This window comes from Phragmites australis, chromosome 11 (assembly GCF_958298935.1).
Source record: "Phragmites australis chromosome 11, lpPhrAust1.1, whole genome shotgun sequence".
Lineage (NCBI taxonomy): Eukaryota > Viridiplantae > Streptophyta > Magnoliopsida > Poales > Poaceae > Phragmites > Phragmites australis.
Genome location: NC_084931.1, coordinates 16,984,083 through 17,055,448, shown reverse-complemented (window position 1 = coordinate 17,055,448; position 71,366 = coordinate 16,984,083). Strand labels below are relative to the sequence as shown.

Here is a 71,366-nt window from a genome sequence, read left to right as displayed (position 1 = left end):
GAAGGAACAAAAGATATAATGAAGAGTGTGCAAGCAGTCTTTATAAAACGGTGATGTTTGTATTTAGCAACGTCATTCTAAACATGAGTCCAAGGGTATGAGAGCTGAGCAAGAGTACCATCGGATGTGAGAAACTGAGGAAAAGTAGAAGATATGTATTCTCCTTTTGAGTTAGCAAAAAAACCCTAATGATAATAGAAAACCAAGTATGAATTATATGGGCAAAAGATAGATATATAGAATATAATTAGGAGCGATATTTTATAAAATAAATCTAAGTATATTCAGAGTGATCATCAATAAAAATGATATAATAACTATAACCTTCACCTTTTGAAGCAAAAGATGAAGGATCTCATACACCGAAATAGATAAGATCAAAAGGTTTAGCAGAAATGAGAAACACTACTAGAATATAGAAATTGAGCTATTTACCAAACTTGCAACTCTTACAATAAAAAATGAATTTAATGGACGTATAACCTAAACAACCCTGACGAATCAAAGTAGACAAATGAGATTTACATAAGTGACCACGACGATGATGCTACTTGCCAAAAGATGAAGCGAATGACGATGAAGTAAATGACACATGAGTGGTGGAGTTGGTGAAGGAGAAAGACATAAAATATCCAAAATATAGACTAAATTGATAATTTATCACTCAAAAGATTGACCTTTCGATTATGATATCATTCATGTCCCGGATAAAATAAGATGAGACGTTAAATCCAACAAATAGTTTTGGTTAAAAACTTATGTGCTAAAAGAAGATTTATAGATAACTGAGATACAAAAGAAACATCAGGATCACCACAGACGGGCAGTTAAAGATCAACTTCGACACAGATGAAACGCGATGGGTAGAACACCATCACCACTAGCAGAGCACCACCACACCAACAGTAATAGTAAAACGCTAGTAGCAGCAACAGTCGGACACCACCAATGTGGATCTGTTGTTCTCCCGTGCAGCCAAGGATGGATCCGCAACGGGCGAGCGACATGTAGGTGGCCACGATGATGGATGAGCGACGACGATGATCATTCGGTGTGTAGAACTTTAAAAATTTACAATTTATATGTCGAGTATAACTTTTTACTGTAGAATATAATTTTGATGACCTTAAACTCTATGGATATCTTGTGAACAGCTACATGTCACCACTTAAGTCTTGAGCTCAACACTATTTAATTAAAATCAAATTTATGGGACAAGTCCAATTCATTCCTCTTTGTCTGAGTTTCACTTCCCTTTGTCTGGCTTTGCTTCATTTTAGTTCTTTGATTTCTTGGATCTTCTTTGAATCAATCAGTGCTAGCCAAACCTAGTATGCATCATCTACTAGGTAATTAATATAAAGATACTATATCAAGCTATTAAACTCAAATCTATTTTGGTAATACAGCTAAAAAAATAAAAGTATCTACAAGAATAATGCCCTTAACACTATGATCGTTTGTCTAAACAACATGTCTGTATATCTTCATGAAGCTCCAATTTAACATTGATGTTTATCACTTAGATATGTTCAGAACCCCAAATCCATCACGTACCGTCCATAAGGTTAAACCTTGCATACTAACAAATCATATTAACCATATTAATTATATTAACATTAATTACTAAAATCGTATTGACCTAATGATAAAGTCATTGATCTTACACCTAGTCTTGATCACCACCTCTCCAACCTCCTGCCACTGTCCGTTGCGCTTCGATCTCACATTGTTAAGCTCAGGTTAGATGTCATGCTCAGTTCTAACACCACTGTGCTCGAAGCTCAATGCTTGGACAAATATGCCATGCTCACAGTCGTCATCATATCAAGCTCGATTATTTGCGCCCATGCCTTCAGTAGTTGAGTCTATTAGACTGAGTCACCACCCGCTATCTGGGCACATCTTGCTGCCAATCTGCTTCCTCTCACTCCGGTGTCGGTGATCGCCTCTCCTTGGACTCTTTTGATGATGCCATTGTAGGGAGCCAACAAACAAGGTCAGTGGCGCCACGGCAACAAGTTGTCAGCAATGTTGACAACAAGGTAGCTGAACCATGACAGTGGGTCGAGGGAGGGAGACGCATGGATATTATTGTCCTTGGAGAAAAAAACTGACACCGGAACCTGTGAAAGCGCATTGATCGAAAAGACATTGACGGTGGTAGTAATCCCATAATGCGCTTTCACGGATGGATGACAAATACTAGGCGGATTAGCACGCTTGCGTTAAGCCCCTTTTTTTTTTCACAGAACATGGAAAAAATTAATTTAGAATATCTCAATATTTACTTATAAATTTATCAATATTTAACGCATTCACTTAATTATAGAGAAAACAATAGTACTTTCATACATGCACATAATTTTAGCATGTAGACAACAGTAATACGAAACTAACAAAATTTGTTTTATATTTTTTGAGTTTTATATATTTTTCTTTGTATTTTAGATTATTTTAGTTGATTTATTAATATAACAAATATTCCTGTTGATATTTTTTTAGAATTTTCCGAAAATAAAATTATATTATATGTGTATATATACGTATATGTATATGTATATATACGTATATGTATATATATACGTATATGTATATATATAGCTGTATATCTATACATACACATATGTGGGGCCCACTGCTACAGTAGCAACAATACCGAACCCTGAGAGTACTCTAAATTTTGGCTCAATAATATGTGTTATGTATAAGTAGTGAAAAAAAAAATAGTGGCATTGTTCAGCATAGATGTTTCGTCAATGACAAAGACGCAGTTATCGCAGGGAAGATCAATGTAGTGCTAATGTGTTTGTCTCTACGGTACTCCCAGATTCAAAGTGAGGCCTTAACGTTTCCAATAGCAGTGAAAGCAATCGTCTTGAGGCCCCTTCTCACCACCCTACATCTTTTGCGTAAAGTCTAAGACTGTTTTTCCGTGCTATTGCTGTTTTCCATCCAACTGTCAGATCATCGAATAATCGCATGTCACACGCCCATTCTCATTGCGTTCCGTCATGCGCAGAGGCGTACTTTTGGCACGCTTATTAGTTTTTAGGCCCGTGGAGATTCTTTTTCCTAACACAGACGACTAATAACGCCCTTTGTTTAAGAACTCCAAAAGCTGCCTAATCTCCGGATCTCATGTAGTGATGAAGATCTATTTCCGAGCGACACAGCAATATTAATATATCAGATCCACCAACTCCTGTCTCTCTTGCCTGTAACACTTTTGAAAAGTAGTAATACTGTCACAGTGTATTTCAAGAGCTGTGCATAGGCATGAGCACTCATGCGACGGGCAACAAAAGTAAGCCTGGAATTGGCACATATGCAGAACCAACTACTCGGTCCTGAAACTTTCTAAAGTTGATCACTAATATATTTAAAACTACAAAGGTTAGTTGTGTGAAAATCATATTTCTTGATTTGTCCTAAAATTTGTTTTCTAAAAATATAGTTTTATTAGCATATATTTCTGTGAAATTATAAAATAGCGGTCAAAGTTGTATGTCAGAAAATAAATTTTCAATAACGCCAGATGAAAATAGCTTCACTGGTGTACTAATTTGCATTGTGTTTACTAGCTTAATTGAACGGCATCAAACGGGGCTCGATATGATGGTGAAATGACCACTTGGATGTTAGTGTAAATGGCATCCGATGATTGGCCTCCTCTCCTATCATTTACTATATCAGTTCTCTTTTATATATCGTTTTAGTTTTTAGCTTCTTTTATCTATAATATATTTTTCTCTCTCGATTTCTCCTAATAAATTTCTTTTTTGGTAGGACTAGCTAATACTTAGGTAATCACTGTCTAATGTCCCCCCCCCCCTCATGTTTTTTCCTAGACAGAACACAGGCCTGAATAATAGATTAAACCCAATACAATTTCTCCTATTCATGTTACCCATCGAACCACTAGACAGCCAAATGATTCTGGCTTATTCCATTGCCCTTTGTCGTTGTATGGTGGATTCCTCCTGTCACGGTGGTCACGGCCATCCTTCGGCTAATTGAAACCACCGACCTGGCCCTGCTACGCAGCCGCCCGGCCATTGCCGATGCGCCAAATTAAAGGCGCAAAACTACCAAGGCACATGTTGATCTCTCAATCTTGATTCTAATAATACGTGCCTGTCTAGGGTCTTGCCTCTCCGATTTGTGTTATAGAAGAATCTACAAAAAGAACTAATTCGTTATTATTTGCTGCAGTATACATGGCAAATAGATGTGATGGTATTGCTATGCAAAAAGTGTTACAATCTAGTCTATTTTCTCTTTCATGCAATTTCAGTATATTTTCTGTACGTTGCCGTATTTTGTTATATGTGTCATGTGAGACCTAACATGCATGAAATTGCCTTTTGCATTGCCGAACATATATTGTTATGCTTTGTTTTTCACGCCTCATTGGAGACTATATATTCCTATGATATTTCTTCCGAGGTCATGGTTGATTTGGGTGATTCCCCCTCCCCTGTTAAAATCCTAACTCTGTCTCTAAATATGACACTAAAATATTACCTTAAAAACTTAAATCAACATCTGTTTGAGAATAAAATCAAGTTTTTAAAATAATATCTATTTAAGAACAAAGATAGTAACATGACTGACTAACACATTTCAGTTATCTTTGGTCCTTAATGGATCACTTTCAGATCCCTTGGATGAAGATCCAATAGTGAGGATAATCTAACATCAATATAAAACCTACCCAAATCATTGCCATGAAGTACATCTAACCATGGTTATCACCACCCCACTCCCAATTGACCCGCCGCCATCTACCGTCTTAGACGGACATGACCATTCTTCTCGTTTGACTCCTTCCATTACCATCAGCACCTCCTTACTTCCCCAACAACACTTACAGGCCCAATCATCGTCTCTCACCAACCGCACCCACCGTCCCCTCCCTCCTCAGTTAGATCCCAATAAACTTGTACCCTAACTAGCGAGTTCAAACCTATCTAAGATGCATTTATTTAACTCGAGTGCATACATTGTATCGGGATTACATATGCCCAAAATTGTGAAGTTAATAATTGACTGAAAAGTAATCACGGGCATCCATTTGCGCTGTTGGCAATTGACCTTACGAGTTACCTACAAACCGCTACGCGCGCACGCTAGTCCCACGACGCACAACTAAATCGATCAAGAGTCGAGACGAGAGCGCGCATGTGCAGGGGTTAATCAATCGATTAAAGCCATGGAAGATATGGTTTTATATCGTCCACGTGTGGATGTAGCGAAATGGAAGATACCATCATACATGTACTGGATTTTGTCGGTCAAGCGTATGGGCCAAATTGTATGCTGCCGAAAGCCGCTTTTTTATCGCCGGAAACGGCAGGGCAGCCAGTTGGGTGTTTCACACTGCCTGTGCGCGATGAGACAGCCCGGTGGATCATGCTATCGTTTTTTCTGCGCCAAGAAACCACTGGCGGGCAAATCATCTGGTCTAAGAGGGCAAAATTCTGATCACAGCGCTGTGACGCCAGGAATTAAGGCAGCGACGCATGATCTGATCGGGGGAGAAATGGTTGGATTCATCTGCTGTCTCGGATCGCACCGCCTGGGCCGGCTAGCTGGTGTCCCCCAACCGACGGCACCCACCACCGCGCGCGGCCTCATCAGCCATCACTCCTCTCCGCGCCGTGTCACGGCCACTGAATTATGACTTCCTCATGGCAGTGATGGGACGCCAGCTTTCCCTCCTTGCCCCCTGCAACCCAGCACTCATCGGTGCGTGGTCTCTCTCATTCGTGCCTGCCCTCTCCCCCTCTCTCTATCGCACACAGGCCTGGGCCGGAAAAGAGGAACAAAAAATTTCTTATTGGTAATTCTCTCTGTGTCATCCCACTAGGAACAAGCAAGGCTCGCTTGCAGTCGCAGCACGCTGAGGCTCAAGGACAGAGACAGCAGGACTCTGTAGTCTGTACTACCGCTACTACCTCTACCTGTACATTCAGAGTGGATGTCCACGCCCAGCCATGGCACAAGACGTATGCTTGTAACAATGCTAATTACTCTACTCGGTCGAGCCTAATTCGATACAGCTGGTAGCTGCACGCATGTCAGAGTGACGTGCAACTGGTGACATGACGTCGCACGGTATAATAGTTTTTCAAAGCTTATTGGATTTTATGAATACATTCCTATAGAAAAAGTGACCAAAGGAGACCGTGTCGTTGTCAAAGACGGAGAGAATTTGTGACCAGAGAAAGAGTAGCTGATTGTTGTCTGAAGAAATGCAGATGCAAGCAATTACTGCCTTCGCATATAGGTCCGACACATTCACTCCACAGCAACGCTTTGCCAATTAGTTACTCCTTCTGATTGCAAATGTTCGTTTTAACCTCCTTAATTATTCTCTAAATATAAGTTATTCTCAAATTTCTATGTATTTTTTTCTCTTTTATTCCCTTCTTACCCTTATTTAATAAATACTACCACTCTCACAAATAAATAAGTAAAGAATAACAAGGTCATTTGATTTATTTTATTAATCCATATACAGAAGTCTAAAACGACTTACATTTGCAATCGGAGGTACTTCACATCAACTCTCGTAGCTACAGTGACCAACTGGCAACTGCCGGCTATGTGTATGTATGTCAGTGGGTACTCCTGTATAAGCAGCTGTGTCTGTGTGTGTGAAAGAGAGAGACAGACAGACAGATGCTCCCTATAGTAGCACCCACGGGAGTAAATCCTTGCTCTATAAATACAAGCAAGGGAGTGGAGTGAATCTGAGCAGCTCAGAGCACATGTCCAATCCTCTTTCTTGGCTCCTCCTGGCAATGGAGATACATAAGAGATAGCTAGATGGTGGCTGTGCATGGTGGAGAAGCAGGGCACGTGCATTACCATCCAATGCCGCCATGCTCCTTCTCTGAGCTCACCAACCCTGGATGGGTGGACGGATGGTTCTTCATGTGCCCATCTTCTCCACCGAGCACAAACTGTCTCACCATACCTCACCAGGTGATGCCCAAGCCTCACCAGCGCGTCGCGGCCGGGCCGGTTTCTCTCATCCTCATCACTCATCAGCAGTTCTCACTTTGCAAGCTAAGATCCATGCTCTTACCTTTTGTTTTCTCGAACGTCTCTTGCATCTCTGAGTTCATCTCTGCTTAATTTTGGCGACGTCATGGTGTTTACATTTTGGCTCAAGAATTCAGTATTCTTTCAGGAGAGGTTGAACAACAGAACCAAGCAGTAGAATTCAGATAGCTCTTTGGAGCTTCATTTGCTCCAGCGTGAACTGTTCTTGATATTAACTTTTGGATTCGATCTCCAGCAACTCCTAACTCCTAAATGCCGTGACATCGTTTTCGCAGAGAAAAGGCAGGCGATTACCGGAACATACTGGTAAGCACACTGTTCTTGTTAGAAATAAACCACGACAAGTAGTGTCCATGGCGTGTGTGTCTGTGTGCCGCGTCGTGGTGGTGTCGTGTGTGTTGTGTTCATGTCCCGCGCCATGCAGGCGAGCTGCGGTGCGAGGCCGTGTTCGCGTAGCGTGCTGGCTCAGGGAGTTAGGTGCTAGTTTGGATAGAGTTCAGGCTGTTGGATGGAGTGGTGTGGGTGGCGCCGATTCAAACGGTGGAAGCCACGTCGTCCGGATGAGCAAGTGGCTCACGGTGATTGCTGCGCAAGTCCTGCGGATCATGGCGCGAAGGCCGGCATGGAGGCGAGCTCCGTGGCATGTCCTTGGCTATAAGTAGCCTAGTACTCCTCCATGTTTTGGTAGAAAAAGATACAGGCGAGTTCGTCGCCGGAAAATCTACTGTGCTTCTTCTACCTCGCGTTCGCGTGCGTGTGTGTGTTCCTGGGCATTGGTACCAGAGCCGGAGAAGATGTCGACTTCGTCGAAAAAGGGCTCAGGCTCCGGTGAGGACGACTCGCCGCGTCACGTCGTGGTGGAGCGCGTCGTTTCCAACATCGGCAGCACGGGAGAGATTCCGAAGCTGTCGAAGACGAACTACCACGAGTGGGCGCTCGAGATGCAAGTCAACCTGGAGGGCATGGAGCTTTGGGATGCCGTGGAGGCAGGCAACGCCGAGCGCGGCAAGGATCGAAGGGCGTTGGCCGTCATCCTGCGCGGGGTGCCGCCGGAGATGAAGTCCGGGCTCGCCGCGAAGAAGAGCGCGAAGGAGGCGTGGGCGGCGGTAAAGTCCTTGAGAATGGGCGATGCGCGCGTGCAGGAGGCCAAGGCGCAGTACCTCCTCAAGCAGTTCGAGCTCGCGGCGTTCAAGGACGGCGAGGCGATTGATGACTTCGCCGTGCGGATCGACTCCCTCGCCGCGGAGCTGCGCGGACTCGGGGAGAAGATGGAGGAGGAGCGCGTCGTCAAGAAGATGCTGCGTGTTGTACCGTCAAAGTACAACCAGATCGCGTGCACCATCGAGATGTTCGGCGACCTGAAGAAAATGTCGCTTGAGGAGCTCGTCGGGCGGCTGCGCGTGGCGGAGGAGCGATGCGGCAGCGTCGTCGAGTCGGCTGCGGACGGCGTCGGGCGCCTGCTGCTCACTGAGGAGCAGTGGGAGGATCGCCGGCGCCAGCGCGATGGCAAGCAGCGGGCGTGCGGTGGCGAAGGAGCACGTCGCGACAGCGACGAGAGGCGTGGTCGCCGGAACGATGACCACAGTGACAACGACGACGATGACGATCGCGGCAGCACGAGCTCGGGGAGTAGGCGTGGCGGGAGCCGCTACCGAGGGCGATGCTTCGAGTGCGGCGAGCGCGGCCACAGGGCCAAGGACTGCCGTGGGAAGAAGAAGGAAAGGGCCCTCCTCGCCGACGTCGACGACGAGCCGACGCTCCTGTAGGTTGGGCGTACGGGGGTGTCGTGGTTTAGGGGGTGATTGTTAGAAATAAACCACGACAAGTAGTGTCCATGGCGTGTGTGTCTGTGTGCCGCGTCGTGGTGGTGTCGTGTGTGTTGTGTTCATGTCCCGCGCCATGCAGGCGAGCTGCGGTGCGAGGCCGTGTTCGCGTAGCGTGCTGGCTCAGGGAGTTAGGTGCTAGTTTGGATAGAGTTCAGGCTGTTGGATGGAGTGGTGTGGGTGGCGCCGATTCAAACGGTGGAAGCCGCGTCGTCCGGATGAGCAAGTGGCTCACGGTGATTGCTGCGCAAGTCCTGCGGATCATGGCGCGAAGGCCGGCATGGAGGCGAGCTCCGTGGCATGTCCTTGGCTATAAGTAGCCTAGTACTCCTCCATGTTTTGGTAGAAAAAGATACAGGCGAGTTCGTCGCCGGAAAATCTACTATGCTTCTTCTACCTCGCGTTCGCGTGCGTGTGTGTTCCTGGGCAGAGCCATCAGTTCTACTGTGTGATTGATGTAATATTGTCGGTTGGCATGATAGGTCGCACGCGATTATCCTCTAGATCTGCGATCGGCATGCCGCCGTGTTCTTCTGATCGACTGTCTCAATTCAGGAGCCACATCGATGCCAGCATCAACCAGCTGACAGAAATGTACACACCATATATCATATGCATTTCTGCCGTACAAACAACAGTAGCTATGAAAGGAACAAGCACGGTGTTGTTGCTATCCTTCCTGACAAGCATTGCCAATTTCATCTTTGCTAAAAACAACTGGTCTCACAACACTGTACATTGATCTGCTACAGTCTTCGTCTTTAGTGCAGAGCGGAAGCAAAGCCGAGATGCAAATCTTTGAAGCCATATCTGCATTTGAACTGTACAAGATGAGAGGTCATGATGCGAGCATAGTTTGGTCGGGCCAGAAAAGCGCCGGAAATCACACTTCCAGAAGCGCCTTTACGCTCTCTGAAAAGAAAATTGTACAAATCTTTGAAGCCAATGTGGAGTTAAATATGTATAGTTATGTTTTCAGGAAGGGATCATATGCACCTTTGGTAGTCTTTTCTTAGAGCACGAAGGCACTTCTCTGTAGAACCAGTGTAACTAATTGACTTCAAGATTTTTCGGTGAGCAAATCGCATTTTGAAGCAAGGAGGAAACCTCCTTGTCATGCCTTTTGAATTTCATGTTCTGATAACCTGGCCAAAATGGTTGGCTATTAGGGAAAAATGGATGGCGCCAGTACCTTATCTGGTGGCCTTCTAATCACTCTGGATCTCACACCTAATGCCTCAGTGGTCCTGGCCATATCTGAGCTGCAGATTTCCAGCAAGCTGGGTTGCTTCCAGATCTGGGAAAGGGAGAAATGGCGCTTGAGCCAAAGTGGCCAGGCAAACCTCACCATATCTTCTGGTGATATCCCTTTAAGTGCAGTAAGATCTTCAGCCTCTGTTTTTTTTAGTTTATTAATCCCTGTGGGTGAGAGAAAGAATGGAGACATCACTGCTTTGGAGATTTTCTTTCCGTTGTGTGGATGGAGTGTAGATCAGCATCTAAAAATGACCGCATCTTCTTAAAGATTCTTGGTGTTGCGGAAGTCCAATTGGAAGAACTGAAACCTGACTTTCGGTTTCTGGTGGGTGACAAAATCATCCACCAAAACGCTCAGATTCCAGGGGCACCCGAACGCGATCCGCGCGTGCGCCGTTATGCGCTGCGCGAAAGGAACAATGTGGCCAAAACCTAGGAGCAGGAGTTTCGTGCCAGGGTTTGAGGGATCAGCTCCGTGGTTTCCTGAACACATGTCCTTCTCCTCTACTTGCATGGTTCAGCTCAGTTCCAATCAGGATAGGGATCAATGGCGATCGTCGTCAAAGTTTGGCGGCCAAAACTAAGTGCGAGCACGCTCAATCATTCTTCGGGCCGGGTTTTCGTGAAAGCTACGGAGTGATTGTATCTTTGTGAGAAACTAATTTAGAATATATTTTAGTTTATATTTGATGAGTGATCGACAATATTGATAATTTGGTTTGATAATTGTATGGGCATGTTTATGTATTATAATTATGATCATGAGTAATCAAAGTTGCACAGAAAACGGAGTTGGCATTCTTCTCTGAGTTCAGAAAAATTTGCAATATTGGATGATTCGGGTGTTAAAAAAGTGAACTTGCCTGATGGTCCAACACTCTAAAGGTTTCACGCTGGAGTATTTTAGTATAGAAGCAAGATTTAAAGTGTATATCGGATGATCCAGCTGAGAAAATAAGTTGAAATGTGTCTTGATTTTCTTGTGATGAGTGATTGATATTGTCATTTATTTGGTTTGATAGTCTTCGGTTTTGCATGAGCTTTGATGTGATTTGAATTGATTTGAGATTTTATTTGAGCATAATAATTATAGACTAATTGGAATTGGAATTGGAGATATGTGTTTGCTTGTCTCATGGTGTGCAGGTGATGGATGCAACTTGGCGATCGACGGCGGGATGATCGGGGCCAAGCGGAGTGCTTGGTGCCAGACGATCAAGGAGGCCGGGCGGAGTCAAGGGTGATCCTAGCTGAACACGTGGAGGTCAAGCAAAGCATCGAAGGCGGATGGAGACGGCGTGTTGACAAAGTCAAGCGAAGGGGATGCCGGTGCAAGTGACAAGGCGGCCCGAGGGATCGGGAGCGAGAGAGACTTGCCGGCGGTCAGGATCATATGACGGAGTACACGTGTCGATATCGAAGCGCTTGCTTAAGGTGTAAGCAAGGCGGTGAGTTACACTTTGAGAAGCGTGCATGCGGTTTCGCGGTTTTGCCTCAAAATCGTGGGAGGACTGGAGGAGTATGTGGCACCATCGCGAAGCTTGCATTGAGGCGAAGCTAAGTCGTGAAGGCGCCGCGACCGTCCGATGAATGGAGAAAAAAATCGACCAAAATACCCTCGGTGGTAGGTAGGAGTGTACTACAAGAGAGGGGTATTTTGAGGAAAAGCTAGGAAACTTAAGGGCCAAGTTTACTAGGCCTATAAATAGAAGGTAGGGCTAGAGAGAGCTTTGAACCAGCCACTTGAGCCCACTTGTGCCACTCATTTGAGAGCCTTAGAGCTAGATTTTTAGAGGAGAGAAGGATGAGTACTTAGCCTATGTAATAGGTGAGAGTTTTGAGAGATAAATCTTTGTAATCCGCTTAAAATAGGACAGACCTCTTTGAGTAATTAAGTTTATATTTTTGCATATGCTTGAATTCCCCTCCTTCTAGTTTCCCTCTATTGGTTCCCTTGCAAGTTTGCAAGTTTTTCGATTTTCGGTTTTGATTTTCATTTTGGTTTTTGGGCTGAAATTTCAACACCTTGTGAGATCATTCTTCTTGTTGCTAGAGGCATAAAAACTCACATACAAGTATATGCTCATGACTCTTGAGTACCCTTGCATCTAGATCATCAACTTGGAGAGGTTTCTTGCCCGATGATTTTTTTCTTTGAGCTACAATTTTTCACCTTTGCAAGGTTGTTTTTCTTGATGCTAGTGGCTTAAACACTCACATACTCATGTATTTGAGTGGGTCTTGAGTTCCCTTGCCACTTGACTATCATCTTGGAGGATAACCTCGTCCGGTGTCCATCTTATCTAGTTTCTTTGGAAGTTACGAGTTTTTGTGCACAAAGATACATGGAATGGTCCTGAATAGAACCTATGGTTCATATTCCATATGTGGAGTCATGTTGCTATGGAAGTAGTCTTCTTGCTTTGTCTCTTTAATTCTTTTGCTTCCGCTTGAGCGTTTTGAGGTGCGTTGGGTGAGAAATAGGAAAATGTCATCTATTTCGAAAGAAATTTATTGAGGTGCCTATTCACCCCCCCTCTAGTCACCATTCTCGTTCCTACAATTGGTATCAGAGTCGGTTTTATCACTTGTTGACCTGATCCGTAGGCGACATGGAGAGAAGTGGGAAGATTCCCCTGTTTGATGGATGTGATTTTTTGTACTGGAAGGTGCGCATGGAGGCTTATCTTGTAAGTTAAGGAAGTGCGATATGGGAAATAGTTGATTCCAACTATGAGATCCCTGTTGCTCACACGACTCAGGTTCAGATCGAACAGTATGAGGCCAACAATAAGGCCAGAAATATTTTGTTCACAAGCCTGAGTCGGAATGAGTTTGATAGGGTTCAGCACCTCCATACAGCCCGGGAGATCTGGTTTACTCTGAGCGTCTTTCATGAAGGGATTAATCAGATTAAGGCCAGACACCAAAGCACATACAACCAAGAATACCAAATATTTGTGCAAGGCCCCGGAGAGTCTTTGGATGCGATGTTTGCTCGGTTTGATGGGATTGTTAGCAATCTTCGATCAACTGGTGTTTTGCCCTATTCTGACCACGAGAGAGCGATCAAGCTTCTCTATGCTCTTGACCGTAGCATATGGAAAGTGAAGATCTCGAGCATTGAAGAGTCTCCAAGTTACGACACATTGACTTGTGATGAGCTTTTCAGCAAGCTCAAGTCCACCGAGATAGTCAAGAAGGCTCGAATTGGTCTCGGAAACCCCCTGTCTCAGAACATGACGTTGGTTTCCGGATCTGGTGGTGGCAATCAATATGCAGCTAGCTTTTCTTGTGCTAACACTTCATCGAGTGGATTTGCTTTGTCTTCATTGGTTTCTGTTACAGAGGAGCAGGTGGATGTGCTGGATGATGAGAACTTTGCGCTGATTGTGAAGAAGTTCACCCGCTTCTACAACAACCGCCGAGATCGGAGGATAGGTGGTTCTCGTGCCTGCTTTGAGTGTGGTGATACTACCCACTTCAAGATGGACTGCCCCAAGCTCAAGAAGAGGGAGGACGGCGACCACGACTACAACAAGTACAAGAAGAAAAACAAGAAGCCCTTCTTCAAGAAAAACCGCGACAAGATGGTCAAGAAGGCGGCCAAGGAAGCTTCTAGGGCATTTGTGGCGGCTCTCAGCGACATTGACACTTCTTCTATCGAGGAGGATAGCTTGGAGGAGGATAAACCGCAAGCAAAGAACAAGAAGAAGGCCAAGGACTTAACCGGCCTCTGCTTCATGGCGGACGACCACAATAACGACAGCGACCCCGAGCTCGATCCCTTTGAGGTATTGCCTTCCTATGATCAGCTTTCCATCTAAGTAGATACCTTGAATGATGCTCTCGTTAGCCAGGATAGGTTACTTAAGAAAACTGTGCGTGAGTTGAAGGATCTTAGGCCTAAGTATGAGTCTGCCTCTGCTGAACTTGCATTACTTAGGTTTAGGCCCGATATTGAGGAGTGTGAGACTTGCCTATTGTCATGGTTGAACTTGCTGAGCTTCGTAATGTGCATGCTTAAGTCGCCAGTCCACTTGAGAGTGCCGAGAAGAAGCTCCTTGAGGAGGAGTCTAGGTCTACTCTCTTAGGTGCTTGTATAAATTGCCCTTTGCTTACAAAGGATGTTGACATGAAAGACAAGCACCCGAAGGAGCTAGAGTCTAGATTGGAGAGTGCTGGGAGTTCTAAGGATGTGCAGCCCAATTGTTCCACCTGCACTATCTTTCAGGACAAACTCAGCTGGGTTAAAGGGCAAGTTCAAAAGCTTCTGACTGAGAATGAGTATCTACTTTCTCTGGTGGAGAAGTGTTCAGAGGGCAAAGGGAAAATGAATTTGATCTTAGCCAAGACCAAGATGTATACTGACAAGGCGGGTTTAGCTCTTGGGTTGGATTTTGAGAGAGTGGCTTACAATGGGGAGAGTAAGACTGTGTTCACCACACCTAGTACCCTAGATGCTGAGAAGTCTAAAATCAATACCACATCACAACCCATCAAGAAACCAATTCCACAACCCACAAAGAAGAAGCCCACACCACAACCCAAAAGAGCTCTACAACCTAAGATGAGAGAGCCTGTAAGAGAGCCCCGAGTGACCAACAATCGAGTTCTCAAGAGACGCTACCACTGCACCTACTGCCAGAGAGATGGTCACTTGGTCGGGTTTTGTTTTCGTCGTAGGAGAGATGAGCGACGTGAGTGGGAATGGAGCACCCAGGACATGTACCGCCCATCTGTTGGTGTACATGAGTCTTTTCCTCCCTTCCACTCACGAGTCCCTAGTGCTTTTCAGTCTTTTCCTAAAGGTGTTGCCCGGCGTGGATTTTACCATGACTCATATGGTTTTGGTCCACGTATAAGAGGCTTTGAGTCCCAGCGCTTTGGCGGACCACGATTTCCTCATCATGGTACTCGCCCCCAGCGTGTTGGTGTTGAGTTACCTACTGTTTCTGCTTTAGGACGGATGACCCAGTACTGGATTCCTAGGAGGTTTTTTAACTAACCCTAGTACTGAGCCATCCACCTTCTATTCTTCTCATGTGTAGGTGGCAGGCGGAGGCCTGGAGAACAAGTGGCTTATCAACTTCAGTTGTTCGCGCCACATGACCGTAGATTCATCATGGTTCTCCAGCCTCACCCTCGTGAAGCGACACAAGTACATCACATTCGGGGATGATCGGAAAGGAAGGGTGAAAGCCAAAGGTATGATAAGGGTGAATGAGAGTTTGACTCTTAAAGATGTAGCTTTGGTGGAGCATCTGGGATACAATCTTCTCTCTGTATCTCAGTTGCTAGATGAGGATTTGGAAGTGTGTTTCAAACGCAATACTTCTCGAGTTCTTGATTCTTCTGGCGCTTTGATTTGCAAGATTTCTCGAGTTGGGAGAGTTTTTGGAGCTGATTTTTCTGAGCCTTCTAGTTCTTCTCGGTGTTTACTTGCTCAACCTTCTTCTGAGCTTTGGATCTAGCATAGAAGACTAGGGCATATGAGTTTGATTTGCTTACTCGTTTGAGTGCCCTAGGCTTGATCTGAGAATTTCCCAAGCTCGTTTGAGAAGAACCTTGTGTGTGCTCCTTGTCGGCATGGCAAGATGGTTGCCGCTCCTCACCCACCAGTTAATCTGGTGATGACTGAACGACCGGTAGAACTTCTCCATATGGACACTGTTGGTCCTTCTCGGGTTCGTTCGGCGGGTGGGAAGTGGTATGTTCTTGTCATTGTTGATGATTTCTCTCGCTACTCTTGGGTCTTCTTTTTTATGAGCAAGGATGAAATGTTTTCACACTTTCGGAGCTTAGCTTTGAGATTGTTCACAGAACTTCCTGGTGCATTGAAAGCAATTCGTAGTGATAATGGCACCGAGTTCAAGAACTATCTCTTTAATGCTTTCTGCCTTGAACATGGCATTGAACATCAAGTTTGCAAGTTTTTCAATTTTTGGTTTTGATTTTTGGGCTGAAATTTCAGCACCTTGTGAGATCATTCTTCTTGTTGCTAGAGGCATAAAAACTCACATACGAGTATATGCTCATGGGTCTTGAGTACCCTTGCCTCTAGATCATCAACTTGGAGAGGTTTCTTGCCCGATGATCTTTTTCTTTGAGCTGCAGTTTTTCACCTTTGCAAGGTTGTTTTTCTTGATGCTAGTGGCTTAAACACTCACATACTCACGTATTTGAGCGGGTTTTGAGTCACCTTGCCACTAGACTATCATCTTGGAGGATAACCTTGTCCGGTGTCCATCTTATCTAGTTTCTTTGGAAGTTGTGAGTTTTTGTGCACAAAGACACATGGAATGGTCCTGAATAGAACCTATGGTTCATATTCCATCTGTGGAGTCATGTTGCCATGGAAGTAGTCTTCTTGCTTTGTCTCTTTAATTCTTTTGCTTCCGCCTGAGCGTTTTGAGGTGCGTTGGGTGAGAAATAGAAAAAGACCATCTATTTAAAAAGAAATTTGTTGAGGCTCCTATTCACCCCCCCCCCTCTAGTCATCATTCTCGTTCCTACACCAACGATGAGAAACGTGAGAAAACATATGAAAATGGCGTGTTGACAAAGTCAATCAAAAGTGATGTTGGTACAAGTGATAAGGTGGTTCAAAGGATCAGGAATGGGATAGACTTACCGTTGAGATCGCAAGACCGAGTACACATATCAACATTGGGATGCTTGCTTAAGGTGTAAATAAGTGGCGGTGAGTCACGCTTTGAGAAGCGTGTGGGGTGGTTTCACGGTTTGCCCTTAAAACCGTAGAATGATGGAGTGCACATGATATCATCGCGAAACTTGTGTTGAGACGAAGCTAATGTCATGAAGTTCGATGGACAGTGAAGAGATTGGACCAAAATGCCCCGGCGATAGGTAGGAGTGTATTGGAAGTGAGGAATTTTTTGGAACAATAAAATTTAAAGGCTAAGAAACCTCCTTAGGTCTATAAATAAAGGAGTAGGGCTGTGAGAGAGCCTTAAACTAGCCACTTGTGAGTTGTGTGGTAGCATTTTAGGATTGGGAGAGAAGTGCTTAGCATATGTATTAGGTGAAAGCTTTTGTAAAAAAAGCTTTATAATCCGTTGAAAATAGAGCTGATCTTTAAAAGTAATGAAGTTTATTTTTATTTCTATGCTTGTATTTATCATCTTCTAGTTTTTCTCTATTGGCTCCCTTACTTGGTTGCAAGTTGTCGTTGCGATTTTTGTTTTTACTTGATGGCTAAAATTTTCTACCATTTGAAGTGATTCTTCTTGTTATCAGAGACATAAAATTTACATTCAAAATTGATCTTGAACTCCCTTGACTCTAAATCATTAATTTAAAGAGTTTTTTCACCCGTTATCTATCTCCTTGGATTTAAGTGTTTCTTTATCAAATTGCAAGCTTTTATGTATAATGATATATAAATTAGTTTTTAATAGAATCTAGTGTTCAATTCCATTCATAAGAGCCATACTTTCTTAGATATTATTTTGATGTAACATGGTTTTCTTGAGTTTTTGCTTTCGTATATTATTTTGAGATGCGATTAAAAAAAACATCTATTTCGGTAGAAATTGATAATACGTCTATTCACCCCTCTAGTCGCTATTTTCGGTACTTCACCTTGGAAGCTTGGATTGCTCGGTGCTGTTTCTGCACCTTCTCTGTCGTGATATTGCTTGTAGCAGCTGCTCATATTCCCTTGTCAATCTGTGAGCTACATTTGTGTGTGCGGCTTCTGTAGTCTTTGTCCAACTTCCTTGGCCAGTTTTGCCTGCTGCTTCAAAACAACTGGAGTGAAACGTCCAGAAGCTAGCTCTTCCCCGTTTTTGTTCTTGTTTGGTGAGTTTTGTTTTTGTTTTCTAGCGAAAATAGCCGCATTAGGTCATAATTGTAATTTTGGTGATTAATGATAACATAGTCAATGAGATTAATACATTTATCAAGAATATATGTTAGTAGATCTTATAGATATAATACATAAAGAAGCCACTGCATCGGGACAAAATTGGACTGAATTGAAGAAGTCCCTTAAAGATTTGTATGTTAGTAGATCTTATAGATATAATACGTAAAGAAGCCACTGCATCGGGACAAAATTAGACTGAATTGAAGAAATTCCTTAAAGATTTGCCTCACCAAATGGTCCGATGCTCTGGGTGTTTGAACTTACCGAAATGCATTTGTCAAATGGGAGAGAGACCTGAAGACCTCACCGAAAGGTTCAGTGTTTGAGCAGAGTGCTCACCGATGCAATTCTATCAGAGAATGTGCTATGCTAAATAATGAAGGTTAAGCCTCACCGGATGGTCTGGTGATCGGTGGGAGTTGCACTGGAGTATTTCTAAAGAAAAGAAGAGAAATCCACCGGATAGTTTGGTGTTGAGAAGGATGAATGCATTGGAGTATTATTACCAGAGAAGGATGCAGCCGCTGAAGATCGAAGGTTCAACCCATCGGATGGTCCGTGTGAATGAAATAAACACCAAACAATATATCGAACAATGGATATTACAAAGAAACAGAACAAAGTTCAAGGCATCGGATGGTCCGATCATGAAGGCTATGTAACACTGGAGTATTATTTCCAGATAGGGTTGCATTGACTCGGTTGACTGAAGTCAACTCACTGAATAGTCCAGTGATGAAGTGATGTGCACTGAATGCATACACTGAAGTAATTTACACAGAAAAGAAGGAAATATTCGGATGGCTCAGGATAACTCACCGGATAGTCCGGTGATGAAGATGCAGTATACATCGGAGTGTTCGGTGTTCACAGAGACTTGAGTGAGTTTCAACGGCTAGTTTGTGAGAGTGTACTCACCGGATGATCCGGTGTTAGTACTATTATTCTCACCGGATCATCCGGTGTTAACCACTTTTCTTAGCCGTTGGGTTAATGGCTAATGCGCGAGTTTGAGGCTATAAATACCCACCACTCTGCCATTTGAAGGTGTTGAGGTCCAGAGAAGTTCATGTACACTTGAGAAGACATCTAAACCAGCAAAGTGTTTAAAGTGATTATCCAAGACGATTAAACATAAGATTAGAGAGTAATTAGTACTTATAAGTCTAGAAAGAGTGTTGCTACGTGATTGCTACCTAGAGAGTGGATCAAAGAGTGATCCAACCTTGTACCAAGTGGTGCGCCGGCACCTTAGAGTCTTGGTGACTCGCCGGTAAACTTGTTGACCCTCTGACTTGGTGTGAAACGGTGGCAAGATGATTGTGCGCAGAGACCCTTGTCTTGGTAGTTTAAGCTCCGAAGTGATCACGGCGACAAGGAACAGGAAGAGAGACTAGTGGTGAGACCTTGCCTTGATAGCTTATATGGGTGAAGACCTTATCTTTGTGACTTGGTAGCTCAAGAGCCGTGACCAGATGCCGACCGAGAGTATATCCTTTGTGGAGCTTCAACGTGAGCTAGGGGTGGTATTCATACCATCGATACCATGGAAAAAATCCTTATACCGAGTTTGCTCTCTGCCTTATTTATGTTTCCACATTTACATTTTGCAATTTACTTTCTTAGATAGATTGCAATTGTTTTAATCGTTGCAATTGCTTTAATCGGTAGAGTAAATTTAGATAAACATAGAGTATATAGCACATTTAGATAGACACACTAAATAAACATAGAACACATTTAGATAGAAATTAATATAAGTTTATCTTATATTGTTTTTAAAATCAAAATAGTTTAAATGTCCTAATTCACTTCTCCTCTTAAGAGTCACCGATCCCTTCAGTCAGAATCCACATGGAAAAGACTTTTAACTATGATTCCTCATCATTTGATCGAATTCCAACTTCTAAGTACACTTCCATTTCAGTTCTTCAAGATTCAAGATGTAATAAAGTTGAAAGGTTCAATCAACACTGTACATTATTATATCCATACTTTTCCAAACAAAAAAAGATTACACGGAAATTCAGCAACACTGTCAGGCACTGAAGGCAGTTGGGTCTGCTGTGAACATACGATTTCAAATGTATAACGAAAAATCAAGAGTGTTTTTTTCAGAAGAGAGATGAAATCCGAGTCAAATCGACAGTTTTTCAGAAGAGAGATGAAATCCGAGTCAAATCGACAAGTGACGGCGCTTAATCAATCAAAGTTCTGGTATATTGTGCTTTCAAATTATTGCATCCTGTGGCAATGTACATCACTATCCAGGCAAATATAGTGAAACACTATAACAAGCATAGCCCATAAATGAACTGACCAGTCTGTCCAATTCATTCTATACCACACATATATCAAGAGGCTAAGAACTTCTATTTGTTCTCCCGTGGAAATCTGAAACCACATTTCGGTGCAAGAATGAAAAACTACATCGAAGAAAATTTGGATACAACACTTATCCAACTTGCTTTTATGACTCTAAAACAATCCCATGCTGTAATTCTACGAGTGCAAATAACATTTCCTGCTCAATACCGCACATCTTGACCATAAAATTAGTGATCGGTAACTGCACACAATAGAACTGAGGTGTTGCTGGGTGGCATGTATTGAACCAGCTTTATCCAGTGACAGAACTTTATTGTATATCACACAGGTTTTCAGAATATTCCGGAGATGCAAAATCTTTTTTTTTGGGTCCAATGTTGTTTCTATGTGAGGTGTAAATATACTGCTTATGAAGATATCAGCCTTGCTTCGCAGTAGGCACTTCTAGAATGCTGCATTGCATAGAAAGTTCAGTACAAGGGCAAAGCTTTGGACATGCTTGCTCTCTGACTATATGAAGAAACATAACAACTAAACAATAAAACTTTTGTTCCAAGCATCATTCTTCAAACTTAAGAAGGCGTATAAAATTGACCAGTGCATTGAAAATGGCTGTAGTAATGGACTACGGAACGGATGCTGTATAACAGAGACTATTATTCTTGTCACCAGGTAAAGCTGGGGTTTCATACTAAATTAGTCATTTGATGTTGGTAGATGTGTGAAAGAAAATGGTCAAAGTGCTGCATCGTTATAACATGGACATATGTCTACACAAACAGAAACAGAAAACCACACACACTTAGAATGTTTACAAACGCAGTGGGTTTAATAAGAGCAACTGGTGAGTGACAGAAAAAATGAAGGAAGCATCCAGAATTAGAAAATATACATGATATAGGGTTGACAGAATTAGTCATCAGTTTTCTGAAACCACAGTGGCATCCATCTCTTCTGTCAATTTTGTATAAAGAAGGTAATAATCATTGACATGATGAGGATGTTATCATTTCCTGGGTAAATGGTCACTCTAAACTTACGCCGTGAATAGATAGCCTTCTTGAGCTTATACAGGAGATTTGTCTGCACAAAGAGACAATTTACAGTTTTAGTGATAGCCTGATAGAACAAAATGGTTCAAAACTAAACTTGTACAAAAAAAAATACTTTAACATGAAACAATGAGTTACTGCCAAAAAAAAAAACCCTCAACAAAGATCACTATCGAATCTTGCTAATGCATTCCCTAAAGAAAAAAATCTTGCTAAACCACAAATTACCTGAACAACAATGGAGTTCCCCTTTATTATTGTGCACGCCCTTCGGAATGTACTTCCTATGAGCCTGTAGCTTGGTTTTGGATCTTCAAAAGTGCTTCTTGGTGGGATGAATACATGTACCTCCTTTTGACTTGAAGAAGCAGATATTACTTTTGCAGTGAAAATGATGTCTCTCTGTTCCAAACTATTTCCACTGAATGCTTGCCACTCGCCCTGAAAAGATAAAAGAAAATGATACTTAGTACTGCCTCTGTCACTATATAGGTGGCCATGGATCCATGCACTCAAGTTCTTTAAAATATTTGACCATTCATATGAAAGAAGTATATAAACTCATCACATGAAAATAGTGCCATTAAATTTATCTTTGGAATGCTTTTATTAATGTGTCATTGTATTATCTTTACATGTACATTATAATGAAGGACCATGATCAAAACCTTGCATTATAAACTGCGAAAAGTAAAAAAGTGATCTAGATCAAACAAGTGACGTAATCTAATATATGAACTATGAAAGGTGAGAGATATCATTTTCAGAAATCTGCCATGCATCACACATTAACACTCTGCCTGGATCACCATATGTTGGGGATGCTATGATGTGCTAAGATTCTTTTCTTTTATCTATCTCTCCAATCCTGCACTAGATATCTGATGTGGTGGTTCGTACTCTGATGAAAACTTCAGGTTTTTTAAACAATAAAGTGAACAATTTAGGGTCCGATTTGTGCTTGCTAGACTATTACTGACTATTTCGAGGTGAACTCCAATATGTTCAGCCTTCATCCACATTGCAACCTTGGTTGAGACTTCTTCCCCTTATATTCTGCAGGAGATCGGTTAGACTATGTCCAAGGCTCCAAGGTACATACATGTATTAGTTCCGCAAAACCCGATGTTAGATTTTTCACGATACCACTCATTCTTGCAAACATCACACTACTGTGAAGCACTCTATTGATCTGATCCTAAAGTCTTCAGCAAGAGTGACATTTTGCAGTAATCCAATTGAGAAGAATAAAGCAGTGACAAGTAAATAGGCACTAATATTTCAGCACTGAGACTACAGCTCTCACAATTTCGTCCTATCGCATCCTTGAAATTCCTAGTCTAAGCTTTCTGATCAACCTAAACCAAAAATAGGACCAAGAAACCCAGTCAGCTAGCCCGCTATGCAACCTGGGCGCAAATTATGTACTCAATCAGGACCCCAAGAAGCTCAGCATCACCTCGCTGCGGCTCCTGACGGTAACCAGGGTTCCCCCTACGGCGTCGAGGAGGGCCCTCCCCCCTCCGTGGCCGCCGCCCGCCGCCGCCGCGACGCGGAACGCGAGGCGCCCGGTCGCGTCGTGCATCGCCATCTCGGGGCCCTTCTTGACTACCGTGAAGTCCACCGGGACAACGGCCCTAGCCACCGGCACCAGCGGTGGCTGTGGTGGCGGCGGGGCGCAAGGGGCTAGCCGCTCCATAGAAAGAACCAAGAATCGGGCGACGGGGAAAGAGAGAGGCGTTTCTTGGGGTGGGGCGAAAGACACGAGTAGAGTAGGTGGAGGTAGGAAGGGAGAAGACGAAGCCAAGAGGAAGGAGAGATCAAAAAGCGGCACAGCTAAAGTTAGTTGAATGGGTGCTGCGGTGACGGCCGGCGATTGCGAGGTGGCGTGTGGGGTTTCTTCTTCTCGGCGGAGCCGACTAGCTGACGCGGACAGCTACCGCTGATGCTTCCGCAAGTCCAGCGGAACAGGATGGGTACGAACCTGCTTCCCCATCGTCTTTTCCTGGACCGTTGAGAAAAGCATCAAAATATGTTTGGCCTACCGAAATTCTGAACCTCTTTGCAAAAAATTTAGGGGATGTTTTTTTAGATGCCTAAATTTTTTAATTTTTCGGACGACGGCTCTCGGTCATCTACAATCTCACGCCACCCGCCTCGACGCTGGCCACCCTTCTTTGGCCATCCCCACCCTTCGCTGGCTCTGCTCGCTTTCATTCTCCTCTAGCTATCTCCAGCAGTAATCCCATCGCCGAATCTATAGCCGTCGCCTCTCTCTCACTAACCTCTTGTATCCACTTGCCTGTGTCCCAACTTAGCCCACCAATTGTCCTCCGTCGTCCTATTTCTACGCTCGCCTCCTTCGCTAGATTGGTCTGCCTCCCCCAGATCACCCTCTAAACCTGTCGTGGGAACTCAAATTCTAACCCACCGTCACTAATCCATAATTTAGGTAGTATGAAAAACAAGAAAATTTCGGACATATGAAACATCGGAATTGGCTCTGAAACTAAAGTACGATAGCATTAGCTCGCCTAACCACTTTATAATGGTGCAAATTGCACTTTGTGGCACTTGGATGTTGGACATCGCAGTTTCACCGACAGGCTACGTAACACTGGGCCCGGGTGTCTGTCGGCACACGGAATACTGATATGTTATGGGTCCGGTGAAACTGGGTGCCACGTAGGCTTTGTGTGGAGCGTAGTGTCATGTTGGTATTCCAAATACCGACAGGTGACACTTCATGACTTGTCGGCTCAACTCGTGGAATGCCGACATGTACCACGTTAGGTCTATCGGTATTTCACATACTGATAGGCCTTTATATAATCCACAGAGCGGGCGACGACGACGATCGGGCGATAGCAGGAGACGTGGGCAACGTGCGGCATGCGGTCGGGCGGCGTCGTGTGACTGGCAGGGGCGGCTGGCGAGAGCAGCGACGACCGGCGCACGGCTTCGGGCGGCGAGGAGCGAGGAGCGACAACGATGTTAAGGTTTTTTTTAAATAGTTAGAACTAGTTAGAAATTTATGAGTAATTAGAAAGTAGATGTAGTTAGAAAAATTAGGAATAGTTAGAAAATTAGAAAAAATTTAGGAGTAGTTAGAAAACAGTAGGTGATTTAGAAAAAATATTAGAAAAGATTCAAAATAGCTAGAAACTAGGAATAGTTAGCAAGAATAGAAAAAATAGTTAGAAAATTAGGAATACTTAAAAAATGTAGGAAAATAGTGAGAGAATATTAAAGAAATATTGAGTAGAGTAGATAATTTAGAGAAATAAAGATATGAAATTCAGAATAGAGTAGGTATGATTAAAAATTAGTTATAGGTAGAAAATATAGTATAGTTAGTTAGGAAACACAGAATAGTTGAAAAGTCCAAATATTTTTGGTAATGTAGAGTTAAAATAGGTTATCTAATATAATTTGAAAATAAGATATTATTAGATGTACATATTTTTTGTCGCTGTAGGAATTGTACATTTGAATTGTTGTGGAGTTTCGCATGATTGTATTTAGAATGGAAAGGGGGAAATTTGATTCATGTAGAATTTAGAGCAAAAAAAATTAGATATGGGTAGAGTAGACAATGTAGCATAGAGCATACTTAGTTAGGAATTTTGCAATAGTTAAACAATCTAGACTAGTATGAAGTCGAATTGTTATGAATATATAGTACAAATAATTTATAGTTGTAGGAAATTTAGAATAGAAATTGAGTATTTTTTTTACAACAATACATTTTGAATAGTATAGTGTGAAAAATAGAATATGTTAGTGGTAATATTTGATTGTTATGTAGAATACAAGTGATGAGGTTGAATAGATTTTGTGGTTGTAATTGTTGTATGTCGATTACAATTATTTAACCTAAAGGAGTATAATATTGTTGTTGAATCAGTTATGTCGACCGTAGTGGGGGTTCAGGTTTTCTTTTGCCCTAGATATGTCATGCAGTGTAATAGTGGGGCGGATCTAAGTAACTTCCAGTATATGGATATAGATATGCATAGTTCGGGAGAGATTCATCGGTCCCAAGTGTTAGGTTGGCTGTATAATTTGTTGCAATTTAGTTTGGCATATCAGCGGCTGACGATAGAGGTTCTGATTCTAAGACATCGAGACACTAGCTGGCAGTGGGAGCTCTCGGAGGTTATATGTTCTAAGCAATGATAACAATTTGTGTCATTGGGTTGAGAGGGGGTTTTTCCCATTGTATCCTTGTAGAAGCGAGCGATGTTAGGTCGATAGAAGCCGGACCTAGCACCGTAGAAGCTATTGGTGAAAATGATGTCCATGACGACTATATGCACAAGTTAGTTACTATCTAGAACACAAGTTGATAAATCATGCGAAATATTACATAAATTAAAGGGGCAATTTGCTAGGTACCATCGCAAAAATCAAAAAAGTTGAAAAATACTATCGATGTGAGGATGACATATGGGCCTAGGCCCATATGTCATCCTCACAGCCGATGGTATTTTCCAATATGAGCACTTTTGTGATGGTATCAACCTAATTTTGCCTAAATTAAATACCCCATGACATACAGATGAAGGATTAATATTTGAACACCAGAAGAATCTCCATCCATAGGTTTTGAGCTCATGGGATACCTTCATTTCATATGCGGCATCGCACTTGCACAATGGCAGTGGTATGGAAAACGTAGGTATACCAGAGCTCGCTATCTCTTTACTTCGTCTTGTATTTGGGGCAGGGATAACATACACAGTTCAACACTATCTTTTATAGTCGTTCGTAGCATCAATTGCAAACACACACACTGCTGCAACCACACCTTGTTGCATGCACATTGACTATGTCGCAAGTCCGGCTTTAGATATAAAGTGACCACATGACAACACCTTGTTGCAACACAACATCTCTGCTGTGACTCACATTTTAGACACAAAGTGACCACAAGATAAAGTTTTATGCATAAAATGGTAACACATCTGTCGTGAATCAGGCTTTAGACACAAAGTGACTACACGACTCAACTTTAACGATGAAATGACAACACTTATGTCCTAACTCAGGCTTTAGACATGAAGTGACCATACAACAGAGCTTTAATCAGAAATTAAATGACCGCACCTCTTTCTGACTCAGCTGAGTCAGGCTTTAGACACAAAGTGACCACACGACAGAGTTTTAGCCATGAAATGACAACTCAGGGGTTCATTTGCTAAAAAGCGGTAGTAATAAGTACCAGTTGTCCCTTTATTTTGAGAGGTACCTCAACACATGCCTGTGCTTCCATGTGCTTTTAAGGGTAATCCAACCATGTTGCCCTTGTATCATTGATGATTAGTTGAGATTGTTCCTACACGATGAAAAAGGAACTACTCCATGTTGGTAGAGAAGAAGGAGCTAGAATTGGAGATAGAAGTGCACGAGTTATGTATGCCATGGTGCGACCGCGTTATATTAGCAAGCCATGCCCATGCAGAGTCAAATGACCACACCAAGTAATAGATTTCACAGGGAATCTTTGTCAAGCATCAATGCTATAACTTTTTCAACTTTTATAGGGAATCACATACTCCAAATCCCAGCCATACCTATGTACTCAATTCATGCACCAGCCCCCAACCACCATAAATAACCTCACCCTAAACCATGGATAGACCACTCCTTCCTTAGTTCTCTCAACCATAATATCTTCCTTAGCTCCACTAAGCCCACCCAAAAAATATTGGATGATTTTTATCCGCCAGAGGGTCGAATCACTGATGTGCTTCTGTGACAGCCCTTGTAGGCTTCACGAGTCCTAGGACATCTCCTACACCTATGGCAGACGTTTCTTCATGTGTGCCAACTACCAGCATGAGCCGTCTCGACATGAACCGTATGAGTACCCACTGGTATAGCGACATAGATCGCTCATGTGGTACTTTCCATATGATTTCATGCACTGTCTTACTAATCTCTCCTCTTGTTTTATTTGTCCAGTTTCCTCCACCTATCCATGACTTCATGGAATAGCTGGACATAGAGCAAAATGCACACCAGAAGTGGTGGGTCAACATGGAGATGTGATGGAGGAGGGAAGCTTACAAACACCAGGAGTACGAGCAAAGGCATGAGGAACTGCGATTGAAGCGTCAGGAGGAGGAGCACATGAGGAAGGCAGTGAAGGAGCACGCCGTGGTTAAAGCACACGAAGTAGAGAGGGAAAGGAAGCAGGAAAGGGCCGTGGTAAGGCGTGACATACTAGTTAGAGTCTATCCAGTGTGTGTTGTGTCAGCACAAAAGGGGGCTTCTGGGTAGGAGTTAGACTCGCGTAAACACTGGCGGTGAAACCTAGTGGGCAGTTGCATACTGGATTATGCTTTGGTTAATAGAAAATGTCATTCAGTGATTTCTTGGCGGCATACCATTGACGTGTGTTAAGTGTTTCATGAACACAGCAACATAGAATTCGCTGACTCGTGGGAAAAGCTGGACAACCTCTGCAGAGTGTAAAAACTGTTATAACAGTCGTACTCACGGTTATGAGAGACTTGGATCCTCACATGATTAGTAGGTTGTGGTTTGGTTATGATTTTAGTTATAATACATGGAATACTAGACGGTTATGATGTGCAAGGTGAGGAGCCTTGTATGCTGAGTATTGCACTGTATGGGTTACATTCACTTAATAATTGTTTAATGCTTTTGAGTCCAAATATCTTTTTATTACTCGCATTTATGCAAATATACCGTGTGTTAGTTTATTCTTGTTATAAGCCTACATATTATTATCTTTCCCATACTTGCTGAGCGCGACATGTGCTCACACTTGCTATTTTTCCTATGCCATGTGACATGTGTGGTACTACTCATTGAGTGAAGATGTTGAAGACAATCAAGACGAGGTTGTGATGTTCTAGGCGCGTGTCTCCCGGTCGGTTACCTACGGTGTTGTTGGGCACTAGTGCTTCTGTTCCACTACAGATATCTACATAAAAGAATATATAAGTCAATTGCTGTAAGAGTTAAACGTTTGTTCTATAAAAAGTATTGATTTTGCTACTTCACTTGTGACGTCCTTATGTGTGTTGAATATCCTGGGCACACATAAGCCGTATTTGGTTTTGGCCATTAAAACTGGGTGTGACATGAGTTCATCATCATCTCTTCTTATGAGGAGACTATGGAAGAGGAGGTAGTTGATGGCCCTGCTGTTGTCGAGATCGAGTAATCGGGTGGAGTTTCATCTGTCAATCCCCCGACCTCATGCTAAGAAGAGGTGGACTGAGATTTTCTGGAGGAAGAGATATGCTAGGAAGAGGCCTTGGAGGAGGAGAAGAAGGAAGAGGCCAAGGACTCCTCGTCGCCTTCTCCCTCCGATGATGACGATGACTACGACGAAGCAGCCAATTTCTACATCAGTTGCTCTGGTAGGAGGAACTTAAAGCATAGACTCTTTTACTAGGGTCTTCTCTTTCTTCATCTCCTGAGTTGTCATAGGACTAGAACTTGGGGATGTAGTGATGCTTAGAGAGCATCTTTTGCATGTAAAACTTCTTAACGTATCTTTGAATGATAAAGATTTTCACTAAAAAAATCCTTACAGAACATTAGTTCTCTTCCTTAACCCGACTGCCAAGTCAACTTCCTCATGATCGAGAAGAGAGCATTCAATCGAATAGGATCCAGAGGCGATCCCGAAGAAGATCACCCGGGAGGAGGACAAGTGGCTAAAACCATCGAGTCCCAGCTCTTGCACGAGGGAGTGGGAGGTATAATTCATGGCACCTCGGGAGGTTGAACCCATTGTCCTTAGGTTGCCTTCACAAGTTTCTTGGGTGAAGTCGTCCAAGGGGATTGATCCGAGGGTGGTCACGACCCAGAGGAGATTTTGGGTCTGTTGCTCTGTGGATGAGCCACCGATGTGAACTAGACATTGGTACTTAGCTCCTCGCAGTACTCGAGCCGCGTTAGAGAATTGAGTGACATTGTCGGTGATGATACTACTCAGGACACCGAACCTTGTCATGACACTCTTCATGATAAACTTCTTGGTTGCTTCCTAGGTGATTCTTCCGACTAGCTTAGCTTCAATCCATTTGGTGAAGGTACCAATTGCGACGAAAAGGAACTTGAAGCCCTTAGGTGCTACCGAGAAGAGCCTCAGAATATCCAGGCTCCATGTCATAGATTACCACAACAAGGGATAATCTGTAAGGCTTAGGCGGGTTGGTGATTGTGCCTGCTATAGAATTAGCACCTGGCACATTTCTTAACCATCTCATTCACATCATGGAGAGTCGTAGGACAATAGAAACCTGTCTGAAAGCCTTTCTGAGTAGGGTTTAGAAGGAAGCGTGAGATTCGCATACCCCTATATGGATTTATTCGAGTAGTTCATTACCCTGCTTTTAAGAGATGTACCTCATGAGCACTCTGTGGGCACCTCTGCGATAAAGGACACTATCCACCAAGGTATAACTCGATCCAGAAGAAACTTGCAGATTGGATCCATCCTTGTATCCTCGTATTCGAGTGGAGCTACGAGTTCCCCTGTGACTCCTTTTGGAGTGTCGATTCTTGGTGAAAACTCGAGATGGTTATAAGTCTCGTGGACCACCACTCCTTTGGCTATGTTATTAGTGGATTTCATGGACGACTTCGAGAGTCTTTATGTGAAGATCCTAATTTATCCTGGAGATTGCGATAAGACTAGTCATGCAAGACTATCGGTAAGACATTTATCCTTTCCCAGGATGTACCTAACCTCAAGTCTGATGAGTTTCTTTTCCATCTTTCTCACCTCCACAAGGTAAGCTACCATGGTCTTGTCTGATGTTTGACACTCCTTCCTAATTTGCTTCACCACCAACTATGAATCCCCTTTCACAAGAAGGCGGTGGATACCAAGTACAGAAGCTACTTGAAGACCACCGAGCAAACCTTCTTATTTGGCTATGTTGTTCATGGCCAGGAAGTCTAATTGCAAGACATATTGCAGTCTTTCTCCTATAGGAGAGATAAGTATTATCTCAACCCCAAGCCTTGGAGCATCAACGGCCCATCGAAGTAGAGAGTCCATACGTCGGCCATGTGTCTACGGCTGTCCTGGGGTTGATCGAGTTCTATCAATTCGTGACAAAATCAATGAGTACCTGTGACTTGATTATGGTACGAGGGACAAAGCAAATGTCGAATTTCCTGAGTTCAATAGCCCACTTGGTGATTTGTCCAATGGGGTCTTTGTTGTGAAGGATCTCTTCGAGTGGGTAGATTGATGGTACAATGATCGTATGAGTCTAAAAATAATGCATTAGCTTATGGAAGACCATCAGTACCGTATATAGCAGCTTCTACACCTGTGAGTAGCGCTCCTTAGGACCATAGAGTACTTCGCTAACTTAGTATATCAGTCTCTGGCTCTTCTCCTTCTTGTCAAACACTTCCCTTTCCACTACCAATACTCCACTCACAGCCTGTGGTCCGACTGCTATGTGGAGCAAGAGTTATTCTTCTCGGTTGGGAGCGACTAGCAAAAGGGGGATATCTTTTTATTTTTTGGAATGTCTCTTCTTACCATTCAAACTTATTGTGTTGACATAGTAACTTGAAGAAAGGAAGCCCCCGGTCTCCGAGTTGGAAGATAAAATAGCTGAGTGCCACTATGCACCTGGTTAGTTTATGAACTTCTCGTACTAACTTGGGGGGCGCATTTCTTCGATGGTCTGATCTTTTCGGGTTTGACCTCGACCCCCTGGTGTGATACTAGGTACCCGAGTAGCTTTCCTGAGTTGACACACTCACCTCTCTGGATTTAACATGACTTGATGCTTGCATAGTTTGTTGAAGGTTTCTTGCAGGTCAGAGATAAGGTCTTCCTTCCTCTTGGACTTGATGACAAGGTCATCAACATAGGCTTCAATGTTTCGACCAATTTGGTCATAAAGATTTATTTGCATACCATGTTGATATGTAGTGTCAGCACTCTTTAATCTGAAAGGCATCTTTACATAACAAAATACCCCAAAAGGGGTTATGAAGGAGGTTTTCTCCTTGTCCTTAGGACACATAATAATCTGGTGATAACCAGAGGCATCAAGAAGGCTTAGATAGCTGCACTCGGTGGTAGAGTCAACTATCTATTCTAGGCAGAGGAAATGCATCCTTTGAGCTGGCTTTGTTGAGGTTGCTGAAGTCCACACACATGTGCTACTTGACATTTGACTTTTTAACCATGATGGGGTTAGCAAGCCACTTGGGGTGCTCCATTTCTCTGATGAACCCTACCTTCAAGATCCTCTCGATCCCCAACTTGATCGCTTCTTTCCAGTCAGGTGCGAACTGGTAGAGTTTCTACCTCACATGCTTGGCATTGTAGTGGACAACTAGCCTATGCTCAATCACCTTCCTAAGGATACCAAGCATGTCGGACAGTTTCTGTTGGAACCTAAGTCCCCAAACAAGGAAGGCCTTCGCCTGGAGGGGAAGTCGAAGGCTTCAGGGTGTGACGCGTGTTTAGAGGGTGAAATAATCTTAATTCCTCTGTCACCTCAGTTACAGTATGACCCTATTTATAGCCTGTACTCAACCACTCCACGCTAGGATTTACAGTTTTACCCCCTCAACTGCCACATTCTCAGCATATTCGGGGGCATTATGGTACTATCAAGTATATTTGCATAATTACAACTATACCTTGAGCGACTATGTGGGCTTCGACGTCCACCAGGCGCCTTCGGCTAGCCCTGTCACTGCACTGTAGGTCACCCTTCAGTCTTCACCCGAAGGTTTGCCATGATCTTCGCCTATCTTGATCCCCGGCGCTGCGGGTCGACCTTTGGCCTCCAGCCGAAGGCACGCCAGAGCCTTTGCCTACACTGGCGAGTGAAGTCACGGATCGACCTTCGGCCTCTGACCGAAGGCCCGCCAGAGCCTTCGCCTGCATTTCCTAAAACATAACTGCAGCATTCATCAGTGCTCAGCTACCAGCGAACTTCAACTTGCCATCCGAAGGGGTACGGGAGATCATCCCCTAACAGTTTCCATGCGATCATGTCAGTGTTTGCCCAGAGGAAGGTGATGAACTCGAGTTCCTATTTTTGGTCTAGGGAGGAGCCAACCCGGAAGGACTTGGATGGTTCTGTTGAGGTCCAGAGAAATTGTCTTGATGTCACCGTGAGACTTCACAGCTACTTTGTGCCTTAAGTTCTTGGTCTCCTTATCGGGTGGTGTTGTACCGCCACATCGAGGCTCCTCTTGTCTTAGTGTAGACCTATCACGGTGGAGCCTCAGACGATGATGACTCCCAAGGACCCTGGAATCTTCATGCGCTGGTAAGTGTAGTGCACAACAACCATGAATTTGGCTAGGGTTGGTCGTCCTAAGATGGTATTGAATGCCATCTCAAAATTGACCACGTTGAATATAATTTTTTTCATTAGGAAGTTGTAGGGCTTCCAGAATGTAATGGTAAACGTTATCTAGATGATAGGCATGGCCAAAGATCCGGGTACTATACCATGGAATGCTTGAGTAACTGGCTTGATGGCAAATTGAGAGATCTACATCTCATCAAGTACACTTGTGAAGAGGATATTGAGGGAATTCCCTCTGTCCATTAGCACTTGGGTAACCTTGTAGTTTTTTATGATGGGCTCGACCACTATTGGGAAGAGGTTGGGCTGTACAAAGTTCTCTGGGTAGTTGTCTTGGTCAAAGGATATCTAAACATTTGGCCACTTGACCGCCTGGTGACTCTTGAGGACAGTTGCCAGCAATTCCCGGGCCACCGTCTTGCACTGCCATTTGGATTCATAGGATGTTGAGCCACTAAACATGTGGTCGACAATCCTATTCTCCTTCTGGAAAGGCAGTTGGTTCGAGTCATCACTGGATTTAGAATTCCTACTCTAGGTCGTGACGTGACTCTTCTTCCCCTTAACCTTCTCGCCTTAGCTTTGGCCACCTTCTGGAAGACGCGACACTGTTGGAGACAGTGGCTGTCGGTTTAGTGAAAGTCGCACCAGGGCTTGCTAGAGTGCTTGCCGGTGCCTAGTTGCTTGCCCTTGCCCTAGGATGAGCTGGGATGCCTATCAGGATGCATGTCACAAAGATCTGCCAAAACTTCACCAGTCTTAGTTTTCTTACCCTTGTCTCTCTTTGAGTTCTTATTCTTGTGCTTGTTCTTCGACGAGTCGTCATCTAGTCCGGGTTGAGGGCGCTGGATGCACTGATCCCTTTCTTTGATGAACACGAGAGCCTCCTCAGCATTGGTTGTCTTATCGACAATCTCCATTAGCTCTTAGACTGTAGTAATCTCTTCTAAGGTGACATCTTTAGCACACCAGCAGCTCCTAACCCCTTGGGTAAACACCTAGATGACATCATCATCAATTTATCTTTGGGATGGTGTTTCAAGTGTTGCTGAAGTGTCGAATGAACTCATGCAGGGTCTCCTTCTTCATCTGGATGATACAAAATATGTCATTTTTTGTGTCAAGACGAACGTAAGTGGCTTGGAAGTTTGCCCAAAACAAGTCACAAAGATACTCCCACGAGTAGATCGTCCTTAGCGGTAGGTTGGTTTTCTAGGTCCTAGCTAACTATAGCGAAAATGGTCCTATTAGGCTATGATTATGATTTTGGTGATTAATGACAACATAGTTATTGTGACTAATATATTTATCAAGTATATACTTTAGTATGTCTCATGGATATGATACATAAATAAGCTACCGCAGCTGGGACAAAGATTGAGTGAATTGGAGAAGTCCTAGGAGAATTACTCTCACCGGATGGTTCGGTGCTTTGTGTGTTGAACTCACCGAAGCATCTCTGACAAAGGGGGAGAGAAGGCTGAAGACTTCAGCGGATAGTCCAATGCTCAACAAGGTATATCACATGAGCTTTATCTGCAGAGAAAAGCAAAACTGAAGAAGCCACTGGATAGTCCAGTGTTGATGAAGAAGGTGCACACTGAAAGGTTCGGTGATCAACAGAAGATATAAACTGGAGCAATTCTTCTAGAGAGGGTTGTAGGTGTTGAAGATCAGAGAACAACAGACCGAAAGGTCAAGTGATGGGAAGTGAGTGCACTGGAGGGTTTACCAGAGCAATTTTTGCAGAAGGGATTCCAAGTGATGAAGAACTAAAATGAACTAACTGGATTGTCCGGTGTCAAGAGGAAGTGCATCGAAGGCTTACACCAAAGTGTTTTCTCAGAGAAGAATTAGCATGATCTGGCTCAGGATAACTCATCGGATAGTCCGGTGATGGAGATAAAATATACACGGGAGTATCTGGTGTTCATGATGATTTTGAGTGGGAGTCCAACGGCTAGTTTCTGAAGATGTACTCACCGGATGATCCGATATTAGTACTACTGTTCCCACCGGATCATCCCGTGTTAACAACTTTTCTGAGTCATTGGGAAAACGGCTAATTGGTGGGTTTGAGACTATAAATATCCCCCCACTCAGTCTTTTGAAGGTGTGGCATGCTGCTGGAGTCCAAAGAAACATGGAGACACTTGAGAAGACATCCAAGCCACCGAAGTGCTTAATGTAATCATCTAAGGCAATTAAGCACATGTTTAGTGAGTTATTAGTACTTATAGGCCTAGAGAAAGTGTTGCTAGGTGATTGTTACCTAGAGAGTGGATCAAGGAGTGATTCTAATTTGTAATAGGTGGTACATCAGCACTTTGGAGTCTTGGTGACTCACCGACACCTTGAGCCGGAGTTGCTCAAGCTTGTTGACCCTCTGACTTAGTGTGGAGCGACGGCAAGACGCTTGTATGGGGACACGAAGACCCTTGTTTTGGTGTCTCAAGCGCCGAAGTGAAGACGGCGACAAGTGACCTAGAGAGAGGCTAGTGGTGAGGCCTTGCCTTTATGACTTGGTGGCTCATCCAGGTTGAGGCATTTGTGACTTGGTGACTCAAGAGTCGTGACCGGAAGGGTCTTGGCGACCGGGAGCATATCTTTGGTTGAGCTCCAACATGGACTAAGGGTGGTATTCATACCATCGATACCATATGATAAAAATCCCTTGTGCTGAGTTTGTTTTCTCTACCATTTTTACACTTCCGCATTTACATTCTTGTAATCTACCTCTGTGAATTTACTTTCCTAGAGTAGTTTTCTAGGATTGGCTTAGGTTGTAAACCTTTTGAATGGTAGAATAGACACACTAGATAAACCTAGAACATATTTAGATAGAATTTGATATAGATTTATCTTGTGATGTTTTTGGAGTCATTTTGGTTTAGACTTTTAAGTGTCCTAATTCACTCCCCTCTTAGTACATCACCAATCTTTACACTAACCTTTCAAGAGCTACGGGGAGGTAATTGGCCATGATCTTACCATCCCCCAGCCACTTGGATGGTCGTAGTGTAGATTTGGAGGAACTCAACGGGATTGATAGTCTCGTTGTATGTCTCAATTGACCCAGGTCAGAACTAGGTTGGCCAATTAACCCTCCGAAGGTCTGGAGAGAATGCCTATCACCCATTGATGGCACCCTGAGAGAGTCAGGTGGCCATGGGTGCTCCGCTTGTAGGGGTCAGAGACCGGCCATGACCTCAACTCGAACAACTGTGGCGTTAGGGTGACCTCTGGTTACGTCATCGAGGAGAGGTCGAATATTCCTCAGGAATCCTTGAGCATCTTCGCTTGTCAAGGACTTTGTGTAGGTCCAAGATGGGATTGTTCTGGATTAGTGAAGTCCTACGATGACGCTGAGGTCGGTCGTCTTCCCTACCAGTTTGGTTCCAAGGATTCCATCTTTTTGGATCTAACTCCTAAAGACAAGGAGCATCGTGGGACTTTCCTCGAGTAGATATGTTAGCAACTGCTTCTTGATGAGATGACTTAGCATGCACCTGAGCTTGCTTGGTGAGGTCATCCATCAAGTTGAGCCAGTTCTTGCCCTTAGGGGTAGACAAATCTGTGGTGGGAGGCTGTCAAAGCACATCCTGTAGACTTTGGAGCCTTTGAGCAGCCCCAAATCTGAAACACTAGGCACCTTGCTGATGGTACAAAGTGGTTGGATCCACGTTCCTAGTAGGTTTTTGGATTTGGTCACGAGACGTTGTCGTCGGCAGGGGTTGATTATTATTTCCCTCGACCGGATCAACGAGATCTCATGGATTCGCTAGGTTATCATCTAGATTAGATGGAGTGGCGCTTTCATTCCTGATGGTGAAAACTTCTAGGTGGTACGTTCCGCTAGATAAGGAGTCTACATCCATCATGGACTTGTCTTTGGAGTATGCCTCTAGGTAGGTTCTTCGACAATCCATGTTGTCAAAAAGCGCAGGAAAAGATCCTGACTTGTGGTGAACATCGCTTGCGTGATCGTCTTGGTTATTGAGTGATTCAAGCTCAATGTCGTAATCTCTGGCACATTGATCCATGAAACAACTTACCTCATCACTGGACTCATCACTAGGGAAGTTTTCTCCCAGGTCCATCCGACCGATCTTCAGATCCTTGTTGGGAAGGAGGGCAAAGTTGTCGTAGAACCCCTCATCCAAGTAGCCGATTCTTGGTGTAAACTTTGGTAAAGTTGGAGACATGTTTTGTGGAAAAGATACAACATCCTTGGCCATGATCCCCACGGATGACACCAACAGTCGATGATTAGTAAACCGCTGATCTTACGAATACGTGATTAGAGTACGAGATACTTTCTCTTGCTGAATCATGCACCAGAAGATATCGATTTATATTGGTTTGGGCCTCCTGAAGAATAATAGCCATGTGTCCTATGTTCTTGTATTGATTTTCGAGATAGACTACAAGGGGATCTTAGCTAGCCTAGATGGGATCTAAACCTAGTCGAAGGTTTCTCGTGCGTAGTCTCAGCGAGATGTTGATGTAGATCATGATTGCATAAGGCTTTAGGTTCGTTGAGCGCTTGTTGCTTCTGTTAGGTTTGTGATCTGTCCTCCGCAGGGTCCTTGGCTCCATATATATACAGGGGTTGGCGTATAGTATGCAGACTCCTTTCCGAGTAGAATTATGCTATCTTTAAACTTAGGGATAGACTTCCTCATTTAAGGATACCCTGGAACCCGCAGGTAGTTTCCATATATCTAGGGACTCATTTCCCCGATATAATTGTAGGCTTCGAGAATCCAAAGAACCCTAGGAGATTCGTACACAATAGAATAATCGTATAATACTACTCATCATCATATGGAGCATGTTTGAATTAAGCCGAAATTTCAACAAACGTTCATGGTTAACCATGGTTATTTTGTGACAGCGAATTAGGTTTGCACAAGCTAATGCTAGCTAGTTTGGATCTGATGCACTTTCACCTGCTAGCACACTATCACCACAAGCCTGCTGTCAACCTGTGTGATTTTGGAGCTCCACGACCTATAATCTCGTCAGTGTGGGTGCTTGATCATTTGTTCACTAAGTTTTTATATTACATTCTTAATTATCATGCATTATGATGTGTCACACAAATAACTTAGTTGTTTTACTCATCTTTTTTTTTTTGTCCTCCCATGTCTAATTTTGATCAGATTAGAGCTCATGGGTTACAGTTTTGCTGAATATCTAGGAGCATTTGGGTGATTCTCATAGTTCAGTCGTTCCTGTATTTTGAATATTGAGTTGTCTGTATAAACTAATCACTTTGAGTTGTGTCCTCCACCTTAGTATCAGAAAAGTATTGAAGCTTTGAATTAGTAGGTGACTAGTATAATGATTAACTTGATCGGATGCATGTATCAGTACTAGCAAAAGATTAACCATGTCACATATTTTCTATATTCTAGCAACATTTTTAAATTCTTTGTTCTTTCTGAATGTTTTATTGGCCGGGATTTTTATTCCCATGTCTCCCAAACAATGGCCAGGAATTTTTCCCATGTAGAGTTTTTATCTTCTGCAAGGAGTGGGGTGTCATTGGCACATGAAAAATCTTCTTTGGGATTAAATTCCATTCGGTTTTTGCTCCCTAGCATGCAAACAAGCCCTTAACTGAAAAACATGTTCCCTTGAGAAGAATAGTGACTAGCACTGGCTTGAGGCAGGGAAGGAGCCTCCAGCTAGTTCCCCCGGGACCAAACTAAATTTCAACGTGTGATTTGTTACTGCAACAAAACACACATTGGATTTTTTTGGATATTACATTGCCTAAAAATTCCCAATGTGTGATTTTGTTGCTCTACCAACGGGGAATCGAATTCTTTATAGGTTCAACACTATATTATTAGCATGATTTATGTTGTTAACCAAAAGGCTCGAATACTTTTTTTTTTTTAAAAGACAAATGCACGTGTATTCATTTTGAGGGCTCGTTTGGATAGGATGTGGTTTCCGAGCTTCTGGCTAGCTAAGGAAGTAACTGTGGTTGTTGAATTTTGGTTGTTGATTTTTATAATAAATTTTTAGTTTCTCAGCACACCAAAAAAATGAGAAAAGCCAGTCAGAATATGCTTCTCAACTTTTAGTTCATTTTAGTTACATCCGCTTTCTCAACTAGCTAAAAATCACTAGAAACCGAGGTCAGAAGCCAACCATTTAGATAGCTTCTAACTCTTTTTAGAGAAAAGCTAAAAATAACCCATCCAAACGGGGATAAATAGGGCTAGATGTCAAACCAACTCGACTGATCTTACTCGTTAACCTAATGAGCAGGCTCAGCTTGGCTCGCTAAGGAAACTAGTTAAAAAACCGACTCGGCTCAACTAGATAAGAGCTCAAGCCAGCTCATTAAGCTCACGAGGCAGCCACAGATTAAAAAACATCACAAATATAACAAGGTCTAAATAGCTAAAACATCCAGTTCAAAATGGCTCAAACATGAACTAAAAGCTCAACAATACAACCAACAATATAGCTCAGTGATTCATGGTCGCGGCCGAGCTTGGTCGACGCCATCGGTGTTGAGTCGGACATGCTTCGGGAGTTGAAGCCTAAACCCCTTCCCACTGTGCTTGTTCATCGATTCCATACTTGGCTGACGATCCATGAAGGCGTGGGCGTGACCGTGCGAGCTGACGTAGCAGCTGGTGAGGGAGCGGGCATGGACACGAGTGCAGCGGCATGGCTTTGGCAATGTTGACCTGTAGCGGCGAGGGGGGAGCGGGCATGGGCGCGAGTGCAGCAACCGGCGAGGGAACGGGCGTAGGTGCGCTGCTGTGTGTGGCAATGGCGATGCGCCGATGCCAAAACCCCATCCTGCATGCTGCAGCGGCGACTATGATTTGGATGAGTCGAGACACGTGAGAGGGCATTGCGAGTTCAGAGACGAGAGAACGCGAGTAAGCAGGCCAGCGATTCAACTATTTGATGGGCTCCTGCTCTCCAAAATCTCAATTGTCCTGCATCAAGAAGGCCATGTTGTGCTTCTCTCGGCTTGCTAGGTAGCTCCTTAACGAAACGAGTTAAATAATAAGCTTGCCTCGTTAAAAATTCCATCGAGTTGAGTCGAGTCAGCTCACGAGCTAAGTTTTTTTATTGTCCAGTACTAATTCCAAGGAGAATAGAATTACACCTGCACAGGTCAAGAGAGGAGAGGCTAGCCTCAACCTATAATTCCTATCAGGCACGCACACACTATAACAACGACACATTTCTCTTCTTAATTCGGGAGCGCCGCCCATTTCTCCGTGACAAGCAAATCAAAACCCTACCCCGAAAAAGAAAAGCAAATCAAAACCCATTCCGGCCACATCATGCCACACTGTCACCTAGGAGATTTAAAAAAAAAAATCATAATCAACAAGACAAGAAAGTAATTAACCAAGCAATTAAGCGGCTTCTAGTCAAACAGTTGAATCATGAAAGCTTTTCCCACTCGCCTAGCTTAGCCTTTTGCCCTTTCCTCTTGCGCGCTGACGTGTACAATGGCGACTTGGCAAGGTACGCAACAGCGCTGGGCGGCGGCAGATAGTGGCCATTTGGAGGGAGAAGTCGACATGCCATGTCCAGATTCTAGAGTAGCAAATGGAGCCCACCATTTTGCTTACTAGTGCTAAGCTGAAACAGTAGCAAATAGGGCTCCATCGGTTTAGAATTTTTAGGTAAATTGGTGTAGACTTTTTAAGTAAATTGGTCGGCGCATAGTAGCTAATAAATATAATTATATAGTTTAAAGCCAGTGACGAAACTAGATTCATAGCAACCTGAGGATTGAATCCAAAATTTTATTAGATTTTACTGTATAAATGATAGATTTTTAAGAACTAGCATAAACTTGAATGGCCAGGTTGGAGCTTGGGGTATGGCTGGTTTCATCCCTTGCTTAAAGCCACATTACCATGTGAGTTGTTTATTTTATGTTCTTCTATTGATTATCTGAGTAATAACAAAATTTTAGAAACTCCAATAAAATAAAGTGTTCGGCGTCATCATTTGAGTGAGTCGCGCGACATGTTCTCTTAGGTATGAAATAACATCTTCTCTAATTCTCAATCGCTTGGAATATTTTCTATCTGTTAATCACCTAAAACTACAACTACGCTTACAAACTACAATTGCAATACTCTTTATATATGCAATGTATTGTTTGCTGATATAATAATTGACAAAGTGACCGAGAAATAACAAAAGTCCAACCCATGGAAAATGGAAACTCCGATCCAATACAATGAAGTGCTCGCCGTCATCTTCTACTTTTGCTTTCAGCCAGCGGACGGCGCAGGGGCGGCGAGCGAGCGGAGCCTCCCGTGGACCGAAAAGGCATATATGCGCTGCCCCCCTAACAATGGCCGCCCGTTTTTGTTGTTTACCGCGCGCCACCCAGTGATCCATCCGACTCTCCACTCCCACGAATACCGCAGCCCCCTTTCCGCGTCTCCTCCTCCTTCCTCGTCTCTCCCACCGTCCCCATCTCCCTTCCCGTTGGGGTTTCCCCACTCTCTTCATCGGACCTCCTCGCTTGTCTTGGCACGAGAGAGAAGCGCAGAGATTGATGGCGTCCTCGCCGGCGGTGAGGGTGGAGAAGGCGACCAACGAGCTGCTGCTGGGCCCCGACTGGACCCTCAACATCGACATCTGCGACGCTGTCAACTCTGATCACGGGTATGTCTCTTTCTCCTCTCCATCGTCTTCTTTTTCTGTTTTGAATTCTTGGTTCCTGTGCCACCGCAATAATGGCAAAAAGATGGTGTTCATGACACCCAAAGAACGAAGGGAAAAGTGGGTTCCTTTAATTAGTAACAGGAGAATATTTTTTGCTCGGCTCTGTTCTATCATCAAACTATCAATGTGCTATTGATGCAAACAATCGATTCTTTCTCCAATTTTGGCCCTTTTAACTTTCCCCTACTCTCTGTACCTATAAGTTATCATCGCCACAGAAAGTAACGGCACAATCTGCAATTTCCTCTGAAACCAGCACGACAGGAGTAAATACCGGACCTTTTTTCATGCAAATAAAGTATGCGTATGCAATCGAGTGCGTGCGGGAAGGTTGCCTTTTTCGAGTGGTCATCATGTCGACAGAAAATTTAGGAATTTGATCTCATTATTAGTTCGTTCTGTTTGTACTCTGCAACATATGGAGTATCCGTTTAGTATTTTTCCTCAAATACAACCTAAGGAAATATTGTTCAGAGCAGCTGCCTTAATAGAATGTATTATCACGCATCCGATACAATGGATTTTCATATACTTACTAGCAAAATACAGCTGTAAAAGGTGGAGATGAACCATGATCCTTTTGATTTCCTCCTTCGTACTCATTCTAAATTGCCTTGCTACTTTCTCATAAAAAAGGTTTATTTGGGATGTGATACTATGTTGAACTTCATACATTGCCTTCTGCTAAAAGGTTTATGCTAATTGAGAAAATTGGGCAATCGACTCAATAGTTCCATGTGAAATATAGGTCAAATAGCTAATGCATTTTAGCACAGACAAAACATGTAATGGATCAAACAAGAAGTGTATCATATCAGCATTTTTTCCCTAAGGGCCATCTTTCAAGCAGTTTTATAAGGGGACAGTAATTATCAATCTTCCCGGCAATGAGCACAGAATGTTGAAACTGTTGCGACCTATCTTTTCACGGCAATCCTCATTAGCTGCAAGTTCTGAGTGACCATATCCCCATCTTCGTTAGTAACTGCACTGATGATGATATCAACAGAAATCAACTTTTTCCTCAAACCGGCAGAAGAGTTGTCCATCATTATATTAAGAAGGAATTAAAAAAAGATACGAACTGCACTCGGCAGCCAAAGCAAAAAAGAAGAAAACCAATGCTATAAACAAGACGGAAAAAAGAGGAAAATACGAGAAAGGAAGGCTGGGGGTGCGAACACAAAAATAAGAGGACCAACACCACTCTAGAGGTTACAACAACAAAGAAGACAACCCTTTTGCTCCCGCAACACAACACACTGAGGCCTCATCCCAAAGAGCATGCTCCAGCCTAGGAAGGCTTGGGGCAAGGCCATCAAAGACACAAGAGTTTCTATGCTTCCAGAGCAACCAGGAAACCAGCATAACCAGGGAATTGAAACCCGGACGACTGGCAGCTGGCACTCGAGCAAAGGCACCTCTCCACCAGTCCTCAAAGGAAACTTCATGCAACTGAGGAGTTACATACGACTACCCCACTCGGTTTAACATGGAAACCAAGCCTGACGAGAGAAGTCACACTCCAAAAGAAGATGGTGCATTGTCTCCTCCACCTGATTACAAAGAAGACACCACTGCGGGTGTGGAAGGTTACGTCGAGCGAATCTATCGGCCATCCAACATCGGTTGAGCACCGCAAGCCATAGAAAGAATTTGCATCGAGGAGGGGCCCATGATTTCCAAATACTCCCAAGGCTCAAAGCCTATGCATCCCGTAAAGAACCTTCTGTAAGCCGAAGAAACCCAGTAAGAACGCGAAGATGAGAGAGTCCAAAGATGCAAGTCGTGTACACTCGGCTGAAGGGAAACTCCTTGCAGTAGGTCCCAAAGCTTGAGGTACTCGGTAACCGCCAGAATGTTAAGAGATCCCTTGACATCTCTTAGCCACTGCTGATCATTGAGAGCCTCAGCTACAGTTCGCCGAGAAAAGAGGCGTTTAGCAACCAGCTTTACAAGATTGGGCACCAATTCTAACAATGATTGACCATGGAGCCAACGATCACACCGGAAAAGGGTTTGCTGCCCATCTCTCACCACAGAAACAATAGGAATGAAGACTCCTCGTGGGATCATCATTTTTCAAAGAGGAAGGGCTGTAAGAATTTTTTTCTCAAATCTACTTTAAATTAAAGCCTTAAACTATGTTTATAATCCTAGGTAAAGAAATCCAATCAGATTTTTTTTATGATCAACGCTATTCATTTTGGGTGACATTTTGCATTGGATATGGAACGGCATTGCATCAGAAAATTGTGTCCATTGAAAATAAAAAAAACAAGGCTACCTAGGAGGAAGCAGGTAATTTCATATCACAAAGAAATAGACACCCATTTTTGAGCCAAAAAGATATGGGTTGTGGGGTGTACGCCTGGGTTGTGGGGTGCACGCCCTCACCTCAAACCAACCGAGCTAGCCTCAGTTTCTTACTTTTTTAATAAAAATATTTCCTTTGGAATTTTAGGATTTGTAAAGGTCATACAGCATGACAGAATGGGTCAAGTATTTTTTTTGTATATATATGTTTCTTAAAATAGTAATGACTGAGTTAACAATATTATATTGATCCAGTCAAGCAAAAGAGGTGATTAAAGCTGTGAAAAAACGTATGCAGCACAAGAATTCAAATGTCCAATTTCTTGCTTTGACGGTACGCTTTCGTGCTTAAATAACTTTTTAATCCTTTCATGTTTGTCCTTATGTGAGAGAATGCCGTGAAATTGCTTTACAGCTATTAGAGACTCTAGTAAAGAATTGTGGCGATCATGTGCATTTCCAAGTCATAGAACGCAATATACTGGAGGAAATGATGAAAATTGTGAAGAAAAAGGTTAGTTTTCTGTTTTTCCTTATGGCATTTTTGGGCTTTTATCTACATGCCATTCTATTGTTTGTGGTTGAGAAAAATAAAAAATACCACCTGCAGCAAGTCAGTGAATGATAGTCTTCTGAATCTTGGACTTATATGGTGGCATGCATATTTAAAGATCTTTTCCTTTCGGTAAATATGTGGCTGCATGCCATATATGATATAATTTGATTCCAAGCTGAACAGATTTTTACAGACTTTTCCGTAAACTTTAATTTGGTGTTTTGAAAGATGCATCTATTCTTATTTGTTCAATGTCGAAATGACTATTATAATCAGTATGCATATGGATGCAACACTTTAAGTGAGTGGATATTTTGTGTTTGATTCACTGAAACAAGCCATAATTTTATTTTGAAATTTCATTTTTATATTTTTGATTTTTTTAAGAAAAGAAGACAATATTTTGGACTCTGTACTAAGATCTTGGTATTTTCTTTTTCTTTTTGGCTGTAATATTATTTCATCCAATCTTTGCTCAAACAGAGAACTTGCTAAATGCTAGATTCACTGTGGGTTTGTGACTATACATTTGAATTAGCATATGTAGCGTAAATATCTTGGAACTCCTTTTTCACTCTGTTTTCAATAAGTTTGTTGACTGCTCTCACAGGCAGATATGCAAGTGAGGGACAAAATTCTGACACTCCTGGATTCTTGGCAAGAAGCATTTGGTGGGCCTGGTGGCAAGCACCCTCATTATTACTGGGCATATGCTGAATTAAAGGTGTGTTTGATGTCAATTGAACTACCAGAAAGCTAAATTACATGGGAAGCACATTTAACTTAAGCACTATTAGAGCCACTTCCATGTGACGCAGGGTTGTATCATGATTTCTTATCCTGTTATGTGTCAACTTTAACCTTGAGTGCATAAAAAGCCCAACAAGTACCTTGGAACTATCACTAAGGGAGTTCAAGGGAAGTTAACTCTACTTTCTGCACCTTTTCTTTTTGCACTCTAGTCAAAATTGTTCAAGAACCGTACTTTCTGAAAATTTGTCAAGAACCATATTGAAAAACAATTTGGTGTGTGATTTAAACTGCATGAACAAACACATTGATAGCACATGTATGACTTCACGAGAACAGTTTAGAAGTACATCTCTTCCATACACCTTTCAGTCATGTTTTTGTTTGCTCTGTCTAAATTATTCCTTTAAGGAGATTAGTTCAGCTTGGCAGCTTATTTTGCATGAACCAATGAATATTTTTACTTGCAGCGATCTGGTATAGAATTTCCTAAGCGCTCACCTGATGCTGCACCAATATTTACTCCTCCGGTCACACGCCCAGCATCTTTGCCGTCATATCTTCAAGCAGGGTATGGAATGACAGTCAATTCTTCCTCGAGGCTTGATGACGCAATGTCATCAAATGGGGCTTCTCTGAGGTGACTATACTTAAAAAATATATATTTTGGATGGCAATATGGATCTTTTATGTGTTCTGTGCTACAGCCTACATGACATGCTTTTATCTGTTTAGCATGTCAGACTTGGAACGCATGCTGGGGGCTGTGGAACTATTGACTGAGATGTTGAGAGCTGTGAATCCAAATGATCACGACGTAAGCATATATATATATATATGATCATTTTTTTTGTATATGCAACATTCTTTTTTATGTTAATAAGTTTTATATTAGTTAATGTGAAACTAAGCAGATTGTTAAGTTCATTACTGCTGTATCCTTGAGTGCACTAATTTGCGTTTTGCAAGCAACCTACATTCGAGTTTAATTTTGCAGCGTTGATGCAACTGTTGATTTGGTTAGTACCCATTATATGATTCTTGTTAAGTATATGTGTAGTGTGTGTCCCACAAATCTTCCTTGTAGGCTGGCTAGCTGTGATAAACCAGGATCATGTGGCTCATCTCTCTTTGTATATATCTAAACCCTAGTATGAAATAAATGAGCATGTGCAAATTAACATTTTTGACATTTTATTAACGCACAGGCTGTCAATGATGAAATTATCACAGAACTTATGAACCAATGTCGGTCAGACCAGAAAAGGATCATGAGTTCAGTAAGTTCAGTGAGGTATGTGACTATGAATATTCTGTTCTTCATCTATGATCTGTTAGTTCAGGGACAAATGTCTACCAGTGGGCATATCATCAGTTTATTCTATTAGGCTGCTGGGACGTGGGAGCTGTTTGGTTTACATGTAAAACTTACATTTTTGAAGATACTGAGTTTACACTACAAATTTAGGACGCTAAGGACAAAGACTATTGTTTAATGTACATCTTGCAGTGACTATGAAGTCGGAATAGAGATTGTTCGTCACATCACTTAAAAGCAGGGTCTAGAGAACATTAGTGACACTGTTCCCTGTAGGCTCTTAGCCTTTTGAGGAGGATAAATATTAAATTGTCATGCATTAGAATCTAGCATATGACATTCTTGCAACAGCTGGTTTTTAAGTAGTTGGTTCACTGGAAAAATAAGTACATTGGTCACATCAACTTCCTAGCTTGGACACATCCTCTTTTAGTTTTTTGTAATATAGGACAGTTTGTCATCTGACAAATCTTTGAATAGCAAAATAATGTTGCTAGTAGCAAGCATTCCTCAGATGGGTCATTTTACAGGATGACATTTGTAAAAGATGTTATTGTTTTTCGTATCAACCATCAGTCTATACTGCCAAACTAATTGCCTGAAGTTCCTCTTCTGCATTACAGGGATGAGGAACTCTTGGGCCAGGCTCTTGACTTAAATGATAAATTACAAACTCTAATTGAGAAACATGATGCGATGGCATCAGGTTCTCCTCTACCAGCTGAAGTAACAGATGTGGGTAGTGAATTACCAGCAGGAACCGCTCCGAACCTAGGTGCAAAAGTTGCTCCAACATTTGTACCAACTAACGTTTTGAATGATGAAGAAGAAGAAGATGAAGACGACGAGTTCTCTCTGCTAGCTCGCAGGTCATACTGTCACTGTGCCAATCTTCTCATTTCATACTTAGTTCCTTTTTCCTGTATCATACAGAGCTGACGGTTACTTTTGATCAGGAAGTCGAAATTCAGGTCCACAAACGCTGAGAACGCCTCTTCTGGTTTAGGCACAACTTCGTCAACCATCCATGAGGGAATAGCCAGTCCAGCAGCTTCTGTTCCCTCTACAACTTCATCATCCGTTCCAAGCAATGCATTATCTCTGCCTGATCCTCCAGCCCCTGTGAGGATTTCTCCAGAAGAGCAGGTTATGACTGACCTTCTTGCACTCACCATATCGTCAAACCCATCGCCGCCCTATACCCCAGTGACAACTGAACCAGCCTTGAATCAAGGTGGCTCACCAGCCAGTGATCATCCACAGCCTTATCATGCAAACCAAGGACATGCAACTGCACATTATGTCGCTCCGTGGGCTCAGCCTCAGTCTCAAACCGCAGGAGTTCAGCAACAGACACCAACTCAGTCACAATTGCCCTACAACTCATTTGCTTACCCACCACCGCCATGGGCCTCCCAGAATAGCACCGAATCGAACCCTTTTGTAGCATCATCGTCTCAGCATCAGTCCACTTCCAACTCGCCATCGAATCTGAGGCCTCTACAGCAATCACATTCTTTCGGGGTGCCACTTCGAAGTGCTAGTTCGGAGTCACCAATAAATCGGAACCTGAAGCAACCATTGTCTGCAGGGGCTCGCAGGCCATCTTATGTTTCTTCCAACAAGTTCTTCGATGATTTGTTCGAGAGAAATTCAGATGGTAGCCTGAAAGTAGGCAGTACTGTTGGCGGTGACACTTCAAGTCCATACAAGGCATAGTAATGTCAACGGAAAATAAACTTCAAAAGAATGTTTGTCACGCAGGGTTGTTCTCTTGTCTTGACCTTTCATGTTGTCAGCCTGCCTACAACGGAAAATAAACTTCAAAAGAATGTTTGTCATGCTGGGTTGTTCGCTTGTCTTGACCTTTCATGTTGTCAGCCTGCCTGCAACGTCGTGAGGTTTCCTATAGCTATGTTAGACTGATCTGGTTGATGCTTTCTGATTCTCGGGAACATGCTGATTTGTTCATAAATAATTTATGCCAATACATGCTATATGAAAGCATCAGACTCTTTGTTATGCAGATTTTCTGAATGGCAAAAACCAGTTCCTCTTAAACAGCATTTTTTAAGGAAACTGCTCTTAGCATTTTTTAAGGAAACTGCTCTTAGCAGCTCTGCCCAACTTTATATTAGCAAGAAGATAGCAGAAATAACAGGTTCAGGGAATAAAATGTGAAATCAAAAGCAAACTTGGTGCAAAAGAAAGTGGTTTTATGACAGTTTACCTAATGAACGTGATTTTAATGTTTGCTCAAATAGTGCCTTGTATGCACATCCAGATCCTCCGATCCTCTGAACATGGATTGCACTTGCAGCTGATTTTTACCAATTGTTGCAGACTTGAACAGATCTCCACTCAGTGCTTGCTGCTTGATAAGTCTAAATAAAAAGGAAACTCCTGTTATGTATCTTTGAACAGCTCTCTGAATTTAAGGTAAACTTTCACAAAAATGAATTGTTCTGTTATGGTGATACTAAGAAATATGAAGACAAATACATATAGTTATATTAGGTGTGATATTGGTAATCACCCATTTAAATATCTTGGCATACCTATGTATTATAGGAAACTAAAGAGCAATGACCGAAGGGGTGTAGAAGAGAGATTTAAAAAGAAATTGAGTAATTGGAAAGGAAAGCTTATGTTTGTTGTGGGCCAATTAGTGCTCATAAACTCGGTCTTAAACAGCCTTCCTATGTTTATGACGTCTTTCTTCAAGATTCCTCGAGGGGTACTGAAGAGACTAGACTATATACAATTAGATTCTTTTGGCAGGAGGATAATCATAAGAAGAAATATAAGCTAGTACAATGGAATATCCTATGCCAATCAAAGAATCGGGGTGGATTGAGAATTACTGATCTATCAGTCCATAATAACTGCTTCCTCGGCAAATGGCTCTATAAGCTACTAAACAAGGATGGAGTTCGACAAAGATTACTTAGAAATAAATACTTATGTAATAAAGCATTCACTCAGGTGGAAGAAAAAACAGGAGATTCCCACTTCTGGATGGCCTCATTAAAGTTAAAAGTGACTTCCTCAAACGGGGTTCTTTTCAAATACAGGATGGAACCCAGATTAGATTTTGGATTGCCAAATTGTTGGGGAATAGGCCCCTTAGTGAGCTTATACCCGCTACTATATCATGTTGCTAGGAGACAAAATGCCACAGTTGCGGAAGTAATAAGAACAATACCCCTGAACGTCTCTTTCCGCTAACCGATCATTGGAGACAAATTAATTAACTAGCATAATCTAGTGTCAAAGTTAGTGCATATTAACCTCTCCAATGAACATGACACATTTAGATGGGGACTACATATGAATGGGATTTTTTAGTCCATTCCATGTACAAACAAATAATTAATAAGCCCATTATGTTCCTAAATAAATGGTCGTGGAAACTTAAGCTCCCAATCAACATAAAGATCTTGTGGTATTTAGGAAGATGAGTAATTTTGACTAAAGACAACTTGGCCAAAAGAAACTGAAATGGTAGTCTTAAATGCAGTTTTTGCAACCACAATGAAAATATTCAACATCTCTTTTTTGAATGTCACTTTGCTAACTCACTATGGCAGATAGTCAGAATAGCTATGGGCATTAACCAACCTAGATATATGCATCATATTATGGGTGGTTGGCTATGTGACTTAGGAGCAAGTAAAAAGAAAATAATCTTGTTTGGGGTGGTTGCGCTTTTTTGGGCAATTTAGCTATGCCATAATGATATTGTTTTTGATAAGAAAACAATAACTTTTTCTATGCAGGCACTTTTCAAGATACTTATTGGCTGAGATTCATGAGATTGATGCAGCAAGAAAGCAAGAGTGAAAGCATAAGCATGGTAAGCCAAGCTTTGGAGGTGGTAGCCATGGAGTTCTTCGCCAAGAATGGGTGACGGTTGTAGCAAAAATGACACCATTAGGCTATGATTGTGATTTTAGTGATTAATGACAACATAGTCAATGAGACTAACAAGTTTGTCAAGAATATATGTTAGTATGTCTCATGGATGTAATACATGAAGAAGTCACCGCATCCGATACAAAGTTGGATTGAATTGGAGAAGTTTCAGAAAGATTTGCCTCACCGGATGATCCTGTGCTCTGGGTGTTTGAACTCACCGGAGCTTTGATCGCTTATCAAGATAGAAAGAGGATAAGTTCACCAGATGCTTCGATGTATAAGTTGATGAAATCACCAGATGAATTCTTGGATGACACATGGCCAAAATTGTTAAAAGTGTTACACCGAATGGTCCGGTGCTCTGGGTGTTGAACTCACTGGAGCATATTTGATGTCACACCCGGTTTTAACGGACAAAACCAAGTGCAGATTATGTATGCCCAGGAAGTTTAACACACATAAGGACGTCATATGTGAAGTAGCAAAAGTAATACTTTAATTAAATAAACGTTCACTTCTTACAAATAAAAGACTTCACCTAAACAACCTCAAAATTAACCTAAACGATAGCATCTAAACGACGGTAGCGGGATGAAAACATTGGCGACCAACACTCCACAGGCACCGACTGGAAGACACGCTCCTTAGAATATCAGGTCGTCATCTTGGAAATCCTCAAAGTCTTCCACTGAGCAGCATATGTTTTTGTAGGAGAAAGCAAGGGTGAGCACATAAAGTACTCAGCAAGTGTGGGAAAATAATGACATGCAGGCTTATATCAAGAATAGGCTAACACATGATAATATTTGCGTAAATGCGAGTAATGAGAACACATTTGGACTCAAAAGCATTAATCAGGTATTAAATGAATGTAACCCAAACAATCCATCATCTAGCATACAAGGTTCCCCACCCTGCATACCACAACCGTCTAGTACTTCCTGTACTACGACCAAAACCTCACCATCTAGTACTCCCTGTACCAGAACCAAAACCATCCACCCTCTAATCATGTGAGGATCCAAGTCTCTCATGTCCGTGAACACGACTGTTATAACAGTTTTACACTCTGCAGAGGTTGTCCAGCTTTCCCCAGGAGTCAGTAAATTCCATGTTGCCGTGTTTGCAAGACACTTAACACACACCAGTGGTGTGCGGCCAAGAATCATTGTATGACACTTTTCACTAACCAGAGACTAATCTAGTATGTGTCTGCCCACTAGGTTTCACCGCCAGGCTTTACGCAAGCAAAGCTCCTACCCAGAAGCCCCCTTTTGTGCTGACCCAACGCACACTGGACAGACTCTAATCAGTATGTCACGCCTTACCCATATCAGCCTCATGGTTGGTACGTTACTTCTTGGGTTGTCGCTCCACGAACCGGTCCTTACTTAGGTTACTTGAGCAAACACTAACCAACATCATAACCATGACAACCATCAAAACTACTTTACTCAAGGCCTACGGTTCCATGTTGCTAGACTATTACCATTTTATCCATCATTATTGCATATGTTCATTAGTCAAGATTATGACATTTTTTAACATCCCAAAAGCATGGCTAAGCAATCTACCCATAAAAGACATCTAACCATAAACCATCTAGATTCCAGGGGATGATAAGAGAAAATCTAGAGGAAAACCTTAACATAGGTGACTACCCATCATGTTGACTGACATTGCATGCAATTTTGTAAAACAAAGTATTTAAAAACATAGGTTCAATATGATCAAGGACACTTGCCTTCTCCTTGCTACTGCTCAGTGTATTCTTGCTCCTGGTCTTGATGTTCCTCAAATTGATCCGGGACGTTGTCGGCTAATCGCACAATGACCAGCAAATAAACAAACAAGATACACTAAGAACAGAGCATAAAAAAAGAACAACGAGATAAAAACTGATTAGAAAGAAAGAGCACTGAAAAACGAATCTATCGGTGCAAGAATCGCTTAAATCGGAGCTACAATGAAAAAGTTAGGGCTAAAACAAGTCTAGGGTTAAATCTGGAAAAGAAAAGGGCTTATTTTGAATTAAACAGAAAGTTCAGGGACCTTTTTGTAAAAATAGAGGGACCTAAATGTAATTATGAAAAAGTATAGGGACTTAACTATAAAAAGACAGGGCTCTTTTTGTTATTTCAGAAAAGTCTAGGGGCTAAATTGCAAAATTGCCAATTAAAGGAATTATCAGATTTATTTTTATGCTAAAAAAGCTTGAAATACTGACTAGGCTGCTTTGGCTGACGTGGCATGGTGACAGGGCGACACATCAGTAGAGAGGGCTAGGTGGTAGCTGAGGTGGCTGGATGACATGGCATGGCTGTTGATTGGTTTAAGTAGCGACACGTGGCAGCTTCTGGTTGGTCAGCCGAAGGGGTATAGATGCGATCTAATCTGGGCCGATGAGGACAGATCCGACGGCACAGAACGGATCGGGCTACCGGAGGGGAAGAACATGGCGGCGCCCGAGGGGTAGTGGTGGCACATGGCCGGGATTCTCGCCGGCGGCGACGACGACCGGCACAATAGAATTGGGGAAGCGCGGGGAATCCGTTTTGAAGCTTACCGTGGGCTTGGCGGCACGGGAAGGCGGGCAGTGACGGAAGGGACGACGGAGGGTATCGGGATCTCGTCGGGAAGGGTTCTCCGGCGGCGCAGGGGCCAAGGCGACGGTGGGGAGAGCTTCAGCAGAGGCAGGTGTGTACAATGGTGGGCTCGAGCTACGCTGATTGGCTCTGGAACGGCGCGGCGGTGATCTCGGTTGAAGACGGCAGCAATGGTGGCTCGGCGAGCTTCAATCTCGGCGATTAGGGCTCGGAACTCAGCGATTTTCGGATGGGAAAACTTGGGGAGGGGACGCGCACATATATAGGCGGCTCGGAGGGTCGCGAGGCGCTGCAGGACTCCAAGGCAGCGTCGATTTCCTGTTAGGACTCGGCGGCGCGGCAAAGATTGACTCGGAGACGACAGACCTGATCGGCGGGTCCCACGTAGCGATGGCACAAGTAGGCGGCGTTGGCGGGGGCGTGTCCACGGGCAAGTGCGGGCGTGTGCGGTTGGCTGGGCCGGCATGGGCGAGTGGGCCGAAGGAGGAAGGGCACGGCCCAGGTGGAAGAGAAGGCCGAGGCCGACTGCCGGGCTGAGGCTGAAGGAAAATTGGGCCGGGGGAAAAAAATAGCCCAAGAAAGGTTTTACTCTTTTTCTCTTCTTTCTAAATTCAAATCCAAGCTTCAAATTCAAAATCAAAGCAAAATCTCTTCAAATAAATTCCATCAAAAACCAAATAAAAATCCTATTTGCCTAATTTAGCATGAATGCAAAATAATCATTTATATCCTATGTCAAAATATATTCTTTCATATAAAATAGGATTTGTCTCTTTTAAATTATTTAAACTCATTTTAAATTTTAGCAAATTTTAAGAAATTTCTATAGGTGGAAAAATTAGGGTGTTACATTTGGCAAAGGGGAGAGAGGTCTGAAGACCTCACCGCAAGCTCATCTAGGTGGAGGCCTTCTTTTTGTGACTTTGTGGCTCAAGAGCCGTAACTAGGTGTCGATCAGGAGTATATCCTTTGTGGAGTTCCAACGTGGACTAGAGGTAGCATTCATGCCATCGATACTACGGAAAAAAAATTCTTATACCGAGTTTGCTCGCTCTACCTTATTTACGTTTCTGCATTTACATTGCAATTTACCTTCTTAGATAGGTTGCAAGTGTTTTGATCGGTAGAGTAGACACACCAGATAAATCTAGAGCATATTTAGACAAAAAATAATATAAGTTTATCTTGTGTTGTTTTTGGAGTCAAAATAGTTCTAAGTGTTATAATTTGTCCATCTCTTAGGACGTCACCGATCCCTTTAACCGTTTAGTACTAGACTATGTGATCAGTGATTTATATTCACGTGGTCTTTGATGCATTTATTTTTTTCAATATTCGGCTATGAGCTAAGGTGATATAATAATGAACAGGGTTGTATGCATCAAACGATAATGCAAAAAGGTGGAACTTTTTTTCATTGTCTAAAATCTATTCAGTTTGTCCTCTTATCTCATGCAAAATTTCATCTCATCTAACTCACTCACTATTTGAGCTGTGTCAGTTTACCCCCTAATAAAATTTATTTTTTTGTTTCTTCTTGTTCAAGTTGTGTTTCAAGTTTAAATTCCGTGGTGTGATAGACGACATCATATCCTATGTTACTAAATGTTTTAGAATTATTCGTGATTATTTTCGTAGACGGGAGCATCTGCCTTGATCCCTTCCAAACCACATGGATTGGATGGGAAAAATGAAGTAATTAACCTGCCATTCCCCATGGATTAGATGGGATCCCCTTGCATCAAGGGGAGGTAGCAGAAGTCGTAGAGTAGCTTGCAAGCACCATAACAGCTTAAGTAAAATACAAGAAACATTCGTTCATTACACACTGCAGCACACATCAAACTTGCCAACATTGAGATTAGGCAGCTAAAATGCAGCGAGTGATGGCTGATCTTGAGTGAAACAGGATAGGATTCAATCAACGATTTGTATTGATCATGTACAAGTGTATTTATACACGTATTCGCGAGCATAGCAGTGGTGGAGCGCGCTAGGCGGAGGCGCAGAAGCCGCGGAGTGCGCGTGAGCTGCGGCATGGCGAGCGAAGACTCGGGCGTCCGGAGGACGCGGTCAGGTGGTTGTGCTGATGGAGCCGATTCCGTTAACACCCCCCCGCAGTCTTTTCGTCGGGTGACCCGACGGTAAGACTGGACCTGAATTCATTGAATTGTGCCGTCGGTAAGCCCTTGGTCATCACATCGGCGAATTGCTGTCCCGTGGGCACATGGAGAACGCGCAAATCACCCAGTGCAACTCTTTCCCGGACGAAATGTATGTCAAGTTCGATGTGCTTCGTCCTTTGGTGGTGCACGGGATTCTTGGCCATATACACAGCGGATACGTTGTCGCAGTAAGCCACCATCGCACGAGGAATTGTGCAGTGAAGTTCGCCGAGCAGCTGCTGTAGCCATATGCACTCTGCTGTGGCATTGGCCACAGCCCGGTATTCGGCCTCCGCGCTTGACCGCGACACCGTAGGTTGGCGTTTAGATGACCACGAGACAAGCGCGTCGCCGAAGAAGATGCAGTATCCCGACGTCGAGCGCCTGGTGTCTGGACACCCAGCCCAGTCGGCGTCGGAGTACGCCGTAATGGTCGGCGATGTCGTGGCGCGGAGATGAATACCGAGTTCTGTTGTCCCGCGAATGTATCGTAGGATTCGTTTCACGAGAGCCAGGTGACACGCCCGTGGATCATGCATGTGCAGGCAAGCCTGTTGCACGGCGTAGGTGATGTCCGGCCGAGTGATGGTGAGGTATTGGAGAGCTCCGGCGATGCTGCGGTACTCGCTTGGATCATGGACTGCAGAACCGGCCGTGGACGAGAGTTTCGCTTTTGTGTCGATGGGCGTCGCAGCGGGCTTGCAGTTCGACATTCCAGCGCGGTCGAGCAGCTCCAGTGCGTACTTGTTCTGCGACAGGAAGAAGCCCTCGTCGTTGCGCTGAATGTCGACGCCAAGGAAGAAGTGCAGTGGCCCCATGTCCTTGATGGCGAACTCGGTGCGCAGGTGATCGACAATGTGTTGAAGTAGAGCATCGGATGACGCACTGAGCACCATGTCGTCGACGTAGAGGAGAAGGTATGCCGTCGCGTCGCCTCGGCGGAGTACGAAGAGCGAAGAATCGGACCGGGTTGCCGCAAAGCCGATGTCGCGGAGGAAGCCTGTGATGCGTGCAAACCAAGCGCGCGGAGCTTGGCGCAGACCGTACAGGGACTTGGAGAGGAGGCAGACCGCATCAGGCTGCGTTTGGTCGACGAAGCCGATCGGCTGCTGGCACAGGACCCGTTCGTCGAGATGTCCGTGGAGGAATGCGTTTGACACGTCGAGCTGCCGCACCGGCCATCGTCGTCCAGCAACGAGGGCAAGTACCGTCCGGATGGTCGCGGGCTTGACCACCGGCGTAAACGTCTCGCCGAAGTCGACTCCTGGGCGCTGAGTAAAGCCGCGCACGACCCACCTGGCTTTGTAGCGATCGAAGCTGCCGTCGGGGTTCAATTTGTGCTTGAACACCCACTTCCCGGTGACCACGTTCGACCGGGGTGGCCGTTGAACTAGGCGCCATGTGTGATTGTCCTGCAGAGCATCGAATTCACGTTGCATAGCATCACGCCAATGTGGATCACGCAGTGCCGCTCGCGCCGAGGTGGGAATTGGAGAAATCGCCGTGGGGCTCGATGTCGCCATGGCGTACTTGGGGTTGGGTTTGTAGATGCCGGCCTTCCCCCTTGTCACCATGTGGTGTCGTGGCTGTGTCACGATCGGTGCTGATGGCTCGTCAGCAGCAGTTTGTGACGCGCCGGAGGTAGTTGTGGCAGTTGTGGTTGGCGAGCGATCGTAGCATGGCGTGGACGATGTTGTCGGCTGCGAGTGCACTGGCGGCGTCGATGGTGTGGTGGGAGCGCTCGGTGTCGCATTGATTGTCGCGGAAGGTGACATCGTCGTTGCAGTCGTTTACGCAGGCGGAGCAGTGCGTGATGACGGTGGCGAGGCTGCAGCGCGTACATGTATCCTCTGTGCCTGAGCCACTGCTGGCACGGGATCGTCGATGATGTCGGCGCTGGGGCTGACCGCGGTCGGGCATGTTTGCTTGCCGAAGGGGAATTGCGTTTCATCGAACACAACGTGCCTCGAGACGATGACGCGCCTGGTCTCCATGTCATAACACCTGTATCCTTTGTGATCTGCTGGGTATCCCAGAAACACACACGCGACGGAGCGAGGGCAGAGTTTGTTAGTGGCAGTGGCCGATTGGTTCGGGTAGCAGAGGCTTCCGAAGACGCGAAGGTGACCATATGATGGAGGTGTGCCTAGGAGTAGCTCGTGTGGTGTCATGAGTCCTGTAGAGCGACAGGGGCGACGGTTTTGAAGGTATGTCGCTGTTGAGAGGGCTTCGGCCCAGAATTCTGGTGGCGCGTGGGCTTGCAGAATCATGGCGCGGACACTGTCATTGAGGGTGCGGAGAGTGCGCTCGGCCTTGCCGTTCTGCGCAGATGTGTAAGGGCACGAGAGGCGTAGAGCCATACCATGGCTCTGGAGGTACATACGCATGGCATAGTTGTCAAATTCGCGCCCATTGTCAGTTTGTAGTGCGAGAATTGGCAACTGAAATTGCGTATGAACATAAGAACAGAAGGACAGAAAAGTGGACACAACTTCAGATTTATTTCTTAATGGAAATGACCATACATAGTGTGAATAATCATCGATGATCACTAAGTAGAAGTTGTAGCCAGAGATGCTAGGTACAGGAGATGTCCAAACATCAGAATGCAGTAATTGGAAAGGAAAGTAGCTAACAGAAGAGGAAGAGGAAAATGGTTGTCTCACATGCTTTCCAAGCTGACAGGCGTGGCAAGTATGTTGAGCAGATTTATTGAATGTGAATTCAAAGGAGCGTAGAGATGCAGCAAGTTGGTCACGTCCCGGATGTCCCAACCGTTGATGCCAAAGGTCGACCGAAGTGGTGGAAGTGTGAAGAGCTTGATGGATCTTCGGCTGTAGCGGGTAGAGGTCGCCTTGGCTATCACAGCGGAGCTTCACCTGATGGGTTTGAAGATCCTTAATGGAGAACCCGAAAGGATCGAATTCCACCGAGACATTGTTGTCACGTGTTAGAGAACGAACAGAGATTAAATTTTTAATCAAAGATGGAGTAACAAGGACGTTGTGAAGAAGAAGGGGGGTTGAAGAGGTGGGAATTGAGGAGCCAGCCGTGTGCGTGACAGGCAGAAGGGCTCCATTGCCCACTGTGACAGAGGGAGGGCAAGGTAGAGCGCGCAGGGAGTGTAGGTTACCAGGGGCCGAGGCCATATGCGAGGAGGCTCCGGTATCGAGGAACCAGTCGGAGGAGCTGTTGCCGGCCGGAGGTACGCCGGCGCTTGCGAGCGCGGCGAGGAGGGAGGTGGGTTCCCAGCCGGATGGCGCGGAGGGAGCAGCGTTCAAACCCGCGGACGGGCCAGCGTTGAACTGTGGAGCGCCGGCAACGAAGGCCTGCTGAGAAGGTGTTCCTGGCCGTGGGCCAAGCACCCCCGCGGCAGGGGCTCGGAATGGCATGGGCCACGCCTGGACCATGCCGGTCCACGGGTTGAAACCCGCGGTCCATGGCGAGTTGGGGAAGGTCGGCCGTGTTGCAGAGGAGTGGACGGCAGCTGGTGGATGGGAGGCGCCGGGGTTGCCGGTGCCGCGGCCGCGGCGTCGCTTGGAGCGGGTGCCACCGGAGGGAGAGCCGCCTGATCCCCCATTCGCGGATCCGCCACCATGGCCGGTTCCGGAGCCGGTGCCACCGTCTTGGGGAGTGGGCGGCCGCGCGCCGCCGTGGGCCACCATTGCGTGATGCGCGGACAACTTGCTGTACTGGGAGTCGTAGAGCTCCTCCAGCAGAAGTTGTGATCGTGCGGAGAGGAAGGTGTGCGGCGGCTGCTTCGATGTGATAGCAGAGATGGTGTGGCGGTATTTGCCGTTGAGGCCGCGGAGCATGTTCAGCACCTGGGAGGACTCGGGAATGGGCTGGCCGAGGTCACGGAGGGCGTCGGCTAGCTGCTTCAATTTGGCGCAGTAGTCGGTGATGGTGAGGTCCCCTTGGTAGAGGCTGCGGTACTCGGCCTCGAGGTACACGGCGCGGTGGAGCTGGTGGTCGCGGAAGAGGTCGAGGATGGCGGCCCAGATGGAGTGAGCGGTGGCACCTGGGGCGCGGATGATCTGAAGGACGTCACGCGACACGGTGTTGTAGAGCCAGTTTACCAGGCATTGATCAACCATGAGCCACTCGGGGTCGAGGCGCTGGGCGACAGTCGGCGGGGCGGCGATGTGGGAGTGCAGGCCGAATTTGCCGATGACGGAGTCGAAGAAGCAGCGCCACTCGGGGTAGTTGGGGTTGGCGATGTCGAGGATCGCCGGGACATGCGACTTGATGTTGACCGTCTGCAGAGACGAGGCAGATGGAGGTTGTGGTTGGGGCGGGCTCTGGCGCATGCCAGCGTCTCTGTTGTTCTCGCCGGTGATGGAAGCAGAGGAAGCATCAGGAAGGGAGGGCTCGAGATCGAACAGTGGGTTGAAATCCATGGGAGGCAGCGGAAGAGGAGCGAGCGCAGGCGATGGAGGATCAACGCGCGCTTACTGATACCATGAAACAGGATAGGATTCAATCAACGATTTGTATTGATCATGTACAAGTGTATTTATACACGTATTCGCGAGCATAGCAGTGGTGGAGCGCGCTAGGCGGAGGCGCAGAAGCCGCGGAGTGCGCGTGAGCTGCGGCATGGCGAGCGAAGACTCGGGCGTCCGGAGGACGCGGTCAGGTGGTTGTGCTGATGGAGCCGATTCCGTTAACATTGAGCTACGTGCCGAGGTTGTGGTACTTGTACAATTTGCACATAACAGGTAGTATCCGAAGTTCACGGTAACCAGCACGGTGAGCAGCCAGTAGAGGTTCTCCAGCCTGGAGGCGTTCATGTTGTTGGACAGCCACCCCGTGGTTCGCCGGACGACGCCGACGAGGGCGGTGCTCAGGTAGAACCCGAGCGCGATGATCACGGCGACCATGCCCGTGGACGTGTTCTTGAGCGACGCCGGGAACTCCTGGTAGTACAGCGTTACGCCTCCAGGGAAGTACAGCGCCTCGCCGGCGCCGGCCAACGCGAGCGGCAGGACCAGCCACATTGCTGACAGTGGAGACACCCACAGCGGGCGGCCCTCCTCGCCGTGCGCGCGCACGGTCGCCATGCGTTGGCGCTCGACGGTGGTGGAGGCGGCCAAGCTGATGATGGCGAGCACGTGGCCCGCGCCGATGCGCTGCAGCGGCGTCGGGGTGTGCCCCGTGAGGCGCCGCCAGAGCGGGAGGAGCACGCGGTCGAGGAGGACGAGGGAGACGACGATGAAGATAAGGATGACGACGACCATGGATCCCGCCGGCACGGTGAAGCGGCCTAGGGCACGGTCCATGGCGAGAGCCTGCAGGACGGTGAAGTTGATCTGCGTGCCGAATGCTACGCTGAGGATGATGGACGCGCTCCAGAGCGGCAGGATGCGGAGCACCGCCTTGAAGTCCTCCACCTGCTGCACCGTGCAGATACGCCACGGCCGGACCACCGGCCCTTCCGCGGCGGTGACGTCCCCGTCAGTGATCACCGCAGCGCGGTTCAGGAAGCTGCGATCAGGTTCATGTGGAAGCAGACGTATGTCATTGCCAGTGTCGTCTCGTAGCAAGTAATCGAGTAACTGATAATCCTTCCCAATATTAATAACTTTAGTCGTTGATCATATTGCATGCATCCTTCTTATGAAATTTGTTTGCGGTATCTTTTTAAACTAGTTTCTATACATCAATCACTCGTTGCTACTGATGGATTCAATATTCTTGTTTCGTACGTGCTGAAATCCTCTATATAATGTTTTTTCTGTCTAGTCCTGTAGATAGGACCAGATTAGCTGTTGCAGACATTTCAAAAAGACAGTGACGTTTTGGTTTTAATCAACACACAAGATCTTGGAATAAGTTTGTATAAATCTGTCCCATGACGCTTTCAGCCAGATTATTAAATCGATCGATAGGATTGCTGCTTGCATCAATTTCTCCCTCCCTTCTCTTGTTTCCTTCCTACGGATTAAATAATTTTTGGTGTCGCTGGATATTTTCTTGCTGTGGGTTGTTGCTTCTTTGTCTACTAGCTTATGGTAGTGTAAGCCAATTCGCAGGTAGTCTTATTAACTACTCAAATTTCATAAGCAAAGTGCTAACACCGTTTCAAATCAGGCGTCCGTTTGGAATTTTCATCAGCCTTTGAATATCATCAGTTGAGGACGATGCCAAAAGGACGAAAACCCATTCTTGAGGGTAGGACTGACCGGATGAGTCCTCTAACTCCTACTTTCGAAATTAAAGTTTTTGATCGGTATAGAAGTGAAAAAGAATTATGTGGTACTACATTTTCTATACTGATATGCAAAGCATCCATTGATTTCGTGTGTAAGCCTTCCTTTAGTCATCATTACTTATAAAGCAGTTTCTACCACTATTATCATTGATGTAACCCTAATCACTGTCACCTCACTTATAAAAACATGACAATGCATCGCGTACACGCCTCAATAAAGAAAAGCATGAATCTGCATAGCTATTACAGATTTTTTTTGGGGACCATGATATAATATGTATATGTGCTCCAAGGGCTGTTCAACGATGGGTCCACGGGCTTTTGCCTGGTCGAGATCCAACGATGAACTGGTAAACGTGAGCATTCATGTGTTTGCAGTTGCTAATGTTTGCATCCATGCACTGGTTCCATCCAACAGCGTGGGTGATTTCGATCGCAGTATCAAGCATCGCTTTCAAAATATTCATCCATCGATGAAATCAGGAGCTTATTTTTTGTAATATTATAGACTCTATGCCTACTTAATTCTCTGAAACTAAGTGGTTGTAGCAAATGATTTAATGGGATTTGTTGCCACTTACAGAATCTGAATCTTGCTTGGCGCCTCAGAAATGAATTCCCCATTATTATTTTTTTTCAAATTTAGTGCTTCAATGTTCTTTGTGTACGGTAGTCTTAGCAAAATGTTGAAAAATGGGAGATGCTTAGGATGCCTAATTTTCAAGTGACTTTTTTTTTTCATAATATGACTCACCGACGGAGTGGCTAGCATTTCCAGAGGCTAATGAAATACAGAATTTTTCATACTACTGGAGCGAGGGGGGGGGGGGGGGAGAGGGTTATTATTATTATTGAGAAATTCTACGATTCGCCATCAAATAACCATCGATTCTACGATTTATCATCGAATAAATTCTGTTTACTTCTATACCATCGAATAAATGGTTCGATTCCTTATCTGCCATCGGCTCGTCTGATTTTTTTAAGAATTTCGAGACTGCCCTCCGTAGGACTCGTTCACCTCATTATAAATAGTACCCGAGAGCTAAAAAAGTCAAAAAAATATGTTGATTTTTGTGCATGCTCTATACTTCATAGTCAACCTATTTTAACTGAATTCAATAAAAATACTGTGTAGAATTCAAACTAAAATTCCTCAAAATGTGCTACTTTTGTAATACCGTGCATTACAAAGGAACTCATATTTTCACCACAGGAGATAATTTTAGAAATTATTACATCATATTAGAGGAATATTAGTAAATTTTCTCACATTTTTTGTAAATTTTTGTGAGACCTTAAAAATTGCCAGAAGTTACAAAGTAGCACATTTTGAGGAATTTTAGTTTGAATTATATACAATATTTTTAGGTGAATCCTGTTTAAATGGGTTGATTATGAATTATAGAGCATGCACAAAAATCAACATATTTTTTGGTGACTTTTTTAGCTCTCGGATACTGTTCATAATGAGTTGAATACAGCAAAGGCCAGTCTCGGAATTCTTAAAAATCAGATGAGCCGATGGCAGATAAGGAACCGAACCATTTATTTGATAGTATAGAAGTAAACGAAATTTATTCGATGACAAATCGTAGAATTGTTGGTTATTCGATGCCGAATCGTAGAATTTCTCATTATTATTATCGTAAAGGAGAACTGTCTGTGATTGTGTTAAATTTTAACACACGGTTCAGGGACATCTATGATATGTGATTAGCAGTTCCGTCCGTAAGAGTGTAAACATCTCGAGCAAACTACACATCAATCATATACAAATGTTAGACTTTTGACTTGGGTATAAGAAACGAAATCAGTCCTTCGGCAAAAAGAAAAGAAAATAAAAACCGGCAGCGTATCATGATTCAGGACACGAGGGCATAGTTTTCATACCTAAAGCTGTCGCTTGGAGCAGCAAGGTTAGTAGTGTTGCCGTCCCTGTCACTGCTGCGTCGTCCTTTGTAAAATCTCAAATCCCCTGACGTCAGTAAATTGACTTTCCATTTCCTGGCTGCGGCGACGGCCACCCTTGCGAGCCCCGTGAACGGGCTGCCCTGCGCGCCAGGCCGGCGGTAGTACCGGGTGCCGAGGAGCAGCGCCACGAGCCCGGCCAAGCTGGCCGCACCGGAGATGCCGTAGCCGAGCGCCCAAGACACGTTGTCCTGGACGTAGACGATGACCGTCGAGCCAATCACGGAGGAGGCGTAGAAGAAGATGAAGTACCAGTTGAACAGCACGTCGCGGTCGGCCGCGGCGTCGAACTGGCTCGCGCCCAGGGTCGCTTGGTTGAACCGCGCGCCCCCCGCGCTCACGCACAGCATGAACACCCCGGCGTACAGCGCCGCCATCTGCCCGTCCGTGGCAGGCTCGCAGGGGCCGGCGCCGAGCTGGCACGTCTTCGGCCGGAGGCCGTGCAGGCTCGCCGTGAGAGTGAACATGACCAAGGCCTGCGCGCGCGCAGATTGAAGTCGAATAGTTTAGACATCGTGACCAGGTCATGTTTGGGGGGAGGAAGTGGGTGCACTGACCAGGACTCAGAAGACCATGGAGACCACGACGACAGGGTAGGAGCCGAAGAAGGAGTCGGCGAGGATGGCGCCGCCGACTGGGGCCAAGCTGAGGCATCCGAGGACGATGCTGGAGATTTGTGCCGCGTCAACGCGCGGCACGTTGTACTTCTTTACGAGGTAGACAACGAAGTTGCTTGTCGCACCGCCCCTGGCTATCCCCAGCCCCAACATCGCCACTGCAACATGTCGTACACATACATACACATGCAGCAGAGAGAGAGAGAGAGAGAGAGAGAGAGAGAGAGAGAGAGAGAGAGAGAGACCTGCGAGGAAAGGGAATGTGATCCATCCTCCCTTCCTCTTGGGATCGCCCGGCGGCTGCAGCGACTCGTGATGGACGTCGAGGTGCGGGAGAGGTCGATGTTCTTGCGACCCGTTCGCCTCCATACTGCTAAATCTTGCTATCTGCTCGGTATTTGCATCTACTAATTTAGTGCAGAGCTGCACAAATGGCTGGATTTTGACTACATATAAGCATGGGTGCACAAGTCAGAGTGTCGTGAAACCAGGAATACAGTATGACAGTGCCATTTAGGGGCTGTTTGTTGTTTTGGCCCTAACAGGTCAGAGGCCAAGGGGCTATTTGGTTAGGCGACCAAGTGAGCCAAGCTAAATTTTAGTTGTATCCTATATTTAGTTTGAAGCTAAAATTTGATCATATCTAAAAAAATTTGACCCGCCAAAATTTTTCTATAGTATTTATAGGTAAATCTTGGGCGACCAAAAATTTTGACGGACGATTCGGCGGCCCGAGATTTTACCATAAATGCTAAAAAATTTTGGCTGGTCAAATTTTTTCGGGACATAACTAAATTTTAGCTTCAAACCAAATAGAGACCAAATTTTTAGGGCAGAATCAAAATTTGGCTTGCTTCCCTTTGGCCCCTAACCAAACAGCGTCAGTGTGGACATGAGTAATTCCTCAAAAAAAAATGCGGAGATGAGTATTTGAGGGTGGATTTGACCGGAAAAATCTGCAGTGGAAACCATCTTCTAGGTGGAAACATGGAAACCACGCCATAAAATATGTTCACAAGTTTACGAAATTTTTTGAAAATATATCATATGTAAGGAAGGTGAAATTATACAATCATATAATTATGAAGACAAACTCGATTTCACTTGTGAGATATGAAGTTAACAAACAACTAAGGGTAGATTAATTCCAGGGCAAACACTGTTTATCCTATTTTTCGTTTTTATCTTGGCTATTTGTCAATTTCATTTCTCACAAATGAAAATAAGTTTGATCTTAAAAATTTATATGGTTGTAGAATATCACCTCATCAGCATATGGTAATTTGGTTGGAATCTTTAAGAACATTTAAACATGATTTAAAGAGTGCGCCTCCTATTGCTGAACCGCCTGAAAACAAAGAAGTTTTTGTCGACGAGATTAGACGCCACAAGGTTTGTGCTATCTGTGGCTGGAAGGCTCCATGGTTGCCAGGCTTACAAGAAATAATAGGGAGGTAAGCAGGCATGTCGGAGGAGGCGTACGCAGGGGTGCAGTGATGAGGTGATGCATCCAAAATGCACATTATATTTTCTAGTGATTTCATGGATATCTCTGATAATTATTACTTGGCTAATATTGGTTAATTACAATTTATATGATATATGTTTCTTTTTATTAAATCCATATGAAAAGGGAATATTTTGTAAATCCATGCAGATATATGCGAAGATTTCATGAAACGAAAGCCAACCATACCAACCACATATAGATTGGAGCTTCGAGGAGGTTTGCAAGGGTGTGGTACAGTCAATGGTGACCGTACCACTCACCGTTGTGTCCAGCTCATCAAACTGGATAACTTTCACTTTCACAAAGGCAGCGGTGTCGAATGATTTCTAGAGGCGGCATAAAATCCTATTTTAGTGGTTATTTAAAGACAACACCTATCTACATAGAAGGGACGGCCACCAAGAGAAGAAAGAGAGACACCGAGAGAGAGATCTAGTTTCCACCTAGTTTTCACCATAGATCATCCTTCCATCCCTATTAGATCCACCCAGTTTTCACCATAGTTCATCCTTCTATCCCTATTAGATCCATTGTACTAGGCCTCTATCATAATCTCGCTGTAAGACACCTATTCTCGGGATCTCTTGCTTCATTTACCAGTCTCTAGATTAAGTAGCTGATACGCACAGTATAACAGTTATAGTACCACAGTCAAACTTCATACATAAATATTAAGGTTCTAAGTACAAAAGGTTACAAACCATAATGTATATTACAAACCTGGCCTAACGGTCAACAAAACACAGCGAAAAGCAAAAAGCCAAGCCACAAGCAGCGAGAGTGCAAACGCAACTCTTTAGACTACTCTTCATCCCTAGCTTCACCTCCGGTGAAGTCGGCATCAGCTTTTTCATCTGGATGACAGTCAAGAGTGAGTATGGACGGTACTCATGAAGCCACATACTACTTCAAAGTGTTGATAGATGCATAATGGGGTAATTCAAGGGCAAGACTTTACGATTTTGGTTTTAGCGTAAAGCAATTTTATGCAGGTATTCAATTATGTCATCTACTAAAGACTTCAAAACAGTTCCAATAGTTCAAAACAAGGTAACAAGCTGTATCTGGGGGGCTTTTCGGTCTTGGGAGGGGCTACACCTCACTCCACATTCCCTATTATAATATCTGGTGTACCTCTAGTACCACACAACTTCTGACAGGTTGAGCCAGGAACTTCACCACACGGACATCTGGTCCACACACACACACACTCATAAAGACACACGCACACGAAGTCTAGTCAAATGGGGTCATACTTCGTATGTCCATGACTGTAGATACGACTATTCGAATAGATTTATGCTCTGCAGAGGTTGAACAGCTTTACCCAAGCGATATGCTCAGCCTCCAACTGTTGCAAGCAGAGGAGCAAATCATACCAAGACCCTCCAAACATTTCCTGCTGGGCTTTTCTCGAGACACCCCAAGCCTTAGAGGCCATGCACTGAAGGCCAACCACCTTTTAAAGCCTATGCCGGTTCTAGAAACCATCAAACAAAAGGATAGATGGTTTGGGCTTGCTCGTGTTTGGGCCGAGCAGCTTAGCGGGCTACGGGAGCTGGGTCGCCCATGGGGGCGAGGCCTGTGGGTGGCAAGGCCAGCCAGGCGGGCCGGCCGCTACTGGGCCAAGCTAGGCCTACATGCCAGGACGAGAGACATGTGGGTACACGACGAAGAAGGGGGAGAGAACAGAGGTGGTGAGGGTTTGCAGCGGAGGTCACTGGAAGGCTTGATGGTGATGCGTTTCGGCCAGGGTTTCACGATAGGAATTTCATGCTGGGGATCTTCACAACACAGTAGACTTAGTGATGGGCTCAACGTCGGTGGTCGGCGGTGAGAGCGATACCAGAAATCAGCCAGGGAGGGGACAATGGCGCGGAAAAAATCGGGCAGCACCTTCCCTGCACTGGGAGGTGCCAACCTGCAAAGAAAAGGGGCTTGAGGCCCCTAGGTATCACGCACGATGGCCGACCACACACATGAAGCACTAGCACACCGGCGAAGAGCAAAAGCACGATGGCGGAAGAAAAACACATGGCGGTGTGCGGCAACCGACCAAGAGACAGCATGGGGCCAATGGCACACTATAAGGGATCTGGGGAGGCTCACCATGCTCGGAGACGGCGAGAATGGGATGGCGGACAGTGGAGCGACAGCAAGCTACAATGGAGCGAACAGGCATGGCGGTGGTAAATTAGGGAAAAGAGGGACCAGGTCCAGGCTATTTATAGAGGGGAATGGGTGCACAGACAGGCAGCAAGCTCGCTGGCATCACGTGGATGTCGACAAATAGTGCAGCAGTGAGGCGATGGGCGGAGAGAGAGCGAGAGAGAAAGGAGAGAGAAGGAGAAGCAAAGGCTGGTCAGGATATTTCCTAGAGAGGGGAAAATGGTGGCCAGCGTTGCAGTGAGGTGGAGGGAGGTGAAGGGAGAGGGTGCACAGGTACAAGTCGAATGGTTGACACGCGGAGGACCGAGGTACATGGGGCGTGGGCTAGTGCGCGAGGGCGCAGCTGGGCCGGGCACGCATGCAGGTGGGAAAGAGACGACCGGTTGGGTCGGACAGCTGGGCTGCACCAGGGAGAAGAGAGAGGAGAAGGATTTGTCTAGGGAAGAAAATAGAAAAAGGAAAAGAGAGGAAATTTTGGGATAAATTTAAATGGGGTATTTGAATTTGGATTATGATCAACTCCATTTGGAATATTTGATCTTTGATTTAGACTTAGATCTAGAGCTTTCTAAGATGATTTGAATCAAAGGATTTGAACTTGAATTGGATTTTAGCTGAATAGAATCTAAGAGTAGATTTGAAATTAAGAGACATTCAATTTCAAATCTTCACACAATTAGCCATAAAAACCTCAAACCAATGTTTATGAACCTATACGATGCCATTTTGTCGTATATTTGCACCCATGCACTATAAAAAAAGAGAAAAAAGAGGGCCCAGCAGGACCATTTTCCTTTTGGCCGGCCCGGCCGTTTCCTCCTTCTCCCGACCAGGTTGGCTCGGCCCATCTACTCGGCCTTCATCCTCATGCGCCGTGCCTTCCCTAGGGGAGTGTCGCCCCCCTGTTCCTCTTCTCCCTCTTCTCCTTATCCTCTCCCGTGCGCCCGTGCGGCTACGACCTCTCTCCTCGCACTCGCGCCACCTCTCCCGCACGCCTTGGCCGCACTTGCCCGAGCCACACCATCCACGCACGCCCCCCTCTTCTCCTTCGCACCAAGTTGGCCTAGCCCTAGCCGCCCACCTCCTTATCCCTATCCTCTTGCTACTTGGCTGTGCTTATCCCCTCCCCAAATCCAAACTTCCGATCCACTCCCTTCCACGAGAGAGCCATAGCCGCCGCTATAAAGGCTGGGAGGGGGTGCCCGTGGAGAGAGGAGGAGAGGGAGGAAGGAGCCGGATCCAGAGAGAGATCTAGATAGAGAGAGAGCTAGGGAGAGAGCTAGAGAGAAAAGAGAGATTTAGGGAGGGGAAGATTCTTGCTGGAGCACCATGGCCGCCGTCACCCTTGCCGGTGGGTCTCTATAGTGATCCATTGCCCCCCCCCCCCATCCACATGTGCTACAGGTTCTGGCTGGTGCTTCAAGCCCGTGTCTGTGCAAGCAGGTGGTGCCGATCGGCACTTCATGCCATGTCCATGCAGGTGAGGTGATCTAGCGATCCTCATTGCTGCGACCGTAAAGGTTGTGTCGTTCCTGGGAGTTGTGGATGGTTTTTGCCTCATGGCTGCTATCCCCAGCTGGTGTTGGTGGTGATTGATGTTAGTTTGTGATCCAGTTGGCCTCTTTACCACGTTCGTAGAGTTGTTTTGTGAGTTGGTCGTCGGCAATTCTTTTGTTGTGGTGGAATCTGGCCGACCTTTGTGTCACGACCGTGGAGATGAGTTTGATCTGTTGGCTCTGGCCGGTCTTTATGCCATGACCGTGGAGATGAGTTTGATCTGTGTGGCTCCGACCAGCCTTTGTACCGCAACCATGGAGATGAGTTCGATCTGTTTGGCTCCAGCCAGTCTTTGTGCCACGACCGTGGAGATGGGTTTGATCTATTTGGCTTCGACCGGTCTTTGTGCCATGACCATGGAAATGTGTTTGAGATGTTTGGCTCTGGCCGGCCGTTGTGCCGCGACTGTGGCTGTGGAGATAATTTTGATCTAGCCGGTTTTGTGCCATGGCTATAGGAGCATGCGTGTGTCTTGCCGGATGAGAGTCAGTGCCGCTGTACGTTGCTGCTGGATGGGAATCTGAGCGCTGCCGTGCCGCGCTCTGATGCTATCGATTGGAGTTTTTCCCACACCCCTTTCCTGTTATGTTGGCTGGCTTGGTGATCTGTGGCTCACCGTGTTTTGGCGAGCGGCCATCAGCCCTTGGACCTCTGTTATCACCGGGTTCCTTGTGTTCGATGGAACTGGGGACACCAGTGAGCATCTGGTCTACTTTGAGTCGGTGTGTGGAGACACTACACATAACCCATCATTGTTGTTGCACCAATTTTCAGCTTCCTTGACGGGAGCCGCTTTCCACTGGTATAGCCGTATACCTGAGGGTTCGGTGCCCAGCTAGGTTTCTATGAAGGAGCTCTTCAAGTCACACTTCATCACCATGAGGAAAGACATCTCAATTCCAGAGTTGTCACAAATCAAGCAAAGACAGGACGAGAGGATTGAACATTACATCGTCTGCTTTAGAAATAACTATGTCTAGCTCGCATGGGAGATACACCTGGAAGATGCCGTGCAGATGTGTATCCACGGCATGCTACAACATTGGTTGGTCAGTGTATCAAGACGCGACCCCAAAACATTCAGTTCGCTTAGTGATGCCGCTACAGCTACCAAGATTGAAATTGAGAAAGTACCCCACATCATGGAGATGTACAAGATTGCTGGCTCCGTTGACAACACTAGAAGATTCGAGGCTTCAAGTAAGTCAGCCAGAAATGACAACAAGGGAATGGCACCCGTTGAGTCAAACGCTACAAGTGCCGTTCCAGTCTTTGGCCCAAAGAATGAGCGGCCAAGACCGATTGTGCGTCCTAATGTCCGAGAGATGCTGAATAAGCAGTATGTCTTCTGACGGGACCTCATCAATAGCCTTTTCAAAAGATGAACGAGCAAAAGCTTATGAATCTACCTACACCGGCACAACCCAAGTAGGTTGCCATGACCGACAACCCTTTGTATTGTCCATACCATCGGTACGTAAGGCACGCCATTGAAGATTGCATTGCTTTCAAGGAATTGTTGCAAAGAGCAGTCGATGAGAAGTGGTTGGCCCTCAAGCTGGAAGCCATGAACCTAGATTATCGTGCCATCAACATGGTAATAGTGAAGAATGATGGCTCATCATCCACTCATATAAATAAAAAAGAAGAGTATTGGGTGCCATTCTCCCAAGTAGAAGATCAATTTGAGAGGCTCAGACTCACGGCCGTCACTCAGCATGTGAGGTGGCAACAGTGATAGCAGGTGCCGCGAAGGCGCCCTCCAAGAGCCCAATGATCAAGATATCAAGCCATTCCTTCTCCAGCGCCAGTGCAGGTTGCACGGTATGATCCAAATCAACGCTGTATGCCTCCTTGATTCATTCCCGAGTTAGAGGGAGATGGAGCTTTCCCACAGAGATTCACCATGTTGCCTATACTGAGTCAGTTCTTCCTTAAGACCTGGGGGCAGCCCTCGATGTCAAGTGAGGGGCCTTCTCTTAATGCTACTCCATCCTCTGAGGTGGCGCCATGCAATGCCATCACCGCAAGAGAAGATGGTGAAGACTCGAGCTCGGGGGTTGCTATTACTCCCGAAGAGCGTGAAACTCTAGAAGTAGAAGCTACATCCACTGAAGAGGTAGGAATTGAAGGAGTGCTGGTGAATTTGAGGAACGGGAGAGAACTTCCTGAACCCGCAAAGCTTCAACAGTCTTGGGT

At 44.7% G+C, this 71,366-nt stretch overlaps 3 protein-coding genes and 1 pseudogene across 6 annotated transcripts; 2 read left to right on the top strand and 2 right to left on the bottom strand.

Annotated features, from left to right (window-relative positions):
* The first annotated feature begins 7,867 nt into the window (after positions 1 to 7,867).
* LOC133885440 (uncharacterized) lies at positions 7,868 to 9,262 on the top strand. Of its 2 annotated transcripts, none has more exons than XM_062325157.1 (2): positions 7,868 to 8,941; positions 9,040 to 9,262. In XM_062325157.1, the coding sequence occupies exon 1, from the start codon at positions 7,869 to 7,871 to the stop codon at positions 8,838 to 8,840; it is 972 nt and encodes a 323-aa protein (XP_062181141.1). In that variant the 5' UTR covers position 7,868; the 3' UTR covers positions 8,841 to 8,941; positions 9,040 to 9,262. The 2 variants fall into 2 exon arrangements, with proteins under 2 accessions (XP_062181141.1, XP_062181140.1); XM_062325156.1 differs by having other exon boundaries at positions 7,868 to 8,950; positions 9,033 to 9,262.
* Positions 9,263 to 21,105: 11,843 nt separating this feature from the next.
* LOC133885348 (protein LURP-one-related 7-like) lies at positions 21,106 to 23,339 on the bottom strand. Its single transcript, XM_062325047.1, has 3 exons — positions 22,885 to 23,339; positions 21,654 to 21,866; positions 21,106 to 21,456 (listed from the first exon to the last, which is right to left on the bottom strand). The coding sequence occupies exons 1-3, from the start codon at positions 23,122 to 23,124 to the stop codon at positions 21,331 to 21,333; spliced, it is 579 nt and encodes a 192-aa protein (XP_062181031.1). The 5' UTR covers positions 23,125 to 23,339; the 3' UTR covers positions 21,106 to 21,330.
* Positions 23,340 to 41,029: 17,690 nt separating this feature from the next.
* LOC133884645 (TOM1-like protein 6) lies at positions 41,030 to 48,501 on the top strand. Of its 3 annotated transcripts, XM_062324134.1 has the most exons (10): positions 41,030 to 41,440; positions 42,249 to 43,598; positions 44,072 to 44,150; positions 44,232 to 44,330; positions 44,983 to 45,096; positions 45,593 to 45,762; positions 45,858 to 45,939; positions 46,331 to 46,416; positions 47,064 to 47,309; positions 47,397 to 48,501. In XM_062324134.1, exons 3-10 carry the CDS (start codon positions 44,109 to 44,111, stop codon positions 48,157 to 48,159), a joined length of 1,602 nt encoding a protein of 533 aa, XP_062180118.1. In that variant the 5' UTR covers positions 41,030 to 41,440; positions 42,249 to 43,598; positions 44,072 to 44,108; the 3' UTR covers positions 48,160 to 48,501. The 3 variants fall into 3 exon arrangements, with proteins under 3 accessions (XP_062180118.1, XP_062180117.1, XP_062180119.1); XM_062324133.1 differs by lacking the exon at positions 42,249 to 43,598; XM_062324135.1 differs by lacking the exons at positions 42,249 to 43,598; positions 44,072 to 44,150.
* Positions 48,502 to 54,720: 6,219 nt separating this feature from the next.
* On the bottom strand, positions 54,721 to 64,371 carry LOC133883869 (protein NRT1/ PTR FAMILY 2.3-like; annotated as a pseudogene).
* Positions 64,372 to 71,366: the final 6,995 nt, after the last annotated feature.

Coding starts and splice junctions, on each gene's coding strand:
- LOC133885440 (XM_062325157.1), top strand. CDS start 7,869: ATGTCGACTTCGTCGAAAAAGGGCTCAGGCTCCGGTGAGGACGACTCG.
- LOC133885348 (XM_062325047.1), bottom strand. CDS start 23,124: ATGGAGCGGCTAGCCCCTTGCGCCCCGCCGCCACCACAGCCACCGCTG. Junction 21,867..22,884: donor CCGTCAGGAGCCGCAGCGAG/GTGATGCTGAGC, acceptor TTATCTTTTCAG/GGCGAGTGGCAAGCATTCAG. Junction 21,457..21,653: donor GGAACTCCATTGTTGTTCAG/GTAATTTGTGGT, acceptor CTCTTTGTGCAG/ACAAATCTCCTGTATAAGCT.
- LOC133884645 (XM_062324133.1), top strand. CDS start 41,331: ATGGCGTCCTCGCCGGCGGTGAGGGTGGAGAAGGCGACCAACGAGCTG. Junction 45,097..45,592: donor GGGCATATGCTGAATTAAAG/GTGTGTTTGATG, acceptor TTTTACTTGCAG/CGATCTGGTATAGAATTTCC. Junction 45,763..45,857: donor TCAAATGGGGCTTCTCTGAG/GTGACTATACTT, acceptor TTATCTGTTTAG/CATGTCAGACTTGGAACGCA.